At 46.9% G+C, this 70,009-nt stretch overlaps 4 protein-coding genes and 1 long non-coding RNA gene across 5 annotated transcripts in view; 4 read left to right on the forward strand and 1 right to left on the reverse strand.

Moving 5' to 3' along the window:
• LOC114513025 (keratin, type II cytoskeletal 2 oral-like) overlaps window positions 1–301 on the forward strand; it is an 8,714-nt gene extending 8,413 nt beyond the window's left edge. Inside the window, exon 9 of the mRNA XM_028532130.2 lies at window positions 1–301. This exon is cut by the window's left edge and continues 688 nt beyond it. The gene's annotated coding sequence lies outside the window, so the exon portion shown is untranslated.
• Window positions 302–3,878: 3,577 nt separating this feature from the next.
• Window positions 3,879–22,964, reverse strand: LOC118499077. The gene is made up of 3 exons (XR_004901583.1): window positions 22,955–22,964; window positions 5,607–5,613; window positions 3,879–4,298 (listed from the first exon to the last, which is right to left on the reverse strand). It is a non-coding gene; the product is annotated as an uncharacterized LOC118499077 (long non-coding RNA).
• KRT77 (keratin 77) lies at window positions 19,766–31,797 on the forward strand. Its single transcript, XM_036018968.1, is given in 13 exon segments — window positions 19,766–20,113; window positions 20,115–20,188; window positions 20,191–20,320; window positions 20,322–20,367; window positions 20,369–20,665; window positions 25,255–25,469; window positions 26,661–26,721; window positions 27,257–27,352; window positions 28,310–28,474; window positions 30,143–30,268; window positions 30,380–30,600; window positions 31,048–31,082; window positions 31,469–31,797. Coding segments are annotated over 13 exon segments (1,872 nt in total). The 5' UTR covers window positions 19,766–20,036.
• Window positions 31,798–41,298: 9,501 nt separating this feature from the next.
• KRT1 (keratin 1) lies at window positions 41,299–47,004 on the forward strand. The gene is made up of 10 exons (XM_028532281.2): window positions 41,299–41,919; window positions 43,015–43,229; window positions 43,552–43,612; window positions 44,027–44,122; window positions 44,294–44,458; window positions 44,593–44,718; window positions 45,054–45,274; window positions 45,995–46,029; window positions 46,124–46,552; window positions 46,585–47,004. The coding sequence occupies exons 1-9, from the start codon at window positions 41,350–41,352 to the stop codon at window positions 46,474–46,476; spliced, it is 1,842 nt and encodes a 613-aa protein (XP_028388082.1). The 5' UTR covers window positions 41,299–41,349; the 3' UTR covers window positions 46,477–46,552; window positions 46,585–47,004.
• Window positions 47,005–64,718: 17,714 nt separating this feature from the next.
• The window catches only part of KRT2 (keratin 2), a 7,440-nt gene continuing 2,149 nt past the window's right edge, over window positions 64,719–70,009 (forward strand). The window contains exons 1-6 of the mRNA XM_028532442.2: window positions 64,719–65,405; window positions 66,388–66,602; window positions 66,985–67,045; window positions 67,862–67,957; window positions 68,615–68,779; window positions 69,087–69,212. Coding sequence (XP_028388243.1) covers window positions 64,770–65,405; window positions 66,388–66,602; window positions 66,985–67,045; window positions 67,862–67,957; window positions 68,615–68,779; window positions 69,087–69,212 — 1,299 coding nt within the window. The 5' untranslated portion in view covers window positions 64,719–64,769. The remainder of the gene's footprint in view (window positions 65,406–66,387; window positions 66,603–66,984; window positions 67,046–67,861; window positions 67,958–68,614; window positions 68,780–69,086; window positions 69,213–70,009) is intronic.

The raw sequence follows: 70,009 nt of genomic DNA on the forward strand, positions 1-70,009 counted from the left end.
TGTTCTGGGATGATGTCCCTAGATCTGACCTTGTGATGGCCCTTGATTTTGGACAGCAACACTTGAGCCCAAACCAATGTGGACCTTCCCAGCCTGGCCTGTTCCCTTCTGGCTCATCTCTCTCTCTAACCAGGGGTTGATGGTCTGAAGCTGGCATGTTTCAGCCCCGATTGGACTCCTGGTTCCCAGGGTGCCTTCCCACATTTTGCCTTACCTATGTCCCCTTAATTTCCTTAGCTGTGGATCCCCTGGTGATGATTATATTGTATTTTCTTTTCTCAATAAATTGCACTGTATTTCACATTCTGGTATTTGACTTTCATTCAAGGAGTCACAGAATAAATCGAGGCACAAGAGTGGAGGAAAATCAGGTGTGGGTGGTGGTCTTCCAGAAGTTTGGTAGTGAGTATAAGGACACTGAATTGTCTTGGCTTCTCCTTTATCCACGTGGCTGGGTTTCTTGGGATAGGTCTGCACAAGAGTACTCAATGTTGCTTAAAAGGGGTTTCCCCACAAAGTGTTCTTCTCATCCATCTTCCCCCTCCCCCTGCCCCTGCCTCTGGGCAGGCTTCTGTGATCCAGCCTTCAAAGAAGAGAGTTTTGCATTTCATCAATTCACCACTGGGACTTTGGCTCCTTTGCGCCACTCCCATGCCAGCCAAACAGAGCAAATCTTTCTGCAAATGGAGCTCCTGGGATCTGAAAGGACCACATTCTGGTCCTTTTAAAAAAGCCAATTAAAAAAGACAAAGGAATGAACAAATGGAGAGCAAATACTGCCTTTATTAACAAAGCAGATATTGGAGAGCATGGCTTATGCTTTGGTGGAATGGGTTTCCTGTTATGAGACCTCAGGATTAGGCCAGGTTTCCCCAAAAGCAGAGGCAGCACAGGGTCAGCAAAGTCTGGTGGTCAATTGAAAGAATGAATAGAAATAAATTAGGGGAGCAGGACCAGCCATCCACCAGACAGAAAGGAAGATGGAATGGCTGCACACCAAGGCAGGATGGAGCTGAAAGTTGACAGTGAGAGCTTAAGACCCTCTTGTGAACTCTTATGAGGAGAGATGATAGATAGGGCTACTGAGGGAGGCAGTGAAAGACTGAAGGGTACTTGGGATTGGGAGAGGGGTCATTCAAGGCGTGTTGGAAAGGAGACCTGGAGCAGGACTAGGAAGAAGAGAGAGCCTGGGCAACATGCAGGAAGGGCCAGGCTACAGGGCAGAAGTCCAGACCAGATCCCAGGAGAATTCCAGGATTAGCAGCATGGTCCATGTTGTCTTAAAAAAAATCCTCACCCAAGGATATGTTTTATTCATGGGAAGTGGGGGGCGGGGGAAGGGAGAGGAAGGGGGCGAGAGAGAGAGAGAGAGAGAGAGAGAGAGAGAGAGAGAGAGAGAGAGAGAGAGAGAGAGAGAGAGAGAGAGAGAGAGAGGGAGAGTGTCTATCTTCTGTACCCTGACCAGGACTGAACCTTCAACCTAGGTATATGTCCTGACCAGGGATTGAAGCTGCAACCTTTTGATGTACTAGATGACACTCCAACAACAGAGCCACTCAGCCAGGGCATGGTCCATGTTTTTGACACAGGCTGGGACCACACTGTGTGCTAGTGTATCAGGGAATCTTCCAGGGGGAGGGAATCACTTCTGAGGCCAGGCTAGGGCCTGGGGAGGAATCATTCTAAGTCTATGTGTGGCTGGCAATTCTGAGCTTTCTGAACCTTAAGGAATCCCTCAAATTCACCTTCTATTTGAAGACAGAGTTGGAGAAGCTCTTTGCTTTTGAAGGCAGCTGGGGTATGTAGAGTAGGTATGTACCTAAGTGGAATAGTCAGAGGGGTGACGGGAACCTCCCCAAGCTGGTGCTTCGTATCATACCAGCTATGTTTTTAGGATTAAATAGTCCAACTTCCAGTAGTGACAGCTTCTTTATTCTCCATCCTTTATCTTTTATTTTTTTATCCTTCACTCTTCTCCCTTTCTTTTTAAAGATCTTTCCCTAGATCACAAGCAACACAAACTTATAGCAAAACTGCATAAAATTTAGCAAAGTTAGAAAAAGATCATTTATAATTTCACCACCCTGTGTAACATTATACACATTTTCTGTGTATGCATGTGCATATACATAATACAGACAGGTACATGTAAATATGTCATGTTTTACAGAGTAAGGTCTTAAATACATACTGCTTTATAACTGGATTTTTCACTTCTATTGTGGGATTTATCCATTTATTCATTCAACGACTAGACTGAGTGCCTACTGTTTTCTAGACCACTGCCAGGCTCAGAAATAGAACAGAACACACCTCTAGTCTCTGCTCTCATGGAATTCACAGTCAAGCTGGGAAGAAATTTACCAAATAATATCTTTCTGTAACAAAAAATATAGATAAAGATCATCATTTTCTTTTTCAGTGCAGGTTCCTATTACTACTAAAAAAACCACAAAGATACACATTGGGAATTAAACTACTATCTTCCCCCTTCTTTCTAGAGGCACGATATACATGTTTTCTGGTCAGAAATGTTCTACCAAACATTTTATTAAACTAAAGCCAGACAAAGGAGCATTAAAGCCCTTGGCTGCCCCTTGTACTCAGGCCATGTTGGACAAGTGGAACACCACTTTGACAGGAAGATGAAGAGAGTTGGAAGTGCAGAGCTCATAGAATGATATTTGTACCAAACTCACCCCACCGCAACCAAAACTTAAACAACTAATTTATACAGAAAAGATTTTAAATAGACCGGCACAAATACACCTGATATGCTATAAAAAGTATATCTTTTAGTCTATTTCTGTCATATAGTCATTTGTGCCCAGCAAAATAGTAACTCCAATGAAAGAAGTATTTTTGCCTTCAACAACTAAAAAGTATAGCTACTGAACACTTAGATCTTTAAGTGGGTAATCATAAAAGTCTTAAGATTAGATCTACTAGATTAGCCTGAGTAGTCAGCTATAAATTTTTTCCCCTAAATGATACTTCAGTAAAGAGGCTTTGAAAGCAGAAAAGCTGGTGTTTGTGCTGCCTGTCACCTACCAGACCCAATGAGCAGAGACAGGGATCAAATCTTTACGGGTACTTTATTTGGATAGCTGGCGATCTGAGAAGATGGCAGGTTTGTACCCTAACAGACCATCTTAAATTCCATTTTAAGCTGACCCTTTTTTATAAGGAGAAGAAAAGTGTAGGTAAGGGGGTTGGAATTCAGGGAAAAAGTTAATCGGATAAAAATCTGCAGCATTCTTTCATCTGTGTCCTGGTTGATGGTCTTCAGCTGAGTCCTGGGCGGTGGTCATCTCACTTAGAGTACAATGGCTCAGATGCCTTCTTGAGTTGCTTGCAGTCCTCCTGAGGCACAAAGGTGGAACCACTTATCATCTCCTGGAGTTAAGGGAGGTCATACCTCCAGTTCCTGAAAAAACAGCTTTTGACATGCATTGATTTCTAAGCTTATTAGCTATTACCTGAAACTAAAATTTTTCCAACAGTTGAGCCCCCCATCAGCTTCTCTTAGAACAGTGGGACTACATCAGGGCCAGAAGACAAAGATAAAAAGAACTGCAAACTCAAGGCTAGGATTTGATTTTCATGCATAGATTTTGGGTAAAAGATATCTTCTTTTACACCCCTCCCCCCAGTCCAGACTAGCTCTAATTTTCCCATAATGGTAAGCAAAAAGTAAGAGTGTCAGAAATCTGAAGAAGGGGCAGCTGTTTTCACATCCTAGATATACCACTTCCAAAACAGTCAAAAACTTCTCACAGGGCTTCAGCTGGGTCTGAAGCACTGAAACTTACCCAGGAGCTGTGAGTGCATGGCAGATTGAGGCAAAGCCTGCCTGTGGTATTTGGAACAGGCAGGGCTCGGGTTCTTCCACCTTGTTGACACAGGGACCTGTGTGCCAGGGGAAGGGCCTTCCAGATGGAATGCTACAAATGGTCTTGCCCCAAGGCAGTCTGACTCTCAAAAGCACCTGAGAGAGGTGTCTACTTTGGCAGGAGTACTAGGGGTTACTGAATACAAGAGGTGATTCAGGAAAAGCGGAAGTCCTGGGAGGGCCAGATCTTTATCTTCTTGTCCCACAGTACCTACCATTAATGAAGAGCTGCAGCCTTTCAAAGATGTATTCCAGTCATTAAGGGCAGTGGCCTCTCCCAAGCTATTGAGTTCATTCCATCCAGAAGTTTCCCATAGCCCGGAGGTGGGAGCTAGTGTGGCAGACTGTTCTGGGAGGCTGGCACAGAAGATGATTTGCACAATGAAGTCACCACTAAACCACTGGACTGAGCCCTGTATTACACCACTTTATTACCAACTATTGATGACTACCATTATAATCATACAAGTTATAAAAATTGATAATATCGACCTTCCCTAATATTAAGCTCAATTTCAATCTCTTTATCACAAGTGTAACATCTGGTTTAAGTGATTTTTGCTCCCTAACCATGTGAACATGATATCAATATTACTAAATGTGATGGTAACGAATGAGAGTAATATTGAAGCTAAGTACTCTGGTTCTCTGTTGCTTACTTTTAGGATGTGGATAATTCCTATATGAACAAAGTGAACTTAGAAGTCTAAATGGTGAGGTCAACTTCCCTGAGAGACCTCTATGAAGCTGTAAGGATAAGTCTTTTCTTCTAGGGTGGAATCACAATGCAAGGTGTCAAATCTTATTTGATTCTGGGGAATAGCTTCTTTGAGAAATATATTGAGCAGCAAACATTTGCAAAGTCTTTGCGAACTTTATCCTTATTCCTTCTTCATTTTCTCCCCATTCCATACCTTCTCTACCATATTGCCTGTCTTCTCCCACTTCTCCTTCCCACGGCTTTGGGCTTCAGAATCTATAGTCCACACTTTTAGAAACCCATGCAACAGACTCCCAAGGGAAATCTTATGGAGGGACAGAGAGGAGAGTAAGGGCAACCCTCTCATTGCCGGCTGGGCAGCTTCCTGCCTGCCTTGTTCCTCTGGGTCATTGTCTGCTGCCTTCCTTTGCCTCCAGGAAGACTGGTTACTCTTTTTACTTATTTTTTTCATGATACATGTTCTTCCGGGTGAGTTTGCCTACCTCCATTCTATTTATCCATGTATTTAAATTTCATTAATATCAGCATCAGTTCACGTACTGTTTGCTGCCTACAGAGATAATATAACATGGCTGTCCCCTTAAGACATTCAGGTGTGGTATATATAGGGACAAATAAATGTAGTAAAGTTCCTTGGAACACTTATTCCAAAGGACAGCTCTGCGCTCCCTATTATCTTTAATGTGAATATTCTGTCCTTGCTGTCTCTTCTTCCTGTCACCTTTTAAAAATCAGCTTCATTGAGGTATAATTTGCATAAATAACAATGCACCCATTTTCAGAGTACATTTCAATGAGTTCTGACAAAGTATCACAATCAAAACATGGGACATCTTCCAAAATGCTCTCCCACACCCCTTTGCAGTTAAATCACCCACCAGCCCTGAGGCCCAGCCTGGGGCTTGCTTCCAGGTAATTTTGCCTCTTCTAGAATTGCATATAAATGGAATCATGCAGAATATATTTTTGTGTGTAGCTTCTTTTGCTCATCACTAAGTTCCTGAGATCTACCAGGTATATGCACTGCAAATATTTAGCCCCAGGCAGTGGTTTGCCTTTTCCTGTTGCCAGTGATGTATTTCAAAGCTCCTGCCCCCATTGAATCACTCTGGTGGTGCTTCACAGCCTCAGTGTTTGTACCTGCCTGGGAGGGCTGAATGCTCCTTCGGACTCTTGGACTAGACAAAACTCTATCTCTGGTTGGAAGACAGGTCAGATAACTCTCCCTTATTGTTCCCTCAGGCTTTCATAAAAAGGTGCTTGTTTTCCTCTTTTTTAAAAAAAATTATTTATTTTTAGAGAGGGGGAAAGGGAGGGAGAGAGGGAGAGAAACATTGATTGGTTGCCTCTTATACTGGCCCCATTTGGGGATGGGCACCGGCAACCCAGGCTTGTGCCCTGACTGGGAATTGAACTGACGATCTTTCGCTTTGTGGAACAATGCCCAACCAACTGAGCCACGCTGGTTAGGGTGAAATTTTCCTCTTTTAATAAAGCCACTTAACTATAGGAATTAGTCCATCAGAATTAAAGCAAACTGTAGCTTTTCAAAAATACCTGTCCTCTTCTTCCTTGCCCCCTATTCTGCAAGCATGTGGGATCTTTCATAACACCCCCCCACCCATATTTGAAATGTTTCTCTCTCTACCATGGGTGTCTTTCTCTACCTTCTGGACCCACTCCTTCTCATCTCTACTACCTCATTCAAAATTACCTCTTTTATGATGCCTTCCATAGCTGTTCTCCCTCTTATGTCTATAGTACATTGTTTGATCTGCTATCAAAAACACTGACTCCAGTGTGATGTGAGAAGTTGTTTACGTGACTGACTCCTCCTTCAAACAACTCTGAACTTCTCCAGACATGGACCCTGTCTTCTGTATCATCATGTTTCTATTGGGTAGCCTGGTGCCTGACACGTGTTGGTACTTGACAAATGATTGCTGAGAGAGTGAATGAATGTTTGGGAAGACGACTGAATGGCCCATGTTGTATCCCTTGGAGGGAATGAAGTCCTAGGGAAAACACTCCTGCTTGAGTTCTCTAAAAGTTGTGCTTGACCCTATCTTTCTGTTTTAGTTTTCATGCCTCTTGGCAAAAAGCAGAGCCATTGGGTAGGTTGGGACTACATCAGTTTTCAAACTCAGTTCATGCTTAATTCTTTTGCCATTTTAATTTGAGGTCACAGGTCGTGTGAAAGTGTTTTGTCTATGAGTCACAAAGGGGGTATGGTCTATGTGTAGTGTGTTTACCCGTTTGTCTGTTGGCTCAGATAAGTGAAAGAGTTTTAAGAAGTTGAGGACATCCCACAAATGTCAGATATGATTAAATGTTGGCATGTATGCTTGTGAGGCTGTGGCTTGCCTTTTCGGGGGATCCAAGAACTTCCCAAGTTGTACAAGACTGGGTGCTGGGACATGGAGGGTCATCCCAGGTCTGAGGTCTGCTGTCCAAGGGCTTCCACAGTGGTTGAAGGGAATAAAGGCATTCTTGTTTGACTTACAGGCATGGTAGGGGCAATGGGTGTCCCAGAAGCTGTAGGACAGGAGAGCTCAATGGACAGGCTGGTCGTATAAGGCATCATAGTAGGGCCAGGCTGCTTGCTGGTTCCTAAATGATGGGTCAGTTTGGGGTGTAAGAGGAAGGGGAAGAAGGGTCTTAAATCTGAGGATTCTTCTTGATCCCTAGGGCAGTGGGAGAAAGCCAGAAGGATAAGCGCAATGCCCAGCAGAGAGGTGCTCAGGAAGTGGGGGCTGGTGGAGTGTAAGGGGGAGGGAGAGTAGCCTCACACTAGGGCCTCATTTACAGGCTGGGAGGAGGCTGGGAGATGTGGAGGCCATTTGGCATTCATACACAGGTGTATGTGTGCAAACTAAGCTGAAGAGATGGTTTATAGGGATTCTGTGCTCTGGATCTTCCATGTAAGGGACACTATGACAATCGCGGAGACTCAAGGGTATTTAGGTTTCAATGGTTGCTAATTGAGGGTTTCTGCAGTGCTCTTGAGCACAGTGTGTGCAGATCTCTTCGTGACCATGGGATAATATCAAGCCTTAAATAAAGGGTTTGTAGGGACTCTTTGGGGTCCCACCACCATACATAAGTGTTCTGGGCGAAGGGAGAGAAGTTGGTCTTAATGTTGAAACATCAGACCTGTGTAGAGGTAAATCCCTTGAAAGTCAAGTGACCTGCTGTCTGTTTCCAGCAGACACCTAGGCGTTAGATAAATTATTCCCAGAGGTGTAGAAAATTGCTTCTCCATAGAAGTGGATGTTACTGCTGTAGGCATTCTCAGCAGCAGCTCTCACCATCTTTAAAGGGGAATCCCAGGTGTTGGGCTTCTCAGTATCCAGCATAAGGCCTGGCACATGCTGATGCTCTGAAAATGTTTCCTGAATGGCCAACTGATTGAAATTCCCTCCACCTGCTTATATAGTTGGCCTTGGACTTGTGTACAGAAATGTTTGGTAGCAAATGAAAGTTTGAGGCATTTTTAGCCAGTGGCTCAGTTTAAATGCAGTAGAATTCTACATTTAACCAGGCTTGACAGAGGGGGCCAATTGTACACGCATCTGGACCCTTGTTCCCAGGATAAGGGCTGCCTGAGAGGCATTTCTCTTCGGTTTCTCTACTTCCGCTCCAGGGCTTTTGCCACTAGACTTTTGTCATGTTCCTTCCTGGTAGCTATGTGGGGTTCATGAATCTGATTAGGCCTTGAGCTGTGATTTACAAGTGGACAAAGAGAAGAAAATAAGATTTTTTCCCCCTCAAGGGTGCATTCCTAGGAGCTATTTAAAGAGAGCATTTGAGAGTTGCAAATTTAGATTGTTCCTCAAACCCTCCTCAAAAACTCTTACCTGGATTCAGTATAATGGCCCCAATCCTTGTCCTTCCTCTCAAGCTCATAGCCTCTTTTGCTCTTCTCTGATAGGTATTCTCCCAGCCCAGCCTAAAAAATAGCCAGTTTAGTGATGTTAGGACATACCTGCCTGTGTCTGGATGGTGTCTCATTTCCCTTCAGTGGGAGCTACTGGGAGTAGGCCCCTGTGGTCCCTTCCTCCTGCTCCTCCCCTCAGTTCCCAGGATGGGGCTGAGCCCACAGGTTAGAAAAGATGGGATTTTCTCCCAGGAATGTGCTGCCGACATGATCAAAGTGGAACTGGATGCCAAGGTGGAGAGTATGACAGACATCAACTTCCTGAAGGCTCTCTGTGATGCCATAAGTCTGAGCCTCATCTCTAAGCCTCATGTCCCACCTGCCTCATGTCTCTCTCTGGAGAACAAGGCATTCAGAGGTTTACTAGTAGGAGTCTGAGTCATGTTGGTCCTTCTGACAAAAGTGGAACCTTCCCACCTGTCCCTTAATCAGTCCCTGAGCCCTCTCAGCTGGTGGCTCCCTGTCATCTGGGGCTCCCAGGTGGGGGTCTTCTCAGGAGCAGACATGTCTGCCTGGCTCTGTAGGAACTGTCCAGATGCAGAGCTCACGTCAGTGACACATCCATGGTGGTGGCCCGTGGAAAACAACCACAAACCTGGACCTGGACAACATCATCCTTGAGGTCCGCTCCAATATGAGGAGATCGCCCAGAGGAGCAAGGCTGAGGCCTTGTACCAGACCAAGGTGGGTGACACCCTTGTGCAGTTTTAGAGAATCTTCTGTCATCCATCAACCAACTGGGACAGGCCACTCAGAAAGCGGACCCTACATGCGAATCATTCTTCTTTTCAGCTCCATTAGGGAAGTTCCCTTACTTCTCACTGATCTGGTCTTACTGACATCTCCCTTTCCAATCAGAGAGTACTTACCCTGCTCTAACAAGTTGCTTCCCATGGAAAGGGAAGGTATGATTCCTTCCCCACCCCCGCACACACTTGGGAGGTATTTGGCATCATGTGCATACCATTTTGGTTGTCACACCTAAGGGGGGCATAGGGGTGCTATTGAATCTAGTGGTAGAAGCTAGGGATGCTGCTAAACGTCCTATAAATGCATGAAGTCCCCTCCCACACCCAAAATTATGCTGCCCAAAATGTCAGTAGTGCTAAGGTTGAGAAATTCTTAAATAGGTCCCTCTGGCTGCATTCCCTTTCCTGCTTGGGAACATTTCCATTTTCTACTCCACCAATCTGGCCCTTGTCATTGGGTGCTTCTTCTGACGTGGTTACACTGAAGGCAATATTGGGAAGCGAGCAGTGGGGGAGGGAGAGGGAGCAAAATCAGACTGCAGCCACCAGGAATTCAGTACACTTTCCTCCCAGCCCCCAATTCAAGTGGGGCATAGCCGGCCAAAATACTTCTGGACTCTTCTGCCCAGGAGTCTAGCCTTCTGGTTAAGAAGGTGACTCCAACACCTGAAATGTTTTCATTAAACCTCAGCACTGTCACTTCCTAGGTGGTTGAGTTAGTCATGGTGCCAAGCAATCTGTGCCTTCGTTTCCCATTCATAAAATGGAGATAAGAATGCTTTTCTTATCAGGTAGTTGTGAGGTTTAATGAGAAAATGCACAGGGCCTGGTGCAAAGTGACTGCTCAACAAACAGCAGTGATTGCACTAGATGACAGGTCTCTGGTGCAGGGGGAGAGAGCACCTTGTCCTTCCAGCTGGATGACTTGCACAAATCACACAGCTGTGTTTCAGTTTTCCTGTTTGTGACAGGAGGGGTGTGGATTAGGGGGCCTGTAAGGCCCTGCTGGCTTTCTGAAAATGTGACTCCTTCCTGGGCACAGTTGGGAGAGCTGCAGACCAATGCTGACAGACACGGGGTGGCCTGAAGAGCACCAGGAGTGAGATCATGGAGCTCGACAGGGTAATCCAGAGTCCGGCAGGCCCAGATGGAGAGCATCCAAAGCGGTGGGAAGGAAGAGGAAGAGCATGTGTCCTAGACTGAGGAACTTATGCTGGCACCATGCACCTCAGGGCTTGGCACTTATCACAGTGACAACATGCCCCAGACTCTGCATTGTGTGCTAAGATTGACCGGTGCAGTTCTGGCTGGGTGATAAACAAAGGCTGTCATGTGGACCCAGGCCTGCCTACCTCCATGAAGGGTGAAAGCCCAGAAATGCTGAGTCGGACATGATTAGGAAGATCAGGAAAAAGAGATTCATTGTATGAAGACCAAATTGGAGAACAGTCAAGGAAGCCCACATCTAGATGGGCTAGGGTAGAAAGAAAGTTTCCCTGATAATTCAGGAAGGAGTTCTTGGAGGAGGGAGGTTTTCAGAAGATAGAGAATTAGGGAAGAGTCTGAGTCCTCCTGAGGCTGGGCTGAGTCCTCGAGGCCCGATGTTGCTAATCCTACTCATCGACGTAGTATGTATAAGAGGGAGGCTGGGTTATAATTTCCTCATTTGCCCAAAGTGGGGTGACTCATGCACAAGCACCAGGCGCAAGGTAGGGCTCAGTGAATGCTGCTTGATTATAAATTGGACTCGTGCCCCCCAAAACCAGAACGTGAACCTGCAGATGGCCATTGCGGAAGCGGAGCAGCATGAGGAAGTGGCCCACAAGGATGCCAATGCCAAGCTCCAGGATCTCAAGAACGCCCTGCAGCAGGCCAAGGAGGACCTGGCCTGGGTACTGTGCGAGTACCAGGAGCTGATGGATGTCAAGCTTGCCCTGTATATTGAGATCGCCACCTACTCGACCCTCATAGAGGGAGAGGAGTGCAGCATAGTGGGAGTCTTGGGTTCCCAGGAGCCCAGAGGTCTGATGGTTTCCCTTCCTGAGCCTGCGCCAGGTACTGTGTGTGCATGTGAACGCTGCTGGAGGTGCTGGTGGCCCTTGGCAGGCCCAGCCTCCTCCTTTTGAGGCCTTCAAGATGCTGTCATACATCCAGGAAAGCTGTGTTTTCTGTGTAATAGTGACCCCATCAGAACCTTATCTTGGATAGACTTCCCTACCCTTTGTGTCTCACATTTTAACTGTAAATCACATCTGCAAAGAGGAGGAGTTCCAGGCACAAAATTACTTCCTAGGCCGTTCTTTTTTTTTTTATTTTAATAATTGTTCAAGTACAGTTTTCTCCCCCTACTCCCATTCCAGCCCACCCGCCCAATCCCTCCCCCCTTTCCCCCCATTACCCCTCCCCTAGTTTTTGTCCTGTGTCCCTCCAAATTTGTTCCTGTAAACCCTACCCATTCCCCCCTGAATTCCCTCTTCTCTCCCTCTGATCACTGTCAGACTATCCCCTATTTCACTGTCTTTGGTTATATTTTGCTTAAAAATGGTCTGCCTTTTTGACCCGGCAATTCCACTACTGGGACTCTATCCTAAGAATACTAAAACACCAATTCAAAGAACCTATGCATCCCAATGTTCATAGCAGCACAATTTACAATAGCTAGGTGCTGGAAGCAACCTAGATGCCCATCAGTAAATGAATGGATCAAAAACTATGGTACATTTACACAATGGAATTCTATGCAGCAGAAAGAAAGAAGGAGCTCATACCCTTTGCAACAGCGTGGATGGAGCTGGAAAGCATTATGCTAAGCGAACAAGCCAGGGCAGTGAAGACAAATACCGTTTCTTTACTATTGCCCTCATTGTAGGGCTTCTGGAGTGGGTTCTTGCGGGCTGGTACTTGGATAGGCCTCTGGCCCATGTGGGTTGTAAATAGCGAATGCAGAGGGTGCTGAAGAGTGGGGAGAGGTTGGGCTGACCCAGGAACACCGCTCCAATCTGTTACTCTGTGGGAGCGTGTTAGGGGAAAAGAGCAATCATTTCAGTCCATGCTCACCCAGCCGAAGGAGCGATGTGTGTCATGATTTTCTGAGCACATATCCAGAGTATTTTTTTTTTAAATTATTTATTGTGTTCAATTACAGTGTCTGCATTCCCCCCTACCACTCCCCCGAGGACCCCACAAGCCCATCCACCCACCTCCCTCCCTTGCTTCCACCCGCCTCCTTGGTTTAGTCCTTGCGTCTTTACAGTAGTCCCTGAAAACCCTTCCCTGCATTGTCCCCTCCCCACTCCCCCTGGTTATTGTTAGTTTTCTTAATTTCAGTGTCTCTGGGTATATTTGTTTGCTTTTTTTCTTTTGTGATCAGAGATTTCCGGTGGTCAGGGTCAGTTAGGAAGGAGTTGGGTGCCAAGGTAGTTCACTTGTTGCAGTGTCCGGAGTAAGGGGAGGAGGGGGCTCTGAGTCACAGAGGGGACCAACCTCCCGCCCTATCTGGGGGCCTGCCCCCCCCACCCTTGGCAGCATCTCAGTGGGAGGTAACCCAGGGACATCAGGGAGGCTGAGGGGGCTGCTCTGGGAGGTGGGCCCTGCTGGGCAGACCGCCCCCCCCCCCCCCCCCCCCCCCCCCCCCGCCCCACAGGTTCTCAGACACCAAAATGCCCTTTTCAGAGATGGTCCACAACACACCAGCAGCAGCCGTAGGGGCAGCGGCGCTCTGGAAGGAGGAGCCCTGGGAGGAGGAGCTGGGGGCTGTGTGAGGCCTGGGCAGCGGGGGCCTGGCAGTGGAGACCAGTGCAGGGCGGGGGCCAGCCTCAGGGGCTGCGGCTCTGTGTGCGGGCTCCCACGGGAGCTCCACGGTGGTGCTCTGGGGCTTCTCCAGTCGGGGGTTGGTCAGCTGCCAGCGGGGGAGGCAGCAGCAGCAGCAGCAGCAGCAGTTTGGTCCGGATCTCACAACCTCCTCCTAGAGCCTGCGACCCCTCCACAAACTCGAACGAGGCGCTCAAAGTGTCCCCGGGGTCCCCAGCCCGCTTTGTCTCCCTCACACCCCAGCTCTGCTTGCTGCTCTCAGACCCTTTCCTAGCTCTTCTGACCTGTGGCCCGGAGCCCCACCTTCCCAGAAGCCCATCGCGGCCCTAGGGATGAAGAGCCACCTAACCCCACAAGGTCAGAACGCTGGGCAGTGCGCAGGAGCTTGGGTACTGCAAGTGGGTATCACTACCCTAGCCACATGCCCACTGCCTTATGGGAAAAACCCAGCCAGGCCTGCTGGCACCCTTGTAGCCAGGGCCTGCCTGCTCTTACCTTCGTGCTGGTGCTTGATTTCCCCAGCAGTACTTGTTTGTTCTTGCTCCAAAAAGAATTCTCTGTTCTGTATCTTCAACAAATTGTATTGTGCTTCAGACACGTGGTAGAATTCTCATTCTGGATCCCAAGGTCTTTGGGATCTGGCCTGGCCAGGGGATCCCTGCGTTGCCTTCCCACCCAGAGCCCTGGCCTGAGCGGCACTGCAGGCAGGAAGTTCTGAGATTCCCGAGCGAGGGCAGGGCCTTTTCATTCGCTGGACACTGTGGGTGACATAGCTCATCACTTAAGATTTTCAACTTAAAAAATTTTATGATAGTGAAAAAGTTGTAGGTTAGATTTTTTTGCTTTTCAGTAACTCTAAATATGTCTGAAATTGTCCATTAATTATAACCAAATGAGTTGCTGATAGACAAATATTTTCAAAGACAATGATAAAATTCAAGTATTTTATTGCAAAAAACCTCCAGTATATGCGAGGGTGTACTTGCACATGTTTGGTATGATGTAGGATGTGCCTTCAGTATGAAAAGTTATGGAACTAAGAACTTAGGGTGGTCCCATGACAGGTCGCCCTGCCCCCACTGCCGACACAGCACCAGAATCCGCAGAAGCCAGGAATACGTGGGTAGAACACAGGGTCAGTGCAGGGCCAGGGGGGCTGCTCTCAAACATGCAGGTTGGGGAAGCCAGATAAAAGACGGACAAACATATGAGTACGTCTGAGTGCTTCTTTGTACAGCATGGCCCTCATTAGCACAAAAGACTGGCAAAGGCCATCTGATAACGGAAGCAAGGACCCACCTGGTGATCACAGAAACTTAGCTAAGTAATCACATAGCTGCGAGAGAGCTGAATGCCCAACGCCTAGAAAACACAACATATAATGGCAGCTTCGACAGAGAATGTTCTAGCTCTAGGGTGAAAACCTTGCCTGGAATAGTCTAATTCAGAGATGGGGAGCCTAGGGACTGTCCACTGCAGCCTGCGCTGCAAGGGGCCATGGCTTCGCTTCTCCAAAGCAAAGCTACTGTTGTCCACACATCACCCCTAGTGAATGCGCCTGGGGGAGTGTGCCTTTAGCTTAGTGACAGAAGAGAGATGCTTTTGATTTGTTTCAAACTTATCAAGACATTGCCACGTTCCTTTCAGTAGATGATCATAGAAAAGCTTTTCACATCTTTGTATGACTTACAGTATATCACAGGGCCATGTTTTCCTGCTCACAACGACCTTCTGATTTGTTGAGGGAAACTGGATGGAAAACACAGTTTTGTTAACAGAAACTGGCATATATTGTGCAGCAATAGAATAATCACTAAAGCTGATGCTCTCTTGTGACCTGCTTGGCACTCTGCTAGCAGCTTTTGATGCATTAACTCTTTTATCTTAACACAGGTAGGTAGCATTATTTACCTCCACGTTACAAATGAGGCACAGAGAGATCCATTAACTTCAGGGTCATACGACTACTAAATAGTGGAGCCAGGATTCGAACTCCAGCAAGGCCTAACTCCAAAGCCTCTATCAGCTGCCTCAGAAAGCAGAAAGTAATACAGTGCAGTGGGAAGTTCTCATGCCTTGGAACCAGGCTTCCCCCAGTGTGATCTGGGCTTACCACTTACAAGCTGTACAACTGTCAGCAAACTGCTTGACAGCTCCCACCCACCCTAACCCTCCACCAATCTCATCAGTAAAATGAGGGTGTGTGGATTGAATGATGTCATCTATTTAACTTCTGGGACATTGTAAGAATTCAATAAAGCACCATTACAATTATGGCCAACATTTTAGGAACCCCCTATTCTTTAGACAGAGGGTATAATAGTAAGTTGTCAATGCCTTATGTTTGTGTAGCATTGACTGTCTCCCACCGTGGACAAGGTGAGACCTGCGTGAATCTGAAAATTTCCCACAGGTTTCATCCTTTCCCCCTGCCCCCACCACCATGAATTTGGGACTCTAGTCTCTACCCTGCCACTAACTAGCCTTGTAACCTTGAGTCTGTTCCCTCTCCCTTTTCGATCCAATGTAGAGAAGCAGCCTCTGCCCAGAGGAGCCCTGTCTCTGGCTGGGGCCTTGCAGTTTCTCTTGGAGTTCAATCCAAGTCTAAACCTGCAGTCTTACTTCTTTCGGGCCTCCACATGCACAGCTGCCCCCGCTTTGCCTCAGGGACGAGAGGGAGTCGTTAACTTAGCAAGTAGTTGTATCAGTTATCACGACTTCTAGCATGTTGGATGGAAGAGCTCAGTATGCTCAGGACAATGTTATCCTGGACCTTGGCCATGAGGATGTGCAAGGCTGCTCTGACACCTTGTGAGGCCTGTGACCCAAGGTTTAATGCGAAGAGAGACTCTGTCTGATCCTTAGTTTCCAGCTGGCTCTGGGATTCTAATCCAAAGGCTATCCGAGGTGGGAGCCTGGTTGTTTTGCGGCCTGAGGAGCAGCCTTAAAGGCTTACTTGTTGCCTCAAATGCCCACCCTACCCAGAAATCAGAAGGAGGTACCAGGGGGTATTCCTGTATGCCTAGCACCACCTTCCACCCTGCAGGCAGCATCTGTTAGAGGTTGGAGGGGGTGCTCCCTGCAGGCCTGCAGGAGCACAGAGGCTGCTGGGAATTCCTCATAGGCTCCCCCCCGCGCTCTTTTTGGATGGGAGAGAGGATACCTGACTAGTTCTAGCTGCACCACCAAGTTTTTTCTCTGTAATTTGACTAAGGGCCTTTCCTGTCTTTGTATTTATCTCCTTTTCATAAACTAAGGTGCTTGGCTGATGGTTTTGGTCACCTGTCTAGGTCTGACACTCCTCTTCGCGGAGAACAGTGGTTTTGATGTGTGGGAAGCCAGGGCTAGGAGCCTTTATTCAGTTTCTAAGGGGCTGTTCTCCTGGGCCCCTGCCACATCACAGTCTTCGTCTGATGCCCAGTCGTCCACGCGCTTCCCATTTCAAGGAGATAAAAAGTTCCCCATACCTACCCAGGGCTGCAGTGGCTTCCTTCCCAGCAGTGGCTGGTGAGTGAAATTCTCCTTCCCTCTCTTTCTCTGCCCAAGGGGCCCTGTCTCTCGGTCCCACGCCCCTGCCACACTTCTGTGTGAAATCTGCCTGGTGATATCCCCCCCAGACCTGGTGATGCAGGCTGAGATGGGGAGCAGATCCACAGGGGCTGACTCTGCAGTCACACGAGCAGCTCTGCTCCAGCCCTGCCTCCTACTGCTGCCCCTGCCCCTGCCAGAGACTGTGATCTGGTGGCTGATAATTGCCCTGGCCTCACCCTCTTGCAGCCTTGGTTTCAGTCCCTGTGAGACAAGCAGGGCAAGCTGGAGTCCTCAACTGCTTTCTTTTCTTTTTAAGGAGAGCCAGTGGGGAGAGATGTGGAGAGGGGGAAAGGGGCACCTCTCCAAAGACCCCCCCTCCTCTTCTGCTATACGTGTGGGTTCTGGAGTAGGAGTGCCTGGGTTCAAATATCCATCCCACCATATTCATCTGTGTGTTCTTGAACAAGTTACTTTATTTCTCCAAGTCTCTTTTCCACGGTCTGTAAGATGGCAATAATGATAAGAATATCTTCTTTATAATATTGGTTTTCTGACAATGCATGAACACCTAGTGCAGTATATAGCCCACTGAAAGCACTTGATAAGAGGCTGGCTATTATTATTATTATGATCATCATTATTCTTTTGTCCTTGGACTGAATGGAATCTCCAGAGGCCATTTCATTTGTTCTTCTGCTTCCTCCAGCCAGTGCCGTCTAGACTTGTCTGCCCATTAAAAGCACCTGAGATCCCAAATATCCCAAAGCTCAGACTACACCCCAGACCAATGAATCCAGTTTTGAGGGTGAGGCCTCACACCATTGGCTTTGAGTCTGTCCAGGTGATTCCAATGTGTAGCAAGTGTAGAAAGCACTGCTCTCAGCTGTCCAACCAGTTGAGGGGTTTCCTTTAGGGATAGAAGTTTGTCCTAGAAACCCCATACATCATCTAATATATACCTGGGGTTAAGTATCTCTTTTGGGGACAAGTAAATTCTCTCATGCTTCACTGTAAGCCAATTTCCGCTTGTTAGGGATTAGAGAATAGTAATTACCCTATACCAAAGGCTGAGTTAGTATTTGCTGGGCACCCTCCCCCCCAGCTTCTAAGGGTGTGACCCCAGGGGCTACCCAGATGGTGGGAGATAGACTGGAATGTTGGCACTGGATGGTGGCAACTGATCACAGCCAGAGACCAGAGGTTTTCTAAATTCTGCTGCCTGGGGCTTCCTCTTTTATTTGCTCACAATTTTAATTCCCCACATTCGGCATGAAGGTAAGTATAAGCTGGGTGAGCTTCCTATTTATTTACTGGGCAATGGAGACATGTGAAGGGGGTGATTATTTATAGTCTTCATGACAGGGATTGAAAGTGAGTGATGCGAAACGTTGCTGCGCAGGTGAGAGGGAAGTGGGCTCAGGTGGTCTATCTAGGGTCTTCAGGAAAGGAGGTGGGAGTAGCTATTTATGCTCGTTTAGTGTATTATAGTGTTCTGTGCTTGTTCACATGCCTTAGAGCATTGACTTTTTGAGAACTAGACACTCTGATTCCTTTCAGTAGTTGAGGCTCTAGAGCAGGCGACTTGCCTAAGGTCACATGTGGGTAGAAGTAGGCTGGGACCTGAAACCAGTGCGTGTGACAGTAAATTTCAGGTTCACTCTCTTTTATCCCACCGTGTCCCCTGGAGATGGTCCACAAAAAGTTACCGAGCAGACCCGACGGCACAGAGGCTTGAGGCTGCCCACAGAGCCCTTCCCAGCGCTAGCACACCTTCTCCTCACCGCTGCTCCCCAACACCTCTCTTGTTCTTTCTCACCACCCGCCTTCCCCATCTCTATGGCCGTGGGCAGCTGTGATTTCAGCCCCAACTTTTGCAAAAGTGTTTGCTTATTGCTCAAATACAAAGGCAAAGGACATTTAAAATACTAGAAAAAAACCAGCTCTAATCCTTAATAAATCTATGATACTTTTTAAACTTGGCTTCTCTGCATTCTTAATTTTTATGAGTTCATTGTGTATTTATTTAGCTTTAGTTAACATTGTATCACAAGCATTTCTAGAGCTGCAACAGCATTTCCGTGATGATAATTTTAAATAATTTTATCTAAGTGGGAAGCCTTCATTTTTCTGAGTTTGGACATTTAGGGTTGTTTCCCCCTAAGTTATTTGCTGTTCCCCATCCTCATCATCAAATTTTGGATGGCAGATACTATCTATTTGAGACCAGAGGGCAAACACACAGTTTTCTTGGCTGACACTGATGCTCGTAATAAACTTTACCTTCTGCTTGCTCTCTGGGTCAGTGCTTCCCAGAATGTGGGCCCGCACACCAGCGCTGGTGCAGGGAACTTTGTTACTGGTCTGAGAGGAGATAAATACAGAATTTGAGAATAAATACTTTAGGAACTTAATTTTTTTCCCCTTTTTGCAAAAGAATAATTTATGTCTGTTGAATCTAAAATAAACAACTGAGGCTTATATTTTACATATCTTAAAAAATCTCTTTTTAAAGGTAATTCATTTTTATTTTGTTTTACAAAAGCATTGGCCTATAATAGACTGGAAATGAAAAGCAAAAGAGGTTTCGGGAGTTTGTCTCTTGGTCTAGAAGGTGTTAGGTCCAGGTAGCTGCTCAGTGAATCCACCGTCACAGACCTTTAATGCTACAGGAACTCACCTGTTTTGTATGTGAGGAGCCTGCAGTGTGTAGAGAGAAGCAGAAATGCGTTCAGCAAAATATGGGCTGTCTTGGACAGAGTCCCCTGCTTTCACTTGCCCTCCGTGACCACAATACAATGTTCCATGTGATTAAAATGTGGGATGTGCATGACAATGACAATAATGGGGGGCAGAAGCAGGGGGTGGGGACAAAACTTTTACCCTGCCATAATTCTGTGGTAACAGATGTCTCCACCCTTGTCCCGGCTGTGATCCCAAGGTGACTAGACATCCCCCAGCTTTGCCCCAGATCTCCTGGACAACCCCCACTAAAAACACAACTCAATGGTGAAGTTTCTTCAGAAGATATCAGCTAATAACGTGGGGTGAAATTGTAGAGGAGTTTCCAGCAACTTGATCCTGAGAGATTACTGCATTCTGATCTCTAAATGGAAAGAGATGAATGATAAATGATCAAGTTGGGGAAGTCCGTCTGCACCGAGATTTCTGCAACTAGTAAGTATGAGGTTTTAAACATACGGTGCTGGCAGGCAAAGTAAACATAAATACTCTCCTCCCAGGATTTGGAAAGTGTCCCGCCCAGTTTTAATGCTTGTGTGTATATATAGAGGCTGAGCCAGCTCTCTCGCAAAGGAGCCTCCTTCTTCCTGCCCTGGCCTCTGCCTCCTTCCAGCTAGGCCCTCTCTCTTGTCTGCTTGCCCGGATGCGCCAGCAACCATGAGCCGCCAGTTTAGCTCTCAGTCAGCGTTTAGCTCAAGGAGCAAGCGGTTTTATAGCCTCTGCTCTTCTGCAGGCTGGTGGTGGGAGGTCGGCTGTGGGGTTTGCGGGTCAGGCTGGAGGGTGGTGTGGTGGTGGAGGGTATGGGGGCCATGTGAGGGGTTTGGCTCCCAGAGCCTGTACAATTTGGGTGGCAGTAAAAGCATCTCAGTGAACCTAGTGGAGAGAAGCACCAGTGGTTTCCGCCAGGGTGGGGGGGGAGCGGGAGGGGCACTTGGAGGAGCCAGACACTTTAGGTGGTGGCTCTGGAGGTGGTGGTGGCTCTGAGGTGGTGCTTTGGTGCTTTTGGGGGTGGTGGATCTAGAAGTGGTGCCTTTGGAGGTGGGTGCCTTTGGGGGTGTGGCTTTGGAGGTGGTGGCTATGGAGGAGGTGTGTTTTGGGGGTAGCAATTTTGGGCTTGGGGCCTTTGGTTTTTCTTGTCCCCGGGGGGCATCCAAGAGGTGACTATTAATGAGAGCCTCCTACAACCACTTGACCTGGAGGTGGATCCTGAAATTCAAAGGATCAAGACCCGGGAGCGGGAGCAGATCATGGATCTCAACAACAAGTTTGCCTCCTTCATTGACAAGGTGAGTGCCGCAAGGGCAGGCAGAGTCTCTGGGCCCTGACCAAATGACAGAGGGGGCCCTGGGCCCTGCTATTTCTCTCCACATTGTTCTGTCTCAGTTTGGTGGTAACAAGCACTTCTAGATGTGTATGTCCTGGGACCTTAAGGAAGCACTTACCTCATTTAGGCCTCAATTTGACTTAATGAGGGAATTCTATATTCCTTTTGGCAGGGAAACAGATAAGAGGTGTGAAAATTCCCAACAGATAAAATACGTGGTGTAGTAACTGCATTCTCATTCATCATTATTCACTTCCCATTCATCCATCCATCCATCCATCCTTCCTTCCTTCCTTCCTTCCTTCCTTCCATCCATCCCACAAACATTTACTAAGGATCTATTATATGCCAGACAACGTGCCATGAGGTGACTCCTTATCCTCAAAGAGCCAAGGTAGAGCCGAGGTGAATGCCCTGGTGGGTATCGCTGGGGCTAATGTCAACAGCATACTAAGAGAATTCTGTCCGAGTTCCTCACTTTAGCTCATCAAGGGCCAAGAATAGGCCAGATGAAGCCGTTGAAGCCCCTCTCCCTAGTTCCCTAATTAAGCCTTAGATTAGGTCTGGTCCAGGCCTAAATCACCAAGCAGAGGCTGGCGGAGGACTTACAGTAAACACTTTCCTCTGGCATTTCCTTTTGTCCAGAGATGGAGCCATGGTGGCTACTGTAGGATCCCCACAAGGTTTTTGCCCTTGGAGATGTAGGGGGAAGCACCCTGGATTCTCAGTGACTTTTCCTCAGTCCCCGCAGGAGTGCTGTGTTGAGGCCAGAGCTTGACTGGTGGTCTGACAGCAGAGTAGCCATGGCCAAGGACCAGCTTTGGGTTGTATAGCCTGCCTCTGATATCTGGGTAAATACTGGGGGTGGGACAGAGTGTGTGAGCTGGGGGAGGAGCAGTAAGAGTGTTGAGGCCCATAGACAGCCAAAAAGGAGTTTAACAGAGTAAAGTGCTTCTGGCTATTTCTGATCACCTTGGATGGGACATTTGGTTGCATATCATCACACATCAGGCACAGACAGGGCCTGGGAGTGCTTGACTGGAGCCAGGAGGTGACAGGTGAAGGAGACACCACCGGGAGGTCACGTCGTGTCAGTGAAATGACAACAGGCTACTGGCAGTTGATCTCCTGGGACTCTCATTTGATTGTGCTTCCTGCCATTAATAGGATATCTGTTTTCTGGCATGGGACTGTATAGAAAACTGTGGCTTCGTGTCTTTTTTCAAGGGCATGGTCTGTGGTGACCATGAGGAGAGAGTTCTTATCCAGGAGGGCTTTGACCTGGCTGGAAGGGAGGTCTGGTCCTTCTGCTTCCACCCTTAACTCCATCCAGCCTATTCTTAGCATGGCATGAGAACCATTCTCTAAAAATATCACATTGCCCCTCCATTTAAATCTTCTGTTGATTTCTTGTATCATTTAGAATAAAAACCAAGATCCTATATAATCTGGCCCACCAGCCCACAGCTGCTGCTAACCCCTGGTTTGCATTTGTGAGAGTCAGGTAATGTTACCACCACTTGATGGAACAACTCTCAAGCTGCAAGTTTTAGTAACAGGGTAAGCGTTGGAATTTAGCTCCTCAGGATACAAATTTACTGTCTGGAGTGGCCTTGCACTCCCTCTCTGTCTCCGCTCCTGCTTTCCTCTTGCTTACCAGGATGCTATTGCATTCTTGCCTCCTCCAGCACCCCAAGCACAGTCCTGCCTCAGGGCCTTTGTACTTGCTATTCCCTCCACTTGGAACTCCTCCCTCTAAAGAGTGGGCCGGCCTCCCCGCTCAGGTCTTAGCTCAGATGCCGCTGTCTCAGAGAGGCCTTCTCTGATCTCCCGACTTAAAGTAGCACTCCCATCTCAGCATCCCTACCCACCATTTCCATGTTACTTTTCTCCATAGACCCTACAGTCACTTGATACCCTGTATATTTTGAATTTTGTTATTTTTATTTTATTATTATTATTTTTTAAAGTTGCACTCAAGGACATATATATTTATTGATTTTTGAGAGAGAGAGGAAGAGGGGGCAGGGAGAGGGAGAGAGAGAAACATCAATCAGTTGCCTCCCGCGTTTACCCTGACCAGGGATTGAACTCATGAGCTTGGTGTACAGAATGATACTCCAACAAATTGAGCCACCCGGTCAGGGCTATTTAGAGTTTCTTTACAGTTTCTCTCCAAATAGAATGTAAATTCCTGGAAAGCAGAAATTTTGTCTGTTTTGTTCATTATTGAACTTCCAGCATCCAAAACAGTGCCTGGCACTTGATAATTGCTCAGCAGATCTGTGTTGAATGAAACACTGAGTCAGCCCTTCATGTGTCAGGCTTGCCTCTCAGGGCACAGGAATGGAGGCAAAGGCTTCTCTAGAGCAAATGACAAGGGAAGGGGACCCCAGGAAGAAAAAGGGGGTCCAGTTCTTCCCATGGGAGCACTGACCTCACTTTGTTCAACTGACCTTGAATCCTCTGTGCCAGGCAACTCCAAAGCCCTTAGTATTTCATTAGCTCAATACTTACAAACTGTCTTCTCTGAACTGGACACTGCATGTCCATGGGTCTTAGCATCTGTGTCCACCAGAGAACAAAGCAAACATGAGCCTGCCTTCATGGGGCTCACACCTAGCAGGGAGGGACATGCTAAAATGACACCAAACGACTGCAAATCATGGTAGGTATCATGGGGGAAAACGAGGGCTGATGAAGGGGACATATTGGGGGCTGCCACTTTGGTTGAGACCTAAAGGGTGAATAGGAGTTAGCCAGGCAAAGAGTTGGGGAGACCTGGGCTGCTGGAGGCACTAGGAGGTCTCTATGGCCTCAGTGTCATGAACAGGAGGGACAGGGCACAAAAAGTCGATTAGAGAGAGCTTTTTCCAGTAAGAAGTTTAGCTCGGCATGATGCTAAATTTTATCTCAGTCAGCTGAGCTTCCCTTGAGTATTGCTGATGGGAGACACAGCCTAGGAGTGTTTTGGGGAGCCTGGGGAAAACTCACAAGGGCTTTCAAGGATTTTTCTAGTTAAATCCCATTAAAATTGCCTGGCACCCCATGAAGCCAACTTCTGCCTTTGCAGATTGGGTGGCCTAATGAGAACCTTGTTTTTTTTTTCTTTTGACTTGGGGGGACTCAGGCTAAGCCCCAAAACACCCAGACTTGTGAGACTGCACTCTCATTGTTTGGCATGGAGATTCCCTGTGGAACCATAAAATTATTTCTTTTGGTCTCCACAACATGGAGGACAAGTCTGTCTGTTCAATAGATTTCTCCACTCCCTGGGAGTGCCTCCCAAGTTAAAATATGCCAGGTGGCAGAAATTTCTCCCAGGGGTGTTACAGGCTGTGCTGACAAACTTGTGAGAGCTGGTTTGCTTATCTCTGGTTCCGATAAATCAAACAAAAATAAGCCACAAGAAACAGTGTTCTCTCTGCGCATGTTTCCAGCCTACAGTCAGAATCCAAAGGGTGTTAACAAGGGCTGGACCCTCAGATGGGCAGTCTCAAGAGCTAGGGATTCTGGGCATCCTCTTTAGTGCCGTATGGCAGGGGGTGTTCTTAGGGTTCTCTTCTGACAGCACAAGCAATGGATTTGCTCCCTGCCTCCAGCTCCTAGAGAGATTCTGGAGAGAGTGTGTGTGTTCACCTGAGCAAAGCATAGCAGCATCCATGGTCTTCACCTGGCACAGGAGGGAAGGATCCATCTGTGGGTAGCCGGCCAAGGAAAGCTGAGGGTCAACTATTATCATGCAAAGGACAGTCCATGCACTTGGTGTGCACAGCCAGCCAGCTCTCTGGACCCTGTACCTGACGTTTGTGTTCACAGTTTTGGAAAAGGTGTGCTGAGAAAATAGGATGATATCCATTTTGATTCTCTGTATGAATGAAGGAAATAGCAACCTGGGTGGTTCCTGTACACTAGACAACCCCCAAGTCCTGACTTTGGGGCCCTGGAATGCATTACACAACATGAAAAAATGAGAACATTTACTTTTAAAATCCTGTTTGGGCTGTAAAAGCATTTAAAGAGGTGGCCTTTCTGAAAACCATGGCGACACCCAGGCAAGTTGGCTCAGGAATCAGTTGATATTCTAAGCCAAATTGTTCTTTCCCTTCTCTTATTTTCCTTGCTCCTCAATCACATGAAGCATTTCAACCACAAAGAGGAATGTGCCTGGGGCATGCCAGTGTTTCAGGTGCCTGATCACCATTCCCTCATGTTGGCACGGATTCACTGAGGGGGAGAGCGACAGCTCTGTGGTGTAAATGGGGATAGCTAAGGGAAACAAGGGGCTTGGTCAGAGGAATTTACCTTTAACACTAGAGTTAGCTTAGTGTTAATTTTAGGCCAGTTGACTTTATAGCCATTGGTCAACCATCAGCAACCAACACTGTGCTCATGTGTCCTGGTCCCCCCAAAAGGGATGCTCTCTGATCCCTTAAGGGCCCACCCTGACTCTCTGAGTTCTGGACATGCTATAAGGCTGCCCATCCTCCTCCCCATGGGGGTGCTTCTCAGACCCATGACCTGGTGAACTTGGAGGTCTCTTGATCTTAGGTGCGATTCCTGGAGCAGCAGAATCAGGTGCTACAAACAAAATGGGAGCTCCTGCAGCAGATAAACACGTCAACTCGGACCAGAAACCTGGAGCCCATCTTGGAGAACTACATCAGCGACCTGCAGAAGCAGGTGGATTTCCTCAATTCAGAGCAGATGCGCCAGAACACAGAGATCATGAGCATGCAGGATGTGGTGGAGGACTACAAGAACAAGTGAGGCGCCAGGCGGGGCAAAGCACTTGGGGAGAAGCATGGCAAGGAATTGATTCATGGGGAAGACATTCTGCTTCAGTGTTACTGTGGAAGGGGTAGAGCAGGGCCACAGGCACGGCCATGCAGGCGCTGCACTGCACAACTGCAGGGGTGCCGTTTTGCACGCTGGTAGCCCTGCTATTGCCACTCAGCTCTCGATTGTGGGGGCTGGGCACACCAGCTCTATGGATTTTGGAGCCAGATAAGCCTCAGTTCTAATGTGGACTTTGCCACTTTCTGGCTGCCTGCAAGTTCATCTGTCTAAGCCTTTAGTTTTCACAGTAGTGAAGTGGGGATAGTAAGTACCCTTCTTGTTGGATTGCTGTGAGGGGTAGGTCATGGCTGTCAAACTTCAATGTATATTGGCTTGTTAAAATCATATTGCCCAGGTAGGTCTGGGATGGGGCTGAGGTGCTTGTGTTTCTAATACATCTAAGTGATGGTGATGCTGGGAGATGGGAGACCACACTTTGAGATCCTCCACTCCCATAACTTTGGTTTAGATGAAGTTATTCTTAGTAAGTTCTTAGGCTGTGTCTGCACTCACTAAGCACTCAGTAAGCAGTAGTTATTAATAATGGAAGGGGTGACAGGACTTGTTTAATTCTATATCAGCTGCTCTACACCCTGCAGACAACTGAGTGGCCTCTCCCTCCCCATGCTGGAGGTACAGGGAGCTGCTCTTAATATCACCTTGACAAGCTTACTGCTTTGGGCCAGTAGGGAGTCAAGTGTGCATGAATGGGAAGGGAGAAATGAAATTGGCATAGAAGGTGTTGGGGCAGGAGCACAATCATAGGTGGAATTGTTTCCTCTTTAAAAAAATTTAGTAAAAGTGGTTACTTAAGTTCTAAGTAAAGAAGTTAAAGAAATGATTGGGCTCAACGAATTTACAAATAAAAAACGGACACTTTGGGGTGTTCTATGTGGCCCTAGGTTTTCCGCCTTGGGTCATTGTCCCCTTTGTTGACCTGGAGCACCAAGAGCTAGCTTGAGCTGCTTGCCTGTGAGAGGGGCAGGCCCTGGCAGGGACAGTCAGAGTCCAGGACAGTAAACATTTAAGGAATTCTGAGCCTCCCTGTGCAGGAAGAATTCCCAAGGGGCCAAGGTCAGCCCCTGAAGCCTGTCTATGTTTCTTATCTTCCCCCACAGATATGAGCAAGAAATCAACCAGAGGACCAACAATGAGAATGAGTTTGTCATCCTGAAGAAGGTGAGGCCTGGGGGTGTCCCAAGGGGCACTGTGGGCCCAGAAGGCTGAGCAGAATGAGGAATTCCTGTGGGATGTGGTGTGACTGAGAGATGGACAGGGTGACCTTGGGGGCCAGACTGTTGATTGTGTTGCCCAAATGCTGGGGCCCTTACACCAAAGGGGAAAGTCTGAAAGTGATACTAATATGGATCTTTAGGGTTCCTTGAGTTTTTAATCTCTCCAGGGCTCTGAAACTGACATTAAAGTAACTGACAGCTTTTGACTGTCACTTATGCATGGCCTTGGGACCTGGGGAGGGACCTAGCAGGGGACCTGGGGTGCTGTGTGTGACTGGCCAAGGTGAAGGGTTTGGTGTCACACTTCCTTCTGGCCAGGAAAGCTGGAGTTTGCAGGTCCCTTATTTGAGTGAAGTGAGGAAACTTTGCAGGCAAGGAGATAAACCCGGAGAAGCTTTGCCACTTGCCTGGTCCACCCAATCAGCTGGTGGCAGGTAACACCCGGACAAAAAGTCAGACTGTCTTTGCTTGCTGTTCAGGATGTGGATGCTGCTTACCTACAGAAAGTGGACCTACAGTCCAAGGTGGACGTTCTGTCGGGGGAGGTGAATTTCCTGAAATATTTATTTGAGATGGTGAGTTCACGAGGAAATCTTGTCCTTTCTCACACCTCATAAAGCGCGTGGGCTGTAAGACAGGGTGGCCTAAAACAAAATGATGTCCACTAGGGAATCCTCTCCTCAGTCACTTCGATCATCCCGTTAACCCCCAGTGCTCAGAACTCCTAGGTGAGTGTGCTAGAGATGGAGAGGCAGAAGAGCCCTGAGTTAGGAGAAGGTGATGCTGGTCCCACCTCTGTCTGGGAAGTGAGGTTGATACCCGGGACATTCAGAGGCAAAACCAGCCAGAAATATTCGTCAGTGCTGGGAAGTCAATGGGGCTGGTAGGGAACCCCAAGGGAGAGGGCAGTGCGGATCTCAAAGGCAGTGAAGATGAAGACAGCAGTGATGGGGAACAACAGCTCTTACCACCCTTGGTCCTACAGTCACTCATGTCTAACATCCCAGATGCTGTGCTGGGATATTTTCTGTGTCCTGGGTATTTCCATTATACAGATGAGAAAGCAGAGGCACTGAGAGATTAAATCACTTTCTCAGTCACCCAGCTAGTCAAAGTAGAAATCAGACTCAAAAGTTAGTGTGAGTGGCTTCACAAGTGGAGTCCTTTCTACTGCTTCTGAGAATCCCTGTGCTTTCAAGGAGCAAGTCTGCCTGTCAGAGGGCCCAGCTCAAGGTGGCAACCAATCCAGAGTAAGGCAGAGATATAGGGTACAAGAGCAGCATGACGGGCAGGTGACATCCACCAGGGCTCTGGGTTCAGGCTCTTTCTTCTCCCTGGAGACTAAGTCTGGGTGCCTTTACCTTTAGGTAAGTATCTCTCAGTGCATGGCAACAATTCAAAGAACTTTCCCCCGGGAGTCCCATCTGGCCCAGGCTTCTGGCCTTCCCAGAGAGCCTTGAGGGGGCAGAAGAGGAAAACTGAGGCTCCAGATGGACAGTAGAAGGAGTCAGCCTGTGGTCCATACCTTGCAGGAGCTATCCAATATGCAGACCCATATCAGTGACACCAATGTCATTGTGTCTATGGACAACAACCGCTCCCTGGACCTGGACAGCATCATCAGAGCCGTGCAGGCCCAGTATGAGGACATCGCTCAGAGGAGCAAGGAGGAGGCAGAGGCGCTGTACCAGAGCAAGGTGAGGCCCACTGCCCCAAAGCCTGGGCTTGACACCCCAAACTTAATTCACCTCTCAGCACTTGCATTGTCTCTCTCTTATTTCTAAAGAAAAACATGTTTGTGATAGAAAACTTAGAACTTGCAAATAAAGATGACTCTCCCCCCTCTTCCACTATTAATATGTCAGCTTATTTTCTACCAGGTCTTTGTAGCTAATATTTATTGAAAACTCATATGTGTGAGATGTTGCACTAAGTGCTTTATATTTCATTTACTCCTTGCAGCAACCCTATAAAGTAAGGGTGCCATGGTCCCTATGTTACATATAATAGAGTATGAGATTACCTAATTTCTTTAAGGTCTTGTGGCTGGTCAGTGGCAGGGGTAGAACTTAATTAAACTCAGATGTGCCATCTTTCAACCATTATAATGTTTTTATTCTTATTTTTTCATAATGAGATTTTAAAAATATAGTTTTGCACTTTTATCTCTTACTTATTATCACTTTGAATGTCTTTCTGTGATATTGAATATTTTGTACATCATACTTAAATGGCAGTGTGGCATACAGGTTAAGAATAGACCCTCGCTTTCAGATAAACATCTTTGTAGTTAAGCCTTTGGGCACATTTGGTTACTTCTTTAACATAAATTGACTTGGACTTTTTTGAAGGTTGAAGACTCTGTAGTTAAGGGTCAAAGGTCAGTTACTAAATTCTGAGCAACTGGCTCTGGTTGGTGTGGCTCAGTGGATTGAGTGCCAGCCTGTGAACAGAAGGGTCACTGGTTCGATTCCCAGTCAGGGCACATGCCTGGGTTGCAGGCTAGGTCCCCAGTTGGGGGCATGTGAGAAGAAACCACATATTGATGCTTCTTTCCCTCTTTTTCTCTTCTCCTTCCCCTCTCTCTAAAATAAATAAGTAAATAAATAAATAAATAAATAAAATCTTTGACAAAACAAATTCTGAGCAACTGGTGCTTGGCTTGGGATCTGCTCTATGGATGGGTTACCTGTGGCCAACTCCAATCTCACTGGCCTCTGTCCCAGTGTGCTGCTGGCAAATGTTATGAATGACATGGATTTCAGTATCAGACTGAGACGATAAATGGCCAATAGTGAAACCATCAGAAGCAGAGATTCCCTTGAGCCAATTCTCCCATTGTTTCCTTCAGAGCAATAGCCTCTGGGTGGAATTCCTATTGCTGGGACCCTGTAGACATGGAAAAGGAGAGAGAAAGAAAAATGCAAATAAACATGGAGCATGCTTAGGGCCCCTGAGGAAATAAGGGCCTGACTGCCAGGGAAATCATTCTGGAAAAGGATAGGGAGAAATATGTTAGAGTAGAAAAAGTGAGAAGGGTCCCAGTGTGTAAAGACCGGTGTGAAGGCTTAGATGTGGGAAAAAGGAGGTAAAAAGGGCATCAAGAAGCAGCTTTACCTGTCTGAAATGTAGGGCTGGCCCAGACACAGGTGGGAATGAGGAGGCTTGGGTGTGTGTGTGTGTGTGTGTGTGTGGTCACAGCTCAGATGAGGGGGGTTTAGTATAGGTGCGAGTGGGGGGCAGGGACCTGGGAATTTTCCCGGGCAGAGTGTTCTTGGGTAGGGCCTGCGAAGGCAGACCCACTCCCTCCTAGAGGGGCTCATTGTGAGCAGCAGATTGATCATGGTGCTGCCTTTGTTCCTCAGTACCAGGAACTCCAGATGACAGCAGGAAGACATGGAGATGATCTGAGGAACAGCAAGATGGAGATTGCAGAGCTCAACCGCACCATCCAGAGGCTGCAAGCTGAGATCAGCAACGTCAAGAAGCAGGTGAGATGGGTGCTCAGGGTGGGCTGACCAGACACTTCACCTCCCATGATGCCCTGCTGGATGGGGCTCCTGATACTGAACCCTTGCACATCTGTGACCGCCTCCTCACAGGTTGACCAGATGCACATGGTCATTTCGGATGCAGAAGAAAAAGGAGATCGGGCCCTTCAGGATGCAGGGCAGAAGCTGCAGGACATGGAGGAGGCCCTGCAGCAGTCCAAGGAGCGCCTGGCCCGGCTGCTACGTGACTACCAGACACTGCTGAGCGCCAAGCTAGCCCTGGACGTGGAGATTGCCACCTACCGCAGGCTGCTGGAGGGCGAGGAGAGCAGGTAGGCCATGTTTTGGGGCCAAAGTGCAGGTTGCACTGCTGGAGGCACCAACTGTTTGGAGAGAAGACCATTCCAGCTCTTCTGGGAAGTTTTGTAGCCCAGGGTGAACAGAAACATTCAAGTCAGAAGCAGAGGCTGTGTGATTTGGCAGAGTCACTGTCATCATCTCCTGCTTCTAAGCAGAATGTTTCTACGTCCCAACCCAAGCCACTGCAGCCAGGTGCGGATACCCAGCGCTAAAAGGCTTTAAAAAAATGCTTAAAATCACTTTTGGCCCCATAGGTTCCCTAACCGCTTTGCCCATCCACACACCTTTCCCTGCACAACAAAGCTTGGGGACAGCTCTCACTTCCCCTGGGACATCTCTGCTCCTGATGTCTCCAGGCTGCTGCATGCCTTCCTTTGGGCTCTGCAGGGCTGGCTCATGTGCGTACTTTGGTTTTACAGGATGTCCGGAGAGCTACAGAGTCTCGTGAGCATCTGTAAGTAGCAGAGCCAGGACCTGGGCTGGTTGGTGCTGGGGGAGGGAGGGCTCAGCAGGGTTGCCCAGTGGGGACTGGCTTTGGGAATTATAGTTTCCAGTCCCACACAGTGAGAACAAATGAGCAAACACAACTGCAAAGCCTGGAGAAATTTGTTGAAATAAATTATGATTTTAGCTGTTGATCCCTAACAATCAGCACTGCTTAGAACTCCTTAGGGTATGTCAATAATGAAAACGTGCCCTCACGTCCCTTTGTGAGTCAGATGCTGCCAGTGATGAAGCATGTGGGCGGCCTGTTCTGCAGGCAGGTGGTGGGGAGACCCCTTACCCCGCAACCCAGCCCAGTCTCGCTAAGCCCGTCCCCCGCTGCCCTCTCCCCCACAGCTGTGCAGAGAAGTCAAGTGTCTGTTGGCGGTGGCACAGGAGGAGGCGGTGGTCGAGGCTCTGGAGGTTACCGCGGCAGCGGCGGCGGCGGCGGTGGCAGCCAGGGCTATGGTGGTGGCAGCTCCTATGAGGGTGGCGGGGGCTACGGAGGCGGTTCCGCAGGGGGTTCCGGAGGGAGCAGTGGAGGTGGTTATGGGAGCGGCAGTGGCGGAAACTACGGAGAGAGCAGCAAAGGTAGAAGCAAGTCGGGGGGCAGAAACAGTCGTTCCTCCAAACTGCAGATCATCCAAACGTCTACCAATACTTCCCATACACATATCGTGGAGTAGAGGCGAAACTTGCTATAACCCTGCTCCTGTCCCCTCCCCTACATCCTTCTCATACCCTCTCATTTACCTTTTCTCGATGGCTCTCAGCAGTTTGGCCAATAAAGTCCACTCTAGATGGGGAAGCAGGTGGGTCACGGCAGGCAACAGATCTGTCTATGGAGGACCCTGGCTGGCAGTCAGAACAGCGCGTCCGCCACCTTCCCAACTCACATTCCACACACTGAGCAGGGCCCGCCCAGAGCCCAGGTTAGCCTGGAGGAAAGAGCAGCTATAGGTGGATAGTGGAGAGTCCACGTGAAACGCACTGGTTTCTCAGTCCCATGCTCCCTTTCCTGTCCGTGGGCTGCCCTAGGAACAAGAATCCATCCCTCAGGGACCCACAAAATGAGGCTTTTGGGTGGGTGGGGGTTGAGGAGGCAAGCTAGCTTGTCCCTCTGTGCCAGGGACCAATTCCTGCTTCTTGGTCTGTAGCCTCACACTGCCATGTGGATGGAGAGCGTGGATTGGCTGCCCACATCGGACATCTACAAGTCATATCTGGGCCTGATTCTGAATTTCTGTCTCAAGAAGCATTAACCACAGGATTAACAGTCCTGGATGGGAGTATTTCAGAGAGCCCAAGTTTTTGTCCACAGGGAGGACTGTAGTGAGCAGCGAATGGAGGAGTTGATGGACAAGCAATAAAATTCTGTTTTGTCCTGCCCTTCCTGCCAGCTCCATTCTTTGGAAGCCTGGCCCTTTCTGAAACCTGCTCCATAATGTCCATCTTCAGAATTGTCCAACAGTCTGCACACATGCAGCCCAGCTCTGCTCTGTCCAGGTGCCCGGGCCCTGGGCACTTTAGGATCAGACTTGAGTCTTGGGAAGTTCAGTCTGAACCCTGATGCAAGATGCCCTTAGCTTGCAAGGTAGCTTAATGCTCTTCCCCAGACCCCAGAGTCCCTTCTGCCTTCCGTTCTCTGTGATGGAGCACTGTGTGAGAATTTGACTCTTCATTTTAGGCCTTACATAAGATGCTTGAGATGTACTGAAGGGGACAATAAAGGGAAAATATTGATCAATACTTGGGCCTTGAGAGAGGGAAGGTGGCTTTGCTTCTAATGTCTGGAGTCACCTTCACTTGCTTCCTGAGTCATAACACAATGTCCAAGCTTGTGATTCTCCTGGAGCACCTGACGTGCCCGGTGGGGGTCCCTTGGGGGCTGCTGTGATATCATCATTTCCTGGTTGGCAGTGTTTCTACAATAAACTTTTCTGTGATCTTAAACTGCTCCTTGGTCAGGAGATGAGTTATTTCTTCTTTAATTTCTGCAGGCCTCTGACATTATTCATATTAGGGAAGTAAAGTTTATTATTTTTTAGTGCACAAGTAGTACACAACCTTGAAAAGCTTGCAGACACAATCTTATTAATTGGTAATGTGACTGATTGTTCAGAAGTCAATTATACATTTGTTCAACAGGCATTTATTTAGCTCTTAATGTGTGGCAGGCAGTGGCCTAGGCACTGAGAATGCAGTGCTGAATAATGAACATATTTCTAAATCTGAAGGACACTTACAAAATGATGTGGAGGAGGAGAAGATTCAGAGGCCAGAAAAATCAGAACATGTGCCCATCCCCACAGGAGCAGTGGGCCTGAAACAGGTGCCAGTGCTGGGGAAGGGAAGTCCCAACATGTTCCTGGAGCGCTGGAAAGTGGAACAGGGCCAAGGAAGAGTCAGCACAGGTGTGGGCAGGAAGTCAGGAAAGGGGCCTTCAGACAATTTACTCAGAGACTCAGAGATAAGAGAAGGTGAATGTTTTGAGCCAGAGGGACAGTCTCACAGAAGAAACTGAGCTGGGGAGAGAAGAGGCTGAGCCCATCAGCACTGTGGGGGTCATGGGCATGGGCGTCATCTTTGACTGATGCCCCGGAGGGAAGCACAGGCCCAGAAATTAAAAAATGGAGCAAGTTAAACTATCACCTCATTCTACGTGATATTTCTGAGTCTGTGTAAAGAAGCCACATAAAAGATGTGACCTACTTTCTCATTCCCCGAAGGAGTACAGATGGAAGTTGGATATGAGATTCACTCAAATATGACTGCAACTCATATTGATAAGATATTGTGTTCTCAGGCACACCCTACATTCTCTCTGAAAAGTTTTTCCCTATCTCACCTGTCTTGGTGGCAGGCCTATGGGAGGAGGGACTGGGGAAGGGAAAGATGGGCAGGGGGCTGCCTGAAGGGAAGGGGAGAAAGCAGACAGATCCAATCCCTATACTTGAAGTGAAATACCAAGGGCGTGAGGATAAAGACAGGAAGACAGGGATAAACACTAGTGGGTGTAACGTGATTTAGAATGTTCGGTTGACAGTGGCAGCACATCAGCCAATAGGGTGTGGTGATTGCTAGGGACAGGCTGGGGACTGAGAAGAGAGTGTGGTGCAGAGCCTGCTTTGTCTCTTCTGTAGTCAGACACTCTGGGAACATTGCTAAATAGGAGCCCATTCAGAAGACAGAGGCCAAGAGAGAGATGATGAGGAATCAAAACCCTGGCCACATGTGGATGATGGAAGGTCCTGGAGAAGAGAATTCTTTGGTGGTGGGTGGGTGGGGGGGCGTGGTTAATGTGATGGCTAACTGCAAAGATCTGAAGGGTTTCCCTAACAAAGGGAGGGTGACCCCAGTTGGTGACCCAGGTGGGCAGGTGGGAACTGCAGTAGATTTGGCTCAATATAAAAAGCACCACTGTATTGGTCCTGAGATGAGAGAGGGAGAGGCCACATGGGGAGTTAGCACATTCAAGCAGAGGTTGGCTAACCATTTGGCAGGAGGCTGAGGGAGGAAGTGAAGGATGGGTGGGGGTATGTGTATCTTAGGGCAGGATTTCACATCTTTGCTGCCCTAAGAATTCATGTGATGAAGCTCAAGAAAAAGGAAAAAAGAAATTCTTCCTATTTTATATTTCAGAAAATTAAGATCAGATGCCAGGAGAGGACCTGATCATGGAGAGGTCAGGGGTTCTAGCCAGGATTGTAAAACGAACCCAGGTTTTCTGGCACCACCAGAACGATTACAGGGTGTAGACTTGATTATCCCTGGATCATACCTGTGTGTATGATATTGTTAGAGAACTCACATTAGCTCTGGGGAAAAAACAAGGGCAAGGCCAACCCAGGGCAATCTTTCCCATCCTTATCCTTCTGTATAGGAATTGGGATAGTCCCAGAGAACATGGGCTTGTCTTTTCTCTCCAGAAGGCTTGACCATCTCAGTCATGGTCAAGGAGGGAACCATGTGCCTGAATTCTAGGAATAAAGGAACAGGGATTACACAGAGCAGGGGCATAGGAAATGAAGGCCAAGGAAAGAGCAGTTAATCAAGGAGAATCTTGGAGTCTACATGAGAACTCTCAAAGTGATATTGTGGGCCTGAGCACTGGGGGCTCTAGCACTAAAATACACCAGAAGAGGTTTTCTGGGATCAACAATATTCCTATTACAGACAAGGAGTAATCCCATTGGGAACAATGGGTAATTCCCTAGCTCTTTATGACATATAAGATGCTCCCACATGTGTGAGCTCTCATGATTCTCTCTGGCTCTGGGAGAGGAGCTGGGGAGACCATGTGTAGGGGTTTTGTGGTCCTTCTAGAAACCATGGAGCACTCCATCCCTGTTTCTGGACAATTCTATTCCCACAAGGCTGATAGTCAGAGGGAGAACCAGCAGTTCCATCCATTTATCGACAGAGGGACAGCAGGAGGGAACACAGCACTCAGGGCAGCAAGACTCCCAGGGAAGGTTTGCCAGCTGCTCCTCCCTCTGAGAGGCCATGCAGGGCGGGGTGCTCTGGCAATCTAAATTTAATTCCACCAACTTCTCATCTACATAGATTTTAATCTGGGGACATGGTGAACAGGAGGAGCAACCATTGGCTTAAGAAAATTCCCACTCTGTCTGACCTGGGACTAGGCGTGCACTTCTGGGCTGGGAAAGTCTTTGGTCTAAGGAAATCTCTCAAGAATGTCACCTCACCCTCAATTACTGTCCAGTTGGCCCAGGTCCTGTCTTCTAATTATGAGCCACATGCTTCAACAGTCCCTTTTCAGGCACAGTGTAACCCCTATGATTTTGATGGACCTACTGCCCTGGTTTTGTCAGCTTTCTGATCAGTCCAGGGAACTGTATGTCTTCAGGTGTATCAATACCTTATTATAAGGCTGAGCTGGGAACTTGGGATGTTGCGAGGTAGTTGAGCATGGAGGATTGGTTCTGGATGTCTTAGTGCCAGGCCAGAAGGTCTTGTGGGGAGCTCTGATTGTGTGGCCCAGCTTCCACACTTGTCCCAATGTGCTTAACTCTGGGGATTGTTCTCACTCTGTAGAGCAGGCATTCAACCTTGGGAGTAACTCCCAGTCTAGCCTCACTTCCTTCCACTCCAGGTGTGCTCAGCATTCCTTCCTTTATGCGGTGGCCCTCCAGCTTCCCTGGCACAGATTTATAGACCCCCTGAAGATTTCTCTCACAAGATGGCTCCCTTTCAAGAACCTAAACTTCCTGTCTAAGTCTTTCTGCTGTTTCTTGTGAAACAGGGGTTTGTTTAAAGCTTTTCCCAATTGATATGTAATCTTCTGGGTCCTTTGTAATGCAAGAGTGAGAGAGAATCCCTCCTCTTCCCTCTATCTATCATCTACCACACTCCAGTTTCCCTGTAAGGTAGATACAGTCCTTGTTTTACAGACAAGGAAACTTAGGAGGCTCAGAGAGAGTAAATGACCTACCTAGGGTTGCACAGCTACATTTGTAGTCAGGAGTGGCACCTGTTCTGGCTGACTCCAAGCCTCAAAATAAGACAACCTGCACCTTCCTCTTCTACCTGCTCACTTGTAGCTTCCTCCTTTCAGGCCTCTACTCTGCTCCAGCATGGCTAGTGGGTAACTCCTGGAGGCCTCCTTCTTTGCTGCCTGTCCTGAACAGGCTGCCCCTAGTTGTGCACCTCTTCCTCCTGTATAAAAAGCCTCAGCCCCTCCTTTGCCAGTTACCAGCTTTCAACATCTCACCCCGCCTCCCCATTGTTTGTTATTCTCCTTTACACCTCCCAGGTTTCAGCTTTCCCCACTCCCCTGAAATTTCTTTCTCCCACATTTCTGGTGGAGTCCCAAAGGGCTGGGTGGCTTGTCATTGCATGTTTCTTTTCAATGCTTTTCTCAGCCCCATCCTTCAAAAAGCAACCAAAACATCACCACACCTGTTCCAACCATGGCCTGTCTGTGGCAACCTCATCTCCATGATCAGTTCTGGGGTGTGCATGTGTATCCTTGGGGTTGGAGGCGCTCTGGTGTTCTGTTATCTAGCACTGATGGTGGTATCCCTCAGGTGCAGGGGACCGTGTGGGAGTCTGGGGGAAAAGGGGGTGCTGGGAGGGCACCCAAAGACACAGAGGACTGAGTCCTGCTTTTATAGAGCTTATAGAACAATTGAGGGACCAAGAAATGCACTATCTGCAAACACACATGCATACATGTACACACATGTGAAAGTGAGCCAATCTATGTATTAATATGTACTTGAATCTGGCAGCAACTGAGTTTAGAAAAAGAAATCAGCGGATCATTTGAGTAGTGTTAGTCACAGAAAACTCCATGGAGGAGCCAGCCTGTCCACTGCCTGGTGGAGCCGAGGAGATGTAGGCATTGGCCCTCGAGGCCTGACGGATAAAACACAGATTCAGTCCCAACTGCTCATGAATTTAGACCTTAGGTGCTCCAGAGCTAGAGTATGGGTAGAAGTATGAAGAGAATTTCCAAGGCAACTGGAAGGCCATTCAGGGAAGAGTAGACGTGGCTTGGGAGACAAAGAGGAATAGAGAAAAAAGGAAGAAGAGGACTGAATAGTCTGAACAAAACATGGGAATGGAAAACCCAAGGTGAGAGGGTGATCAGGAAACTGTGTGTGATGCAGGTGATGCAGCAGGAGGCCAATGACAAGAGGAAGCCCGTGGGCTGAAGGCGGGCATGCACTCGGAGTTTGACAAGCTTGGCTTGTCAGGTACCACCTGGGGAACTTGGGCATGTACTTAAGAACCTAAGTGTTCTTTTCTTTAAAATGTGGCTAATGACTATCACCTTGTGAACTTTGTGTGATGTTTAAATGAGATGTAGCCACTCACACTTTGTTGGTGCCTGTAGATATTAATGCCTCTGTACTCTTTTATCTTGTTTTTATTTTCATTTTACCTTTATTTTATAAATTTGGAGTACACAAATCAGCCAGGAATGAGGGCGTGTGGTTAACTTTAATATCCCATTTTGATATTACCACATACCCTCTGCAGTCCTGGGGACATCACAGGAAGATGAGGTTGGTTAGCTAGCAGCAGGGCAGTTTCCAGCTCTGTTGGGTTGCCTCAAAAGTAAAGAGTGGAAAGAGAGTAGGAGTTCAATTCAGAAATTTGAGGATTCCCAGGCATTGATTATATGACTTGGAAACATTTTTGACTTCTTTGGGTCTGCCTTCTCATATCCTGATAGACAGGTTAGATGGTGCGGGGCGGGGGGGTCTCTGAGTTCCTGCAGATGGTAGTATTCTGTGATTCTCTGTGCCCTTACTTATGGGAACCAGTTCCAATGGCCTGTCCTTGAGCCCCTTCTCCAGTTTAGCAGGAAAAAAACCTTGAATTGAAATAAAAAAACTCAGGTGCTAGTCCCAGATGTGTCTTCTCCTAGCTGGAGTGTCAAAGCAAGTCATTTAATCTCTCTCATCCTCAGTTTTCTGTTTTGTAAAAAGAGCTTGACTGCCTAGTTCTCAGGGCTCTCGACATGATAGTGTTTGTGTATGTTTTTGTTGAGGTGAAATATAAGCTGATGGCGATTTATATGCCTTCTTGTTTCTTCTAATCCCTGTGTGTGTCTCTCTCTCATCATTGTAGCAGATAGAGCAAATTTTTCCATTCTCTAAATTGTCTAGCAATTACCTGACCATCCACCTCTTTGATTTTTCTCTATGTCAGTTTCTTAGTTGGAGGATGAAAGCACAAATCTGCTGCAAAGATGTGTCGTTGGCTGGCAGAGGTGAAAGAATGAATGCATACACACACATATACATCTGATGCAAACACATGTGCGCACCCCTCCCTCAAAATGCTAGAAGGAATCAGTTGTGCAGAGTGATATGTCTCATGAGGGAGTATGCTGAACTAAAAAAGTTTTGATTGCCTGTCAGAAGATGATTAGGCAACAGTCATTACCATGCCAAGACCATCCCAGGTCCCATTGTTCCTAGTCAGGAACAAGATCTGGATTACTCATACCCTATAGAGATGGTTGATTTAGCATCCCAAGGATGTTAGTATTAAGACAGCTCTGACAACAGCACCATGGAGATGGTGGGGAAGGAGGGGGAGTAGTGAAGAGACAAATGGCAGTTTCTGGAGGAGCATATAGGACAAAAACTGTGGGAGAAGAGGAAAGACAAGGCCTAGTGGCTGGAGAGGGCTGACACTCAGCTGTCCTGGTTCAGAACATCTGGGCAACAGGACCAGATGGTTTTCACAGACTCCCCTTTTCCTGCATATCTTGTATTCCACAGTGGAGAGCACCTGTACAGAGCTATGATTTACAACTTAGAGTTGCTTAGAGCCAGCTGAAGATAGTGTTGGCTTCTCCTCACTGAGCTGGAAAATTCTGTGTTTACATGCAAGTGTGGGGAGCATGCCAAGCTTGTAAAAAGTCTCAAATTGAAAGTCTGTGTGTAGGCGTAGCTCAGTGGATTGAGCGCGGGCTGGGAACCAAAGTGTCCCAGGTTCGATTCCCAGCCAGGGTACATTCCTGGGTTGCAGGCCATAACCCCCAGCAACCGCACATTGATGTTTCTCTCTCTCTCTCTCTCTCTCCCTCCCTTCCCTCTCTAAAAATAAATAAATAAAATCTTAAAAAAAAAAAAAAGAAAGTCTGTGTGGAGTTCAGATCTTTCCAGACTTCAGTGCCAGTACTACCTATTATGATTGATCAAGTGATGCTCTCCAGAAAGGATGATAGGGTTACCTGACCCATTGCAATGCATGCTGGGCACCCTTGCACCTAGACAGAAGCAAAATCTCCCCCTGAACTCTGCACCTCCAGTTAATCTCCTTTTCTCAGAGTGAATTGAAGAACATTTTCCAAGCATGTGCATGTGTCTGGAGCCAAGGATTCAAAGGAATAAAATGTGCCTCCTGCTGTTGCAGTTCTCTGCAGTGAGAGTGCTTCCCATGCTGTCTGGCTTTACACAAAACAAGGAGCACAGACCAAGTTCAATTGCTGCTTTGTCATAACAACATGCTGGTTAGAATCTTACACACTACAGTGTGCTAAGCATTCTCAGTTCAAACCCCAGCCAATGCCATTTACCCTCCAGTTAAACTTGGGCAGGCTATTCAACTCCAGTGCCCCATTTTTCTTATTTTAAAATGGATGACATAACAGCATCTATCTCAAAGCTGTGAAAATTAAGTTGACACATGTAATATATGTAGAACAGTGCCTGGTATGTGATCAGTTTTTGATACATGTTAACTATTATTAGTAGTACTATTGCCATTACTATTGTCCAGAAACAATTTTAGCTTCTAGATCAGGCTTTCTAGATAACCTTTCAAATCTACCTTCATCTCCATGTAGTCTAGTGTGAAACTTGAACCACCTGTCAAGTCCTACCTCCAGCCCTTTGCTTTACAAAATGTATAGAATAGCCTCTACCTGCTTACCTCACTGCTTTCCGTGGTTTTCAACTGGCATGTGCCATCTGTTTCCATTTTTTTCTGTTGCTGATGTCTCTGTCTCCTGCCCTGGTCTACCTTTGAGGAAAATGAATTGGAAAACTTGGAAAGAACATGTCTTTCCCTTCTTATCCTTCTAGATCACTACCTATCCATCCTGTTTGATGACAACTTCTCTTCCTCTCATCTTAATAAAGTGCATTTATAAATCTTACCTTTAATGAAAATAACTCCCTTTGACTGCTTACTTATTAGAGCTATGACTTTGTGTCAGGAGATAAAACTTGAAGAGCTCTGGGGTTTAGAGGGCAGGTCTCAGAAATGGGCCAGAGAGCTCCTTTTGAGATCAAGTATGGGGAAATGCACCTGCCAGGCCTGAGGACGGAATATCTTAGTAGTTGACAAGGGCAAGGCATGAATGGGAACTTGTACATATTTGCGACAGGAGGTTATGAAATCCTATGAAGAAGCACCAGGTGGCAGATATAGGGTCCTCTTTTCTCAAAGTCACAAGCACTTGAAGAGAGATTTTGTCTGATAAAATGATTACCACATGAGCAATCTTGCATGCACAGCAGTTTTGAGAAACATTCTGGGAGTGAGCTGTGTAGTGTTTATTGTATTGTTGAGGCCCGTAAAAATCTTGTATGGCTGCAGGCAAGCCAAACCCTTGAGTAGTAGTATGTCCCGCTGACTCGAGGACCAAGCCCAATCCCTCCCTGAATATAAGGAGAAGTCTCTGTGCTTGTGGTAGAGGAGTGTTAGTTCCTTCCCTTTCTCCACTGTGCTCCTACTCTCTCTAAGTCAACATGAGTCGACACTTTAGTTCCAGGTCTGGGTACCGGAGCGGAGGAGGCTTCAGTTCTGGCTCTGCCGGGATAGTCAGCTTACAACGCAGAACTACTAGCTGCTCTGTGCGCCGTAGTGGGGGAGGTGGCGGGAGATTTTCAGGTGGCAGATGTGGTGGTGGGGGAGCTGGTGGTGGCTTTGGAAGTCGAAGTCTTGTGAACCTTGGTGGCAGTAAAAGTATCTCCATCAGTGTGGCTGGAGGAGGTGGACGTAGTGGTTTTGGTGGTGGTTTTGGCTTTGGGGGTGGTAGTTTCGGTGGTGGTGGATTTGGGGGTAGTTTTGGCAGTGGTGGTTTGGGTGGTGGCTTTGGTAGTGGAGGTGGTTTTGGTGGAGGTGGTTTTGGTGGAGGTGGTTTTGGGGGTGGTTTTGGGCCTGTTTGCCCCCCTGGTGGCATACAGGAAGTCACCATCAACCAGAGCCTCCTGCAGCCTCTCAATGTGGAGATTGACCCTGAGGTCCAAAAAATAAAGTCTCAAGAAAGGGAGCAAATCAAGTCACTCAACAACCAATTTGCCTCCTTCATTGACAAGGTGAGTTGACTTGCTTAGTGTCCTGGGTGAGCTGTTCCTGGTCCATTTGAGGTTGGTATAGCCAACATGTGTTTAGGTTAGAGCCTCAATTTTCTGTGTTTAGAAAATTGAAGGGGTATTTTTAGGAATGTCTTCTAGGAGACATATTAGAAGAATGCTTGTGAACAATGCTAATGACTAAACTCTCTCTTGGACACAGGGGTCTGAGGTCTACATAAATGCAGGTCAATTTGACATTACCTTGAAGTGTTTTTCATTCAGCTCTTAGGCTGAATTGGGACTGACATATACTGAATGAAGATAACAGAAATGGGGCAAACTCAACCTTCTAGGGTGCAAATGAGAACCCTGGAAAAGTCCTCCAAACCATAAAAAGGGAGTTGAGTGTAAACAGAGTGAATTAGATATTGTAGCAGAAAGTATGTAGTCAGTGCCAGACATCTTTTGCTGTCAGAAGAGGGAGGTCGGAGAATTTTACATTGGTACCATATCATGGTGGAGATTTCTTTGTACTTGTATTTCCAAGCATCTGCTTTGGAAAAAACACATAAACCATTTTTTAAATCTTTTTTCTTAATCATCAATAATAATGTCAACTCAAGTTATCCACAATAGATTTAGTATTCAGTTTTGGATTTTCACAATATACTTTTGAACTGTGTGTATGCAAACCAATTTTTATTGACCTAAAAAATTGGAAGGCAAATCTCTGAAATGTTACATATCTATTTAAAAGTGCAGTTGCAGGAATTTGTATGTGTTTTTCTTTTTCTTTTTTTTTTTGGTGTGTGTGTGTGTGTGTGTGTGTGTGTGTGTGTAGCTACTCTCTTCTAAAGTTCCAACTGAAATAGTATTATAATTACCATTCTTGGGGAAGTTAAATCTTCACTGAATTAATAGTGAACTGGGTTTCGTTTTGAAGATGATGCTAACTCAATCATCTCCTTTCTATTTTTCTGTTTGTCATGAGTAGAAAGACAGGAATTGAAGTTCTTTCCTCGTGAGGTATGGACCTTGCTGCATGGTAGCCCTGGCACTCAGTGGCCATAGGCTGCCACGTCTCTACCAGTGGGTAATGGGGTTTTGTGTTTTTAGGTGAGGTTCCTGGAGCAGCAGAACCAGGTGCTGCAAACAAAATGGGAGTTGCTGCAGCAGGTAGACACCTCCACCAGGACCCAAAACTTAGAACCTTACTTTGAGTCATATATCAACAATCTCAGAAAGAGAGTGGACCAACTGAAGGGCGATCAATCGCGAATGGATTCAGAACTGAAGAACATGCAAGACCTGGTGGAAGATTACCGGAACAAGTAAGGAAACCTAGATGGACAATTCTTGACATTCATTCTAAAATATTTCCAGAGAGTAGCAAGCTAAGACTATGGACAAATGGAACATTATCTTTTCTCAGATTACAGGCAAATCCATTTGGCATTTTCAGAAATCTTCATCTTTTTAGAATATGGAAATTGTTTAATGGTTTTATTGCTCAGAGGAAAGGGGTGGCCAAAATGTCCTGGGCTAGTAATAGAAAAGCAATGAGAAGCAGTGCCCAGTTTCGTTTCATCTAGAAACCTAAACTTCACGCCTCACCTTCTCTGAATCTCTTATTCACTTCCGATATCCTTGCAGGTATGAGGAAGAGATCAACAAACGGACAAATGCAGAGAATGAATTTGTGACTGTCAAAAAGGTGAGCACACTCTGTGGGATGGACCTCACAGCTAAAACAAACAATAGAACAGGGTCTCTAATTACTAAGCAGAAAGTAGTCATGATGTGGAGAGCCAAGCAGTGGGCCTGATGAATAGCTGAAACAGTTTTCCTTGTACATTATCATGGATCTGGATTTACCAGGCTCTCTGCTTCTCCAAAGCCCTCAGCACTGCATGTAGTAAGTGGGGAGGCAAGTTCTCAGCAAATCAGGCAAGCTCCTTTGTGATTGTGATCCAAGAGTGGGGCAAATTAGAGATTCTGATCCATCTGTGACATGAAGGTGTGGAAGAGACCCCAAACGCTTTTTCTACTTGGAAAAATCCTCTCAAAGCTGGAGAGAGGGATTTGCCCTGGAAAGACTGTGACTTCATGTTGTCTATTGCTCCTCTAGGATGTGGATGCTGCTTACATGAACAAAGTGGAACTTCAAGCCAAAGTTGACAACTTGCGTCAGGAAATTGAGTTCTTCACAGCACTCTACCAAATGGTAAGTCCTTTGATTTCAACCACGTTTACTGAGTGGAGAACTTTTAAGCTTGAACCCCCCACCACTGTCCAGAAGAATAGTCATATATCTTTCATCTCCTGATCTCTCCATTGTCTAAGTTGTTTTCTGATTTAAGATAGTAAGAGTCACTGAACTGTCTATGTCTTACAGGAGCTGTCTCAGATGCAGACTCACATCAGTGACACTAATGTCATCCTCTCCATGGACAACAACCGCAGCCTGGACCTGGACAGCATCATTGCTGAGGTCAAGGCCCAGTATGAGGAGATCGCCCAGAGGAGCAAGGCTGAGGCCGAGGCCCTGTACCAGACCAAGGTGAATGGGCTGACTGTCTGTCCAGTTTTCCTGAAACGTCTTGTTTTGCTACCCTATGTTTTCTCTTACATTTGTGTGCATGAGCCAGGGTATATGCTCTGTCACATCTAATTGACTTGATTTACCACATTTAGTATGAAGAGCTCCAGATCACTGCTGGCCAACATGGAGACAATTTGAAAAATTCAAAGATGGAGATTTCTGAGCTGAATCGGATGATCCAGAGACTTAGATCTGAAATTGACAGTGTAAAGAAGCAGGTACTTGTTTCTTTCTTCTACTTCAGAGGTGGTGAGTGAGAGAAAAGGCAGCCAAGAGGTTTCAGGGTAGCATTTAGAGGAATGCCAAGGGGTAGAGCAGTTTTGACTCAGGCCCAAGAGAGGCGGCTGCAACACCTTTAAGGGCTTTAAGGGAAGCAACATGGTGGTGTGCTATCCAGAGGCATGTGAATGCATGAGGTGACTTAAGCTCTTGTGGTTCTGTTGGGCCCAGAGTACTGGCCTTGCTGGGGTGGAGAGATCAATTTGAGATAAGAAAGCCAAGGTGGGATTAGGTATTAGGAGAGTGTGTAATGTGCTGGATTCTCCCTTCTCAGATCTCTGCGCTGCAGCAGTCCATCAGCGATGCTGAGCAGCGTGGTGAGAATGCCCTCAAAGATGCCCAGAACAAGCTGAATGAGCTGGAGGATGCCCTGCAGAAAGCCAAGGAAGACCTGGCCCGCCTGCTGCGGGACTACCAGGAGCTCATGAGCACCAAGCTGGCCCTAGATCTGGAGATTGCCACCTATAGGACCCTCTTGGAAGGAGAGGAAAGCAGGTGAGAACCGGAGCCTGGGCAGTTTGGCTTCTTATGTGCTTCCTCCCTTGCAAGTTGACTGCTGTTGAAGACACAGCTGTGTGACTGCAGCTCATCCAGGGTGTGGGGAAGGGAAAGATGCACCATGCAGGAGGCAAGACTTGGTTTCACTCTGGGAGCCACAGCCCCATACTTTTCTTTTCCTTTTTGTTCTTGTTACTTATGTACATTTTTATTGATTGATTGATTCTAGAGAAAGGAGGAAGGAGAGAGAGAGAAACATCAATTTGTGGTTCCACTTCTTTAGGCATTCATTGATTCCTTCTTGTTTGTGCCCTCACTGGGGATGGAACCCACCACCTTGGCCTATCAGGATGATGCTGTAACCAAATGAGATACCGGCCAGGGCACCCACACTTCTTTTTTGAGTGCTAGAGCATCTCTATGAAGTGCTTTGAGATGGAGCAATTTATTCTTTATCTGGGCTGGCTCAGATGTTATTGGCCTAAAGTCAGTGCCTTTAAAGGTAACCTGCATTAACAGCAAGACTCTTGTCTAATTTACATGGTGATATTTCCTGTTTGTGAGAAAAATGACAGTCTTGGGAGGCCAGAGAAGACTGGATTAGGTTTCAGATCAAAGAGGAGCATCATCTAGGGAGCTTTGGGACGGCTGAGGGGCCTGGGATGTGCTTTGTGAAGCTGGAGGGTGATGAGCGGTTTGCTTTTCTTTCTCCTCCAGGATGTCTGGAGAGTGTGCCCCCAACGTGAGTGTGTGTAAGTACAGCACAGGGGCGTGTGCAGGTTTGGTGGTGGTGTTGGGGGGATTGGAAAGGAACTGAGGTCGAAGGTAACTGATGTCCCATTGCAGCTGTGAGCACAAGCCACACCAGCATCAGCGGAAGTGGTGGCCGAGGAGGCGGTGGTAGCTTCGGCTACGGCTCCTCTGGAGGTGGCAGCTATGGAGGCGGCTCTGGCGGAGGTGGCAGCTACGGCTCCGGAGGCGGCGGTGGAGGCAGCTTCGGTGGCGCCGGCGGCAGCAGTGGGGGACACAGAGGCAGTTCTGGAGGGGGCGGCGGCAGTTCAGGAGGCAGGGGCTCCGCCACTGGCGGCAGCTTCGGCTCCTCGGGAGGCCGGGGATCCAGCTCTGGGGGCACAAAGACCTCCAGTGGCAGTTCCAGCGTGAAGTTTGTTTCTTCCAGCTATTCCCGAGGAACCAGATAAAGAGGCGTTCTCTACCCTGTTAGCTAGCTCTCCCTCTCCATCAGTACCAAATACGCTTGGGAAGACCAAAGTCAGTTGCATTCACTGGGCATTCGATAAGTCAGGGCATGCCCCATCCTTATTGAAGAAAAAGGCTGCTGGTTAGTTACATAGCTCATCTTATTTCCCCAGCTCTTTCCTTTCTGTTCTGCTTCCCAAAGAAGTTTTTAAATCAGTGTCTAGCTCAGTCCCTGGCTATGACCCTGCTTTGTGCTTTGCCTCAGAAACAGTTTAACCATCACAACTACCCGCATCACATTTCAGAGCACTTCTTAAGTCAGCCAGACGCGGGCTGGGTAGACCCACGGTTTCTTTGTCATGCACGGAGCCGCGTGCTCTGGACAGTTCATCACTATCCTGCCTGTTGCAGCAAACTCTGTGCTGCTTTGGTTTTGTAAATACGGTGTAAACAAGTTTGATTGACTTTGTGGAGAGGTCTTAAACTCCTGCTTCCCTGTGTTGCTGCAATAAACTGCATTTGAAATTCTCTATGAGTCTCAAGCTCCTTTGTTCATGACACTGTCTACCTTGGATCGGTACTTTGTGGGAGGGAAAGAAGACCCTAGAGCTGCCTGGCATATGGGGAGGTTGGGGCACATGAACATGAACAATGTTGGGAGGCTAGTCAGACAACATTTAACTTTAAACATTTAACATTTAACTAACAAGCTCTTATCCATAGGGTAGATATGTCATGGAGGAATGAAGGAACTGGTGTAGTGGCTCTCACTCATCTGAGAAGGTTTTCTTGAAAAGGGCAGTGAGCAAGCAGGTTGGGAAGGAGGAGTTTGTCATTGCGAAGAGGAGAAAGTATTGCATGGAAAAGTAATTGTTCATATGGAACCGCCAGTGATGAGAAGGGTGTGGGTAATGAGGGCTCAGTAGCTGCTACAGCCACAATACTTTGGCATGTGGAGTTTAGGAACCAGGATCGGTAATGGAGAGCTGGACAGCCATTTCTCCTCTCTTTCAGGCCACTACCCAAAGCTCTGCTTAATCGAAGTTCATGGACACAAAGCCCATACTGGTGAAGCAATACAATGGGTTATCATAGCGGCCAGAAGCATGGATGTTTGGATTCAGGTGTGCTTGGGTTTAGGTCTTACCACCATCATTTACTAGCTCAGTGATAATGTACAAATTACAGACTTCTCTGCACCTCAGTCTTATTATCTCTAAAGCGGGGATAATAAGCCTCTCTTGTGGGAATTATTGTGCGAATTGAATAAGCTGATTAGCCTACATAGCAAACACTCAGTGAGTGTCAATTTTAACAGTAATGGTGATGAGGATGCCGATGACCTGGCTGTTGTAACATTGTAGCTTGGTCTCCAGGCCACTCAGTAGATGCTTGCTCTAAGGAACAAATGAATGTCAGCTTCCCAGAGGTTTTATGACCATGAAAATGTCAGTCCCGTTCTCTGAGGATCAGTTTTCTTAGCTTCCAATTAGAAAAAAAAATCTTACCTCCAGTGTCCACCCAGGGGGAATAGTGGGTACAGATCAACAGGAGTGTTTCGTAAGTACAATTTGTTGAGCTCTATCCCTCCTCTCCAGTCAGCCCTCCACCGGAGCTGCTTCCTGTAGGGGCTGATGTGGCAGTCTGGACAGCATGATGGCAGTTGGAAATAACAAGGAACTTTGATTCAGAAGTTCATCTACTGCGATATTTAAGGGGCAGGCAAAGGAAACAATCCACAGCTTACAGGATGTGTGGATCATTGGACAAGCTGTGTGACCATTTTGAGCCTCAGTTTCTTGTAGTTGAAATGAGGATGAGAATATTTGCCTCTAGACATCAAGATGGTAAAAATACACAATGCGAAAAGGCTTTGTGAACTGTGAGTGTGTTATATAGAAGTAGTTAAGTGAAATTTAAAAGGAATGGCAAAGAAGTAGAGGGCAGTAGCTGGCTGTCAAGGTCACCAAGAAGGAAAGTAACTTGATCTGGTTACTGTGGCCCAGTGACAGCTCTATAGGGACATAAAATTGATTTTCTTAATGGGCTTAAGTTGAATCTGCTCTAGAGGACAGTTTTTTGTGAACCAAACACATAAGAGAGGGGTGTGTGAACCCAAATGTCCATGTATTAATTTGTGGGGAACCTACCTTTTCAGTGACTAAAATACCAGTGCCTCCGCTTCCTGTTATCAAGGTACCTGGGAAACTGAATTAGTCACAAAAGGCAAATTTAGAACAGTGGAAGTTGGGTGGCCTTGAGGGAGGGAGATGGTTTACCTTCTCCATGGGAGAGTGGACTTCTGGGGCCACCAGATACAGCACCTGGGACACTGCTGAATGAATAGGGATGTATTCTAGTGCTCTTACATACTCATTTTCTAGAGGTTTTCTAAGGTTACAACTTTCTTTAGTCACATTTTAGTATTGGAAATTCCCCCTGTTCATCTTATTTGGACTTGGGTTTTCTTGGTAAGGTCAGGTATGAAAGAGAGAAAAGTGCAATTTACAGTGAAACTTTTCAAAACTGGTAAGATCACAAGGACACAATGAAAACCCTGTGTAAATCAGTATATCATGTAGGACTCAACTGAGTAATGTCAAATGCCCAAATACCTTAGTATTAGAAAGACAGTAAAGGAAAAATCTGGATTCTGTTCAGTTCAACGCATAGTTCCTGCACACACACTAGGTGTCAGGGATGAGGCCAAACATTGGGGTATTATGAGTGTGGCATGGTCTTGTTCTCCAAGAGCTTAGCAACTTGGGTGATAGAGAGTATGTAACATGTTATTACAATACACATGACCCATGCTATGATAGAAACATACAAGGCATAGAAATGGTACATATGGATGTGAGGGTGATTAAAAGTGATGCCTGGCAGGTTTTAGAGGATAAATAGGAGTTTGTCAGGCAGACAGGACATTTAAGTTGGAGAAAGACATTTCAGGCAGAAGGAAAAATATGGGTGAAGATACAAAAGGAAAACATTGCACAATTTCTGAAATTTATCTGCGGGAACATGAAGTGAGTGACAAGAAATGAGGGTGAAGAGTTAGTTATATCAATCAAGAAGAACTTGTAAGGCATTCAGTGGAGTCTGGAGTATAGTTGTGGGTCAGAATTTCTCTGATGGGGTTTTGGGACTTACTGGTTTATTACAACCTACTACTGGGCCAATGAGAAGGAAGGGGTTGCTTCACCAATAGTGGGATAAGAATCAAGCATAAATCACAGTTTGGCTTGTACTTGAGGGTCCCTTAAGAAATTTGATCTGCTTATGGGACATCTGCCCAGGGAAGTGTCATTTTTCAGGCATGTTATGGCTGAAACAGCTGAGATAGGCGAGGAAGAACCAGTAAAGGAATTTAATGGGAGAGTGAGTTGGTCACATTGGTGTTGTAGAGGGATCTCTCAGGTCAGATTGGAGGGGCCCATATTGGAAGACTTGTTAGGAGATTATTGCAAAAGTGCAGGCAAAAGACAATCAAAATTTGCACTTTGGTTCAAGTCCTTAGAGGCGGTAGAGTGGCCAGGAGTGAGGATGAAGATATGCATTCTAGAGATAGTTAGGAGTCAAATCATTAGGACTTGGTGATGGATTGAATGCTAGGTGGGTAGGGTGAAGCAAGGGAAGAATTGAGGGTGGCTCCATGTGTCTGGGTGGGTAATAAGAGAGAATATAGCAAGAGGGCAAATGGGGAGAAATGAGTCAGTTCATTTGAGGTGCCTCTGTTCTATCTATGTAATTACTGGGGCTAGACATGTAAACTAAAGAGTCATCAAAATCTTAAATTTAGAGTATACCATTAGATAGCTCAAGAAGAAAGGATAGGGGGGAATTGTAGAGAACTCCCAGTAAGAAAGCCAGAAATGCGTGGGAGAAACCTGATCAAGTGGAGAAAATTTAAAGGCGATGGGACCATTCAGCCAAGACACGGAAGTCCTCCAGATCTGGTGATGACCTCACAAAATCTTAGACTTCAATATTTCATCCTTGGCTTCCCACTGCTTGAAGTTGGTGCTATCGAAGTAATAATATTCAGAAGGAGGGAAATCCACAAGCACAAGTGCCAATAAAAATTCTACCCCCCTCCACCGTGTTCCCTTTCTCTGTGGCAACCACAGTTTCTTGGATATCTTTCCAAATGTATCAATACACACGCAAGAAAAATGTACATGTGTATTTATTCTCCTTATGGTAGACGTTCTCCTACCCTGACAGACATGACTATCTCCACTCCACTGGCATTTGAATTGTGCATTCTTCAGCGTGTAAGCCTTTGGAATCTGGCTGTGGCTTCTGTTATATGGCACAGCCTGTGACCCAATCTCAGCATTTTGCCCTAACTTTAAGATATCTGAACACACCTATTCTCTTCCAAGGGTGTCCAACCCATGGCCTGTGGGCTGCACTTGGCCTAGGATGGCTATGAATGTGCCCCAACACAAAATCATAAATTTATTCAAAAATTTTTTTTTTGCTCATCAGTTCTTACTAGTGTTTGTGTATTTAGTGTGTGGCCCAAGACAACTCTTCTTCCAATGTGGCCCAGAGATGCCAAAAGTTTGGACATCCCACTCTAGACACACGTGTCTCCCTCCTAGAGTCTCAGCTGGAAGAACAGAATCTTTTACTCTGCCCACTGGCCAACAGAGATGTGGGGCTCTCTTTGGGCCATTCTTCTTCCTTGAATGGCCACAATGTTGTAGCCATCAGTTTGGTGGCCAGTCTTTCATAACCTACCAAAGTTTCTTTCTCTAGCAATGTGGCTCTTACAAAGCCTCTCTAATAGAGCTCTAGGATCCACCTAACTCTGGAGAAGAACAAACTTCCCACCTTCTTCCCTCCTCACACAGTGTCTCCTCTCACAAAATTCCAGGTCCAAGACAACAACCTAGTGCTCGTGGGAAAAGAGCAGAATGCAATAACTCCTCCTGTAACCTTGGCTTTCCAGATCCTAGTTGAGTTTAGCTCAAATCCATCATTCTACTTCTTCTCTTGGGGGGAGGTCTTCACTAGGCTCAGGGGCTGTTCACTAGCTCATTGGAGAGAGAATTCCAGAAGATGATCTTGAACCAGAGCTTACAGTTTCACATGGAATCTTAGGAACCAAATTCCCAGGACAGATTTCACTGGAGTAGGAACCTTCTATTGGTCCCTTGGAGGAACTATGATGAAGTCTCATGTGACTGCCCAGTTCCATCAAAATCATGTGTGGAAATTTTAACTAGGACTTCGATGAATGCTTCTTTTGAAAAAGAATACTCTTTCTTTAGGTTAGGAAGTCTAAACATATCAGTCTCATTGGCCTGTTTTTTAACAAAAATTAAAGGAACACCCTTTTACTGCCAAGAAAAAAAAAACATAGATAGTATACCTTACAATCACATATGATTTAAGAATATCAGCACAATGCCTTTACTGAAATATCAAGGAGATACAATAGGGAAAATACCGGTAATAATATCATATACATTTTAGTTTGAAAGTTCTTATGCACGACTGTATTAGAAGACATAATGAAGCATCAGATGTTTGCACTGAAAGGTAGAATTGTTTTCTGCTTCATTTGCCATTAAAGAAGAGGGAGAGAGAGAGAGAGAGAGAGAGAGAGAGAGAGAGAGAGAGAGAGGGAGAAATCAAGAACAGAATCAAGAATAAAAAACTGAAGAATCAAGAACAGAGTGGCCCGGGGCCACTGAGAGAACCTGGTGTCATGGCAACCAAGAGGGAAGCACATTTCAAAAGCAGCCAGGAAAAGAGGTCAAATCTGAGTGGAAGTTTCTTGGAGGAGCTACACATTGAGGAGCCTAGAAATATGGGCAGGATTTGGTCAGGTGGAAGGGATGAAGTGGGCCCTACAGGCTTCTGTCCTTGTCAACAGGGAGTGGCAAATGGTCTAACTATAGTCTGAGGCTGGAGATGTGGTCTATAAAGTTGCTTCCTGGAGCTACAGTTGGATGGAGTCTTGTGCCAAAAAGTGAGGGTAAAAATGCCCATGAGACATTTGGGTGGGGCCAGCAATTCTGGGTTGTTTATTGGAAGTATGGATACCCAAGATGCCTTAGGATGCTCTGTGTCACTGTGCTTGCTCCTCCCATATCTGCTGGAAGGAATGTGGCACTTCTTGTCAATCCATTATCAGAAAAATGGCACCATCTTAGTCAACTTGTGACCTTCCCAGGTTCACATACGGTTATTCCCACCCCTCCCTCGTGCCCACACCCAGTTTCTGATCTGTCAGTAGGCCCTGTTGGTTCTGTCTAGACAGGATGGAGTGTCCTCTGCTGGTACAAAGGCTTCTTTACACACAACAGTGGGGCCTGTATTGGTCATGGCAAGGCAGCAGCTCCCAGAGGTGGTGAGAGTGAAGATGATATAATATGGATATTTCAGAAAACTTCTTGGGAATAATTTTTTCAAAAAAGATGTTTTCCTTTGTTCTGTTCACAGAGACATAAGGAAGCAGCTGCATCCCTCTTGGTACAGAGAAAGCTCTCCCCCTGGATGTTGAATTTGGTCCTGAGCATTGGAAAGGAGCCTAATGACCCACTGAAAAGCTAGAGTGAGCTCAGGGCAAAAGCCAGGGCAGAGAAGGGACTTGGAAGGAATCAAAGATGATTGAGGGTGGGTGTGACAGTCCTGTTCACTGAAGACGGACTACAGAATTGTAGTATGGAAGAGGGTCAGGACCGCTTTTGCTTGGATGTGAGAGAAGTCATGCTAAAGAAGAGCTGCCAGTCAAATCCAGTGTCTGACAGGGGTAAAGGCTGCCCTGTGAGACGACGGGTGAGTCTCCACTGGAGGCACACAGGTAGACTTCTCTTTTGCGGGAAGGGGCTTCAGAAGAGAGTAAAACCCTGGATGGGGCCACTTCCAACCCGGCTGCCTCCTTCTCCATAGCCTTCCCAAATACTCCATAATCTTCTCTTTTCTTCTCTCAAGTCTCAGATTCATCTTCCAGAATATTTTGACCACTTATTTTTAAAAGGCGTAAAAGTTTGGTCTTGGTTTGAACTGATCTGATAGGTGATTTGGAGAATATTTTCATTTGTTCAGTTAAGAAAATGCCAGAATTCAGTTCTTGAGCTTGGGTTGTTCATGGCAAGTTGTGCATGAGACCAAGACTGAGGTGAGGCCATCTTGCCCCTCCTTCAGTTTTAGGTCCTTAATTAACCTTCAATGACAAGGATGATGAGAAGGGGTATGGAGAGAGGCAAGTCCTTGGCTCAGCTTTCTGGATCCAACAATCCATACACTTTTACTCTGTAAACAATGGGTCAATTGATTTGTCCCTTTCATTATCAGGTTTCAGTTTCTCTTGTTGTTAGCACAGTTTATTTCTTTTTGTCCTACAGCTGGAAGAACATTCTGGGCAAGTGGAGAACATAATGCAGTATCTCTGTGTCCTTGAAGGAAGCGTTAGATGGTACTTCCATTTAAACCATACCTTATCAACACTCACAGGGTAACATTTGAGATCATAGGGAGTGCCTCATTTTTGGCGGCCTTCTCTTCAGTAATTTTCTCTCTTGTTTTGATAATATATAAACAAGGTTTCTATAGTGAGCACATCAGGCTGAAAGGCAAGGTTATGTGGCAGGAGCCTCATGCCACCTGATTGGCACTTGTGACCTGCCACGTGCCACCATGAAGAGATGTGCATCTTCCAAGACTAGGGGGAAGAAACGCAGTCCCTCCCGTGGTGAGAAAATCATCAACATCTGGCTATTAAGGGCATGATGGAACAAGGGTTGGCTTATCTTGTTTCTGGACCCAACTTATTAGCCCCTTTCCTGTCTACTCATAAGCATGTGAATAGGAAAGAGCAGGTGGTTTGATACCATAATATCCTAGGGGCAGTGTTGCAATGAAAGATTTAGAAGCCTGGAAAAGGCACAGCTCCTGTTCACTTCTTCTTGTCTATCAATCATGGGTAACTGGGTGTTGACTCTGATATTTATTAAGGGCCTGCTGTTAGTTTACCTGAAGCCTTTTCTCCTCTGAAATTCCACACTGTCAGGGTGATGTGGTTTGGTGGCAGAGCTTCTGGGCTGGGTTCCTGCTTGTTACCCTTTAGTTGCAAGACCTTGACCAGTCACTGAACTCAGTCTCTTTATCTTAAGAATGAAAGTATCAGTCAGAGTAGTCTCTAACATGTTTCTGAGCTGTTAGTACAGATACTAGACTAGGGTGGAGAGCCTTTCAGAGGGGCAGATCACTCTGATCAAATCTCCATGTTGAGAGCAAGGCTGGGGCAGACAAGGGTGGAGAGGTTAGCAGTGGAGCTCACAGAGGAATGTGGATCCTGAAGATGTTGGTCTTAGGTCTGCCATGTACTCACCTGTTGATCTCAAGCAGGTCTCTTCATTGCAGGTCTTTTCATCCTCTTTGCTCATGTGTGAAATGGGCAAAGTAATATTTGTCCAACTTATTTCAGAAGATTGTCAAAATGAGATCATATCTGTGAGCATGATCTGAAGCATTACAGGAAGGCAGTTATTGTTCCCACTGTTGTTCTTCCTTGAAAATGTGCTGGAGTGTGGGGGGTGGTCAATGAACAGACATAGCTAGGGCACTCAGGAGAGGCTGCTTTCTTGGGGACCAAGGTGAAACCCTGTCCCTCATTTTTCCTTATGGCTTCATTCTCATGGGTCTTGAAGCATTCAGGAGTCCTCCTTTTAAAAGAAATACTCAGTCATGGAGGGAAAGCTCATATCCTAGAACCACTGCCATGAACTGTGTAATGAGTGGCTGGTTAATAGCTGAGCAGGGCTGAGCTGCCTGCCTGCTGGGACCTGGCATGGGGAAGGGACAAGAGCTGGTGTACATGGTCAGGTGGCAAGATGCATCTTAGGAGCTGATGTTGTTTTTATTTTATTGCCACACCATTGGGATTTCTAGACATTTTCTGTAACTGGGATTATTGGAAAGTAGAAATCTTTGCTTTCCACTGGACGTTGTGCTAAGTGCTACATGTTTGATTTCATTTATTTTTCTACTAACTCTCTGAAGTGAATACTGCTATATTGCCCACTTTATAGATAAGAAAATAGAGGCCACAAAAAGGTAAGTAACACTTTCAAGGTCAAGAAACTAATAAATGGTGAGGCCAGGATTCAATCCAGGTATGTGATATGAATCCTTGTCCTTCTTTTAACCAGCACACAATATGGCCTTTGTTTAAGACAAGTCACCCCACAAGGAAATTTTATCATTATAGTTTTTCTCCCTCTAAACAGAGAATCCCTCAGAATCTTTCTTTTGGGTCACTTTTTACACTGGGACAGAGGGCAAGGAAAAGACCTAAGGGACAGGAAGAAGTCCCGAAGTCCCAAATGTTTCTGTCACCCAGGCAGAGCCGGACAACTCAGCCCTGGATCCCAACCTCAGAAGCTTTTCTCATCCCCTTCCCTGCCAGGATCCTCTCAGGGGGAATGAGGACCCATGCCCTTTCAGTCCTTAGAAGGACCCCTGTCTGACTTGGCTCAAGGGAGGCCACTGCATCCAAAGCCAGGCAGAGAGCCGAGTATGGTTGCTAAGACGCCAGTGAGGAAACCTGACCTGGCATCTCCCAGCCTCATCATAAAGGCTACCTAAATCCTCCCCTCCACTGGATGGACGCATCGTTCCCTCCTGGCTTCCAGGGGAAGCAGGTAGAGACTGCTCACCCCTTGGCAGATGGTTGTCCAAGTTTTAGGGAAAAGGCAAAGCGTGCTTTTCCGAGATCATCTAAGCAGCCATCCTGCTCAGGTCTGATTTTCCCAACTTTCTGCCTGGGAAGCAGTTGTCCCTAGAAGGGCCAGGACACCAGACTCTCACCAGGGCCCGAACTGGGGCTGGGAGTGTAGCACCTTTTGCAGAAACATGGACTAGGAAGAGGGACTGTAATTCTGAGGATCCAGCTGAGCTCAATCTGCCAGCTGCTAATCTGGGAAGAAGGGAAGTAGAGGTGGAAAGTAGCAGGAGGAGGGTGGCTGGTGAGTAAGAGATCAGACCTCAAGGGTGTGGATCAGTGAAAATAGTGTGCACACCACCTGGCACTTCTTTTTCCAGCACTGAGATTAGCAGCAGCACAAGCTCCTTATTCTTCCTGCTTCTTCTCCACCCTGCCCTGTCCTGCCAGGGGCACTCAGCCAGTCCAGTGTCTGCCTGTGGGTGGTCCTTTAGCCTCCAGGGCATTGTCGAGCTCCCAGCCTTCTCTCAACTGCTGAGACACCCTCCCCAGGGAGGTTGGTGACTCCTGTTCAATGTGGGTGGCTACTTCCTAACTAGCATCCTGGATTTACTCCTTACTTCCCACTGACCCTGGAGCAGGCCTCCCAGTATGGGACAGGGTAGCTGCCTGTCTTGACACTCGTCTTGTGACGGCACACTTGGGCTCAGGCCCGAGCACTGCAGTGCCAGTGCCTCCGTGCCCAAAGGGACCAGGAGGAGGGCCTCTGAAACTGGTTCTTACAGAGGCCCATGGAAACTCCCTGCTGTCTCCCGCATGACATACCAAGGCTGCAAGCAAGGCTGCAGGGAAGAATGCCAAGATTCATTCCATCCTTTCTAGTTTGTGACATACAGATATCCTAGGACACGGGAGGAGGGAGGTGACCACCCCTCTTTCTCACACTCAATCTGATAATTTATCATACTTTCTCCTCCCAGCCCTCCTGGGCCCACACCCACAGCAGTCTCCCTGCCCACCATCTCCACCCTCTTGGGTGTGAGTAGAAACCCAGAGCATCCTGACACCATAAAGTCCTCTTCCTGTGGCTGCTGTGTGTGACCAAAAAGCAGTGTCCAGAGAGACAGGGTCAGTCAACAAATTTGTGGCAATGTGGCAAACCATTCTGGTAGTCAGGGCTTGGGACAAGCGGCAAGAAACACCAGGAAGTGAGATCAATTCAGGACAGTGCTGCGTGAAGAGCTTTACCCCTTTTCCTCAGCAAAACCATACACTCCCAAGTAAGCATTCTACTTTGCAAGGGCTGCCCAGAACCCAGCCAGTGACTCTCCATGGACTCCAAGCCACCTTGGGAATGTGTAAGCCGATGCCCACAAAGGTGGGTTGGCCACTTGAGAAAGTGGACCATTATATCAGCTAAATAAGGGGAAACAGAGGCATGGGTGTGATAGAGCGAAGAAGCACAGAGTCAAGGGGTAATGGGCACCCCATGTGATTGATGAGCAAAAGCTTTCTAGAAAAGGGGGTTCTGAGCAGGAGAGGCTTGGGGAGATAGAAAAGAGGGAGGATATGTGGAGAGGAGCTGGAGAGGGTGGCAGTTCCAAACCACTGGCCTCTGGTGTCTGGAGAGACGCTGGGAATCCCTGTGACCAACAAAACTACAAGTGTCCTGGGCACAAGCCCAGTGTTGTCATAGCAAACCCTTCAATGTCTCTGTTTCCCAATCTGTAATAATTCTTACCTCGTGGGATTGTCAGCAAATTATAAATGAGAGCGAGAATGTAAAAGCAAATACCTAGTGAAGGGTGAAGTGCTGGGCAAATGGGAAATGTCTGAGGTCCTGCCAAGAAGGCCCAACAAGTTTGAACTGTCCCTTCCCAGGGTCAGTAACTCCAGGTGCTGTGTCCACTGCACAAGTGGGAGAGGTTCCCAGGGTGACCTGCTTGGTCAAACCTGACACTCCTTTCTGCTGTCTGTGGAGGTAGGGATTTGTGCTTGGTTAGTGTCTACACAGAGCAGGGCAATGAAAACATCAGCCACCTGTCACGGCTCTGCCTTCACAACCCTACCACACATCCCCATTACAAATTCTCTCATTATTGCCTCTCTTATCGGAGAAGCATTACTCCTGCTTGGTAGTGGATATTGTGGAGTTAAACCTACAGAGAGAAATGCAGGCACCAACCTCGCCCTCTGGGGACTTCCAAAGTATAGATGTGAGTCAACTCCATGATGTGGTAATGGGCCTCCAGAGGACGGGCCCTGATCAGATGGTGAGGCACTGCGGGGCCTGAGCTGAAGAATGGAGGCCAGGGAAGCCCCAAGCATATGTGCTCTAGTGTTTAGGTGCAAGCTGAAATGCTGATCTGGGGGGCTGGCAGGGAAGGTGGAGTCCACACAGACTCTGTACCTCCACCTCTGCCTCCTAAGATCTTTGTTGAGAGTCTCCCCGACCTTCCCATCTTTGGATCTTGCTCTGTGTGGGAGAGACAGCTCTGAAGCGTGCAACACCAAACAAGTCAGGCTGCTCAGATAAATGCCAGAAACAGCAAAGGCACTTCTGTGCAAGGGAAGAGAGGGAGCCTGGAGACTTTACATCCTAGAGACCCTAAATCCCAGGCAGGCAAACTTTTGTTAGAATTTTTCTCAGTGGCTAATGTGGAGCCTGAGAAGAAGAAGGGGGGTTCCCTGTCTGCTCCCAGGTGTGCTGGTGAACTCTGATGCCAAGGAGAGAGAAAGAGTAAAAGGAGAAGTAATAGACCTGGGCTTTCTCCCTGTCTTACGGCTGCCATTGCTTCCTTTGTCCTTCAATGAGAAAATAAATGAAAACAGGGTCTGGGTCTGAACTGTAGGTCAATGTCTCCACTTTGCAGGTGAGAAAAACCAAAGCTTAGGAAGGCTGTGGGCTACCCCTAGGTTCTGGTCAGTTGGTCACAGGGCTGCTAACGGAATGTAGGTTCTCTGACCCCTCATTTAATGTCTTCCTATTCCTGTTGGTTCCCGAACCCCTCAGTCTACAGGCAAGAAAAGGTAGGCCTGGCAAGAGGGGTAACCTGTCATGGTCACATGCTTAGTTTCTGGCAGAGGAATTCAACCTTCACATTAAATATGTTTTTCCCAGTCTGTCATATGACTCCCCTTGTATAAGACTGTACAGCTAAATAGAGACAAATGCACTGTTTTGAATACCTGATGGGCTATGAAGTGTGTCTATGGCTCATAAAAATTTAACTGAGTGTCATAAACTTGACACATCCCAAATGAATGACTGTATTAGCACTATTAAACATTCATTGCTTAATTAGCAGTGATTTCACTTTTTTTTTTAGAATTTAAAAGACTTTAAAAGAAGAGTTTGGAAGACCCATGTTTTTTGATGTTCAAAAAAAAGCTGCCCAGAGAGTTTTGAACAATTTCCTCCTCCTCCTCTTCCTTCTTCCTCTTCCCCTTCTCCTCCTTCTTTTTCTTCCCCATCTTCCCCTCCTTCTTCTTCCTTCCAAAGCAAGGCATTTTGGTACCCACGGGCCTGAAGACATCTCAAAGAACTTTGTTGCTAGACTAAAGGATGAGTCTCTTGAAATAAGAAACTATTTGGTCTTTAAAAATTCCATTTGTTTTCATCCTTTTCTCTCTCTCATTATTTTTTTTGTGGGGGTAGTATTTCTCCACCTGCTTCTTTCTACCATTCCAACCCAGCCAACCCAACACAGGAAACCTTGAAAACAAACAAAGAGGTCCTACTGAGGGGGGCAGCTTTAAGTGACGGGGCAAGGTGAGGTGGGAGCTGAGGGTGGGAAGAAAAGTGTGGACTGACATCATCTGATGGAACACCCAGTGGACAGCTGGCCTGAGGACGCTGCTGAAGAAACATCAGGTGTCCAGATGGAGGCACTGACTGTGAATAATTGCTGTGAATGCAGCAGTGCAATATAGATTTAGCAGGAAGGCTCCCCAAAGTGTGCGAGGTTGGGTAAGACGGGGGCAGCATTAGTCTGGGGAGACTTGGAGGAATCTCTGAATTGAGAGGAAGGCATAAGTGGTATAAATATGAACACCCCGTTTTTCTGAAAGCACCAGGACAGGATGGAATATTTGATGGCTGTTTTGTTTTTCCATGTTAGGGTGGCTATATGGTAATAGGCAAGAGTAAGAGTATCAGTGCTTGGAATAACAGTTGGGGCTGGGAATGGCAAGAACTTCACAGGAGACCCCTTTTTGGCTCTCTTTGTGAACATAGACATGCAAGTAAGAACACACATGCACATATGTTAGAGTTTCAGTAGCAGGATAACACTGTACCAAACAAGGCACGTGCCCCAATGCAAGTCTGTAGCCATGACAGGAACTGAATTCATTCAGCTGTGGATTGGTCCCTTGGAGAACTCAGCTAGGATGTGTAACTTCCCATCGCCTGGGTCAGAGCTGTTGGAACCCCATTAGAAAATTAGAGTTGCATATGAGGTTTTGGTCACTGCAGTGGGAAAGAGACCTGTTGAGCACCTACTGTGTGCCAGGCACAATGCTGAAGGCTTCCTTTGTTGGTTGCTTGATGGCTTCATTAGTTCAACAAAGATGTAATGATCCCCTGCTGTGTCCTGGGCAGAGTCCCTGCCCTCATTCCTCCTCTGAATCTGGGGTCTGCCTTGCTTTGAGCAGTGGGCACATTCTGCTTTCCTGATGAGCCTGGGAGTCTGCATTCCAAAATGGGCTTCTGCACAGTGGGGTAGGTGGGCCTGGCTGCCCATAAGCCTGGCTTCTCAGTTAAAATCAGTTTGCCCAGGGCACCATAAAGTCGGTAGCCATGGGGTTGATGGTAAATAAAGAGGTAGTGTGAAAAAACAAACTAAAAAGAACATGTTAGGTAAGAAGGAAGGGAGGCCCAGGGCTGCAATGGAGAACTGGGTCAGGGGCTGGGACTATAGATGAGTGAGCAGTTTTAACATATTACTTACAAAGAAATGCCCTGGAGGAGATATTGAGCAAGTGACTCCTGCTGGGAGCCTGGAAGTCTCCTGTCCCACCTTCCTTTAGAGCTGCGGGAGCAGTTCTGTTGGAAAGCACTGGGCTTAGCAGGCAGCATGGGGATAAGGTACAGCTATCTTGAGAATTTTCTGCTGCAGGTCAGCCTGCAGACAGCTGATTTCCAGCCCACTGCTTGTCATCTCTCTACTTTCTGAACTTCTTTCTTGGTGTCATTGGATGCTATGGGTGTTGGTCCCTTGAGCAGCCTGAACTCAGCAGCAGGAGCTGGAGGAGAAGGGTTTGTGGTTTGTTTTGTTTTGTATTTGAAATCTAAACACTCGGTTTCCATTCTGGGGCTGTGTGAACAGGTACCTTGAGGGCACAGCACCTCTGTTCTGCTGAGCCTGAGTTCTTTGTAAAGGAGAGGTTCACTTCACTAGCCTGTGGAGAGAAGCCCCGATGGGGGCTGGGGGAGGTGGGACAGAACCCTGAGACTATGTCCTGGTAAGATCTGTAGGGAAGAGGTGCATGGCAGACTGTGAAGATTTGGTAACATCACATTTCCATGTCACGAAAAAGCTGCAATTCTGAACCCAAAATCTTAGAAATGATTTTTGCATCGTAGGCTTATTCCCTGAGTGACTGCTCTGTGCTGCACGAACAGAGAGGTTTAGGGTAAAGAGAAATATGACACTAACTCTGCCCAGCAGAAGCCTAGAGATGTGACTCATTGTACCACAAGGAAGGTTGTGAGGAGGTTGTAAGCGAGGTACGAATGCTGCTAAAGGAGTAGATGGGAGGGGGAAAGTAATTCCTACCCGAAGAATCTGGTGTTGGCATCCACATTTATTTCCCACTGGCTAAATACTTCACCCCCTCTCTGCTTCACACTGGGAGCTTGCTTTTCTGCTCCTCTGGCCAAGGGATGTGCTTTTGCAAACCTGTGAGGGGAAGCATTCAGGAGCCTGGGCTTGCCAGCAGCTTGTTAAAAGAAGGATTTTGGCTGGTGTGGCTCAGTGGATTGAGTGTTGGCCTGTGAACCGAAGGGTCACTGGTTTGATTCCAGGCCAGGGCACATGCCTGGGTTGCTGGCTGGGTTACTGGCTGGGTTATGGCCAGGTCTCCAGTGGGGGACATGTGAGAGGCAACCACACATTGATGTTTCTCTCCCTCACTTTCTCCTTCTTTTCCCCCTCTCTCAAAATAAATAAATAAAAACTTAAAAAAAAAGAGAAGGATTTTGTCCTACAGGATCACTGTTCTGCTCTCAGAGATAGCAAAGTGAAAACTCATTCCACCAACAGGTCAATGTCCTTGCGGGACAGTGTGGATTTAGGATAAATGTCCCCATTTCACAGATGAAGAAAGCAAAGACCATAGTGGAGGTCAGCTACAAAACACAGTTGGAATCAAGCATCTAAATACCCATCTCACTTTCTTAAAAAACTTGTTATCTACATAAGCACATTGACATTATGTGAGAGGTAAAGTCTAAAAAAGGAGTAAAATGTTATATAATATTCACATTGCATTCTTCCACCATCCACATTTTAAGAGAAGAGGACTCTACCTCTTCAACTTGACTTTCAAGAACTGGTAAATGGATCTAGAAAGGGAAGGTGCCCGGCAAAGAGACTGGAAAGGGAGACCCAGTGTGAGAGCAGAATAATAAAGCATGCAGACTGTATGCCTGGCACAAGCCTGGTATACAGCAGATGCTTAATAAATGTCTGTTCCTTTCTGTCACAGACAGACTAAGACCCCCCTCCCCCACCCCTACCAAAGCTGGCATGGCCTCAGCACAGTCATGATGGAGTAATGGACAATTAGGGCGTAGTTCAGATAGCCATAGATAATGACACGTTTAACTTTGGATTGAGGCTCTCTCCGAAGCCTTTAGCTTTACGATGTATTTGCATACTTACAATTATATAAGCCCAACTAGGGAAAATAAATAAAGGAGACACACAGATTTGCTTCTTTCAGCATTCTCTTATTGCAAATCAAACCTCTTGAATAACTAGCGCCCTGTTCTTTATCTTCATTGCCGCTTAGTTAAGACATAGGGCTGGAGACTACGGGGAGGTGGTGCAAAGGTAAATAGTACTTACTGAATTTCTGTGATTAACCAGGAACTGAGCTTAGCACATGTGTTTATCATCTTGTTCTGTTTTTACAATAGCTATATTCTTCTTGTTAGTCACTTTCCATAGATGAGGGAACTGAAGCCCAGAAAGCATTGTGAATTATCTAAGGTCATTTAACTAAAATACAATGAAACTGGGACTTAAACTTGAAGTTTATGTTTTTTACTTGAATGTATGGTAACTCTGAACTAGGATCTGAGAAATCCTGGTTTGGTAACTTAGGTGATTATGTGGAGTTCATGACCATAACACATGAAAAGAAAAGGAGATATCTTTGCTTCACCCCAAATAACAATACCTAACATTGATATTGTGTATCATTGTTTTCAAAACATTTCAGATAATTTTCCCATTTCATAGCTAACAATACAGGATTGAGTTTAATTCAACACCACAGAGAGTAAAATGCAAAATTGGGACTCAAACCCAGAATTTCTGACTTTAAATTTAATTCAAATAGTCCATAGTGCCTCTCCTATGTATTTGGCCACATGGACAAAGGAAGGACTGTGCTTGGATTTAGATGTGGGAGTTCTGTGCCTTTGGTGAGTTGGTGGGTCTTCTGATCTTCATCCAACCCTGGGTATCATCGAAGAGCGCAGCTTCCTAATTGCTCACCAGAATCACTGCCAAACTGTGACTGCTGACTGACTAAACCAAAGTACACTTGGATCTGGGAGTTGCAGAAAGCCTTTGATTGCAAACTTTTATTGGGTGCACAGAGTGAGATAGACCCAGAGGAGGAACTTTCCTTCAGCCCCTCATTTCTGGTTTTCATGTGGAAAATGACAGAGTTGATGGTTATAAAAACTTCTGGTTACAGGAAAGAAAATTCTCTTATCAATGCCTGGCTATTGTGCATTCCTTCTATATCACAGGAGGGAAAGAGTCAAGATATTCTGAAGAATGACAACTCTTTTGCAGTACCCTAAGTCAACTTCTTTCTGTAAGAGGATGCCTGTTTCCTCACAGCACATGCAAAGGCACTTGTTAAAACTCTCCCTGGGGCAGAAGGAAAAGCAAGGGGAACTCTAAGGCTGGTATTGAGGGACTCCGCAGTCTCTACCCCGTCATCTGGTATCAGCTGAGCTGTGGTGGCGAGCCTCCACTGGCCTCCTTTGGGTTAGTCCAGGACAGGGAACAGCATTTTGCAGGAGGTCCTTTTCAGATTGAGAAACACACATTCTGATCTCCTCTTTTGATGATTTTACAAAAATCAAATTGCATGACAGATGTCTAGATAAGCAGGAGAAGTTTGCAATCAAAGCAAGTTCTGGGATAGGGCAGGTTATAGATTTTTAATGGCTATTAGCTTGATAATCATACACCAGGAATAGCTTCCAGGCAGACCAAACCCATGCATAAGTGGGCCCACACCCATGCACACCAACACCTAGGTGGAGTATAAAAAAGGGACCCTGACAGTCTCCCAAGAGCAGAGTTGAATCTCCAGCCTTCAACTCTTCTCAGGAACCTTCAACTTTCCTTGCTGGGCAAAGCCATCATGAGTTGTCAGATTACGTGCAAACCTCGAAGAGCAGGAGGAGGTGGAGGAGGATTCCGGAGCTTCAGCAGTGGCTCGGCTGTGGTCTCTGGCGGGAGCCGGAGATCAGGCACCAGCTTCTCCTGTTTGAGCCGCCATGGCGGTGGCGGTGGCGGTGGCGGAGGCGGCTTTGGCAGTCGGAGTCTTGTTGGCCTTGGAGGAACCAAGAGCATCTCTATTAGTGTGGCCGGAGGAGGTGGAAGCTTTGGCTCCGGTGGTGGATTTGGTGGCAGAGGAGGTGGCTTTGGAGGTGGCTTCGGAGGTGGCAGTGGCTTCGGAGGTGGCAGTGGCTTCGGAGGTGGTGGCTTCGGAGGTGGCAGTGGCTTCGGAGGCGGTGGCTTCGGAGGCGGTGGTTTTGGAGGAGGCGGCTTTGGTGGAGGCCGCATGGGAGGTGGTGGCGGCTTTGGAGGTCCTGGGGGTCCTGGTGGCTTTGGGCCTGGAGGATTCCCTGGTGGAGGCATCCATGAAGTCTCCATCAACCAGAGCCTCCTGCAGCCTCTCAATGTGAAAGTTGACCCCGAGATCCAGAACGTGAAAGCCCAGGAGCGGGAGCAGATCAAAACTCTCAACAACAAATTTGCTTCCTTCATCGACAAGGTGAGTCATGAGAAGCTGGTTCCATCTGATGCTTTAGGATGCCCTACTTCCAGTGCTAACTGAAAAGCAAATCTCAGATTTGTCTGTTGTCCAGCCATGAGTGCAGTCGCATGAGCCTGGATTACTAGCAATATCCAAATGGGAAAGGTGCTGGCTTTGTGGGCTACATCTTCCACAGCAGTCGCAGTTAGGAGTTATTTGTGCCCTTGGCTTTACTGTTTTTGCTAAATAAATAGTATTTATGGAAAACTCTGAAAAATCATAGAAAAAGTGATATAGATAAATGATGGACTGACTGGGTCAGGCCCTGTGACAGCAGGTTTTGGAAGGAATTGCTGAGACATTTTCTTCTGAAATCCTCTTTCCTTCCCTAGAAGTTTTTACTTTATTAAATTCTGGGAAGCCAAATTTGAAATATCTACTGGGGGATGAATGAAGTTCCTGCCTTGAAGAGAAACATTCTCAGTTTTGTGACCCATAAAGTCTTTATTGGTGTCACTTTGGTGTGTCACTTTGGTGTGTTACAGGGTTTTCTTCCATTTCAAGGCCGTTGAACCTGTCTAGGGAATTTACAAGGCTCCTAAAAACCAGACTGAGGAGCCCTGCTTTTCAGTGCTCTCACATTCATCACCCTTGGGAGCAGCGCCAGTGGAGGCCTGCCTTTGGTTTTCCCCAGCATTTATGGGACCTTTGCCGAGAATTCACCTGGGATAGGGAGGGAAATGGCCTGGAGTCTTGGGAGCAGCTGCAAACAAACTAGTGGATGGGAAAGTAGGAAAAGCGTGCTGTGCACGGAGAATGCTGGGTGTAATATGAGGAATCTATAGAACCTTCCCAGTGTGGAGGCAGGGAGCTCAAGCTCTGTCCAGCACAATCTGGCATGATCTGTCATCCAGCTCAGGAGGATGAAGCCATGTAGACTCCTCTAGGTCCCAAAGCAGGGCAGTCCAGAGCTCATGTCCTATTCTTCTGGTCATGGCAGGTGCGGTTCCTGGAGCAGCAGAACCAGGTATTGCAGACCAAATGGGAGCTGCTGCAGCAAATCAATGTCAGCAGCCGTTCCACCAACCTGGAACCCATCTTTCAAGCATATATTGGCCAACTGAAGAAATATGTGGATTCGCTGTCTGCAGAAAGGACAACACAAGATTCAGAGCTGAGCAACATGCAGGATCTCGTTGAGGAATATAAGAAGAAGTAGGTGGCAGAGAAAACATTGAGTGGAGACATTGATCTGAGCCACTTGATTATTCCCCCAGCATGAGATGGGAGACTTCCCAGCAAGTCACTCATCTCTCACTTGCATTTGTGGCGATAAAGGAAAGAGGCATTGGGATCTTTGCTGATAATTTGCGAGGAAGACATTCAGGGCTTTAGAAATCACCTGTTTTACTTGTTTGAGAGTTAATTTGTTGAAAATCACCCTCATTTAGGATATCATGGTTTCATTTTAGACCATTAAAGAGTGCTTAATATTCCATGAGAATAGGGTAATTTTGGTGAATCTACCAGGAAAAGGAAAAGAAAAAAGTGAACCAAGTAGAACTAATCTAACACTATGTCTTTTGGGTCCCAACAGGTATGAGGATGAAATCAACAAGCGCACAGCTGCTGAGAATGATTTTGTGACACTTAAAAAGGTGAGCAAGAGAATGTCATGGCTGTGCTGGGGATGAGAGTGCTTCAGAAGCCTGTGGTATCCAAACAGACAGGCTGGAGAACAACTCTGAGCGAAAAGACCAGTGGCAAGGGAAAGGGGTGAGGCGTGTCTATCACTGATTCTCTTGGGAACAAAAGTGTTTTTGTAGTTCAAGTTTCTGGAGACAATTTTCAAAGATGTTGTGCAATTTGGTAGAGCCTTTCCCATCAATAACCTATTAAAACCTATATTGGATTATGAAAGATAAAAATAAAGAGAGCACTTAATTCTTCTAAGAAGTTAAGAAAGGAATGGGACTTCTCTAAGAATGCCTGCTGTTGCCTGTTGGTTGTGCTGATGAAGGTTTGAGCTAGAAGGCAAAAGTGAGGGTGTTCAGCTGGTTCCTACAGAGACTTTGATATAAAATCCAAAGAAACTCAGGAGAGATTGGGATGGACAGACAGGATGGGACAGTGGAGGACTGTTAAAAACCACAGAGGCCACTATGTCCCATAATGTATCAAGCAAGAGGGAGAAAATGGTTGACAGAGCTTGATCTATTCAGAGCTCTGTTGGTGTTGAGGTGCATGAGCAGTGAATGTGGGCATGGAACCCCAAGGGAAAGCACAGAGTGGACTCCATGCCTGATGAGGTCCCATGAGGACATGGTTCATCTGGAGGTGCCTGGGATATTGGACAGCAGCTAGCAGGGACTGGGTGGAATGGAGTGTAGAGAGAGGATGGGATGCATACCCAGAAAGGGGGTGAATAAGTGGAGGTCATGAGTTTTACCAGAGGCTGCTTACCTTTCTTACAGGATGTGGACAATACCTACATGGCCAAGGTGGAGCTGCAATCCAAAGTAGACGTGCTGAGCCAGGAGCTTGAGTTCATGAAAGCCCTCTTTGAGGCGGTAAGGAGGCTGATCCCAGAGAGAACCTTTCTTTCCACCCTTCCCACCAAAGGAAAGCCCTTCCCAATTGGTGAAAAAGTGGTATAGGTGGGGTGTATGGACAGGCTGACTTCAAATTGCCATCATTCCAGGCCGCTAGGGGGCTTCTATGGAGCAGGTCTTGGAGGAGAGCAACTTTCTCCTCTGGCATCACAGGAAGCAAGGCTCAGGAAACACTAGGACAACTTCCCCTTACTCCAGTTGCCAAATGTCCCACTCCCTTTAAGAAGAGATCTGTCCTGTTCCCATCCCTATGTCCAATATAATTTGGAGGTCAAATGTAATATACCTATCTGCTCCCTGCCTAAATGCACATACATGACTTCTGCAACAGGAAGTATATTTTAAGGCACTTGCCATTAACTAGCTTCTTTCTGGGGGCACTAATCAAAACTGCATGAATGATGAAGGCTGTTAACTAGGAGGCTCAGAAATACAGACCCCTCTCCCACAATTCTCAGGGCAACCTCGGCAGGGGCCTAGGAATGATGGTGATGGAACTTTAAACTCCATGCAGTGCACGCTGAGTCTGAGGCTCTGTGTGGCTCCCGAACACCAGGGAGGGGCTACCTTCTCACTGGACAGGGAAGCCATGGCCGGAACTCCCATGTGTTGCAGGAGCTGTCCCAGGCGCACCAGACTATCACTGACACCAATGTTATCCTGTCCATGGACAACAACCGCAACGTGGACCTGGACAGCATCATCGCCGAGGTCCAGGCCCAGTATGAGGAGATTGCTTTTAGAAGCAAGGCTGAGGCCGAGGCCCTCTACCAGAGCAAGGTAAGTACTAGGAGCCCAGGGAGAACCACAGCTGCTTATAGCCAGCCAGAAACTGTACAATAAGGTTGTTATTGTTTTTATTTAGTGGAAGTTAGGCATCGTTCCCCAGAAAGAGTGTCCATAGTACCCTAAGTGTCCTCAATCGAGTCTGGCACTGAGTCTTTCCGGGGGTATCAGATGGTTCCCACCCCCCATGAGTGCAGCCATGATATCCTGCTTGGCTGATGCTCCCTGGACCAGTACCAGACTTTCCCTGCTTCAAGCCAAGCTTCTCCCCAGCTGCAACTGTTTTTCTCTTCCCATACAGTATGAGGAGCTCCAGATCACTGCTGGGAAACATGGAGACAGCATGAAAGAGATCAAGATGGAGATCCATGAGCTGAACCGCATGATCCAGAGGCTGAAAGGGGAGATTGACCACGTGAAGAAGCAGGTGGGGCATGGCCCTGAGAACTGGTGCAGCTCCACTGGTTGTGCAGGGCTTGGGGTGGGGTGGGAGGCTGTGTATAGGTGTGTGCAAATGTGTGTGTGTGTGTGTGTGTGTGTGTGTGCAAGACAGGGAGCCAGAGAAACTGAGATGTTCTAATCTAGTGTATATTGATCCCGAATGCTTTGGGCTTAATATAATTTAAGGCTTATAACAATTTTTAGAGTGGCCTAAGAGACATTCTAAAGCAAGGAGTAGTATGGGGAAAGAATTGTGTCCGCTGTTTGATTGCTCACACTGGTGAAAGAGAAGAATAACAAATAAAGCAGGGGTCATTGGACTTGTCATGGACTGCAGCTATAGTGTCCCACCGTGGCACAGCCCTGAGCACCGCCAGCTGCATGATGGAGCAGCAGTGAGTGCTTCAGGGAGTTGGCATAGGACTGGGCATTAGTTTTGAAAGAGAGGATGTGGGCACAGAATCTGCTCCATAAACAACAGAATTTGTGAGGCAGTCCACCTCGGATGTTTCCATTTGCAGCTACAAAATGGGATAATGATCTGGACCTGTGTTGTGAGGGTCTGTGTGGGGAACTTATTCCAGTCAAAGGCGACCTGGGAAGATGATGCCACAGAGACAGCAACAAGTTTTAGCACGGTTGTTTGCAGCTTGTGTTAACTCCAGGGGAACCCAATACTTCCAGGGCCAGTGATTCTGGCTTGCCACACCCTAAACACCTCTGTTCCCTCTCTGCCAGGCAGACTCCAGTCTCTGTATAAACAGAAAGCTTTTCTCCTTCCCT

Source organism: Phyllostomus discolor, chromosome 2 (assembly GCF_004126475.2).
Source record: "Phyllostomus discolor isolate MPI-MPIP mPhyDis1 chromosome 2, mPhyDis1.pri.v3, whole genome shotgun sequence".
Taxonomy (NCBI): domain Eukaryota; kingdom Metazoa; phylum Chordata; class Mammalia; order Chiroptera; family Phyllostomidae; genus Phyllostomus; species Phyllostomus discolor.

What these genes read in the sequence shown, in the direction of transcription:
- KRT1 (XM_028532281.2), top strand. Translation starts at nt 41,350, where the DNA reads ATGAGTCGACACTTTAGTTCCAGGTCTGGGTACCGGAGCGGAGGAGGC. An exon ending in TCACAGCACTCTACCAAATG is followed by an intron (nt 44,123 to 44,293) that starts GTAAGTCCTTTG and finishes TATGTCTTACAG; the next exon opens with GAGCTGTCTCAGATGCAGAC. An exon ending in AGGCCCTGTACCAGACCAAG is followed by an intron (nt 44,459 to 44,592) that starts GTGAATGGGCTG and finishes TACCACATTTAG; the next exon opens with TATGAAGAGCTCCAGATCAC.